The sequence below is a fragment of the Triticum dicoccoides genome, chromosome 3B (genome assembly GCF_002162155.2).
Source record: "Triticum dicoccoides isolate Atlit2015 ecotype Zavitan chromosome 3B, WEW_v2.0, whole genome shotgun sequence".
Lineage (NCBI taxonomy): Eukaryota > Viridiplantae > Streptophyta > Magnoliopsida > Poales > Poaceae > Triticum > Triticum dicoccoides.
In genome coordinates, this window is record NC_041385.1 from 592,895,617 (window position 1) to 592,967,705 (window position 72,089).

The window sequence follows — 72,089 nt, forward strand, 5'->3', positions numbered from 1 at the left end:
TCCATCAAGAGGGCCCAAACCTGGGTAAAACATCGTGTCCCTTGTCTCCTGTTACCATCCGCCTAGACGCACAGTTCGGGACCCCCTACCCGAGATCCGCCGGTTTTGACACCGACAATCATCTTATAATGCTACCGCCAAACTAAGCAAAATAAGATGCATAAAAGATAAACATCACATGTAATCAAAATATGTGACATGATATGACCATCGTCATTTTGTGCATTTGACTCCATCTCCAAAGTATCATCTGTTGGGGAACGCGGTAATTTCAAAAAAATTCCTACGATCACGCAAGATCTATCTATGTGATGCATAGCAGCGAGAGGGGAGTGTATCTTCATACCCTTGAAGATCGCTAAGCGGAAGCGTTTATCAACGCGGTTGATGTAGTCGTACACCTTCACAATCTTCCCTGATCAAGTCCTCCGTGTTCAGCACACGTTCAGCTCGATGACGTCCTCGCCTTCTTGATTGAGCAAGACGGGCGAAGTAGTAGATGAGTTCCGGCAGCACGACGGCGTGGTGATGGTGTTGGTGAAGAAAAAATCTCCACAGGGCTTCACCTAAGCACTACGGAAACTATGACGGAGGATAAACTAGAGGGGACGGGGTTACCGACACATGGCTTGGTGTTTCTTGATGTGTCTTTGGTGCTTGCCCTGCCCCTCTATTTATATGTTGAGCCTTGGGGTCGAAACTTCAAGTAAAAGCATCCACAAAGTCGGTTTCACCCGAAAGGCAAGAGTCCTTCTCGGACTCTAGGGCCAGACGCCAGGGTTCCCGGCGTCTGGACTCAGACGCCAGGGACCCTGGCGTCTGGCCCCTGGACTGCGCAAAACTTCCTTTTGCACTTTCCAAAAACCTTGTGGGCTTTCCCCTTTGGCCCAAATAAAGTGTTCTCGTACCCAAACATTTCGGGAAACAACCGGAACCCCTTCCGATGAATTCCGGAACCCTTCCGGAGACCAAACACTATTATCCCATATATCAATCTTTATCTCTAGACCATTCCGGAGTTCCTCGTCATGTCCGTGATCACATCCGGGACTCTAAACAACATTCGGTCACCAACATACATAATTCATATAATACTATATCATCAACGAACGTTAAGCGTGCGGACCCTACGGGTTTGAGAACTATGTAGACATGACCGAGACACCTCGCTAGTCGATAACCAATAGCGGAACATGGATGCCCATACTGGCTCCTACATATTCTACGAAAATCTTTATCGTTCAAACCGCATAACAACATAAGTTGTTCCCTTTGTCATCGGTATGTTACTTGCCCGAGATTCGATCGTCAGTATCATCATACCTAGTTCAATCTCGTTACCGGCAAGTTTCTTTACTCGTTCTGTAATACTTCATCCCACAACTAACTCATTAGTCACAATGCTTGCAAGGCTTATAGTGATGAGTATTACCGAGAGGGCTCAGAGATACCTCTCCGAAACACGGAGTGACAAATCCTAATATCGATCTATGCCAACCCAACAAACACCTTAGGAGACACCTGTAGAGCACCTTTATAATCACCCTTACACTGTGACTTTGGTAGCACACAAAGTGTTCCTCCGTTATTCGGGAGTTGCATAATCTCATAGTCTGAGGAACTTGTATAAGTCATGAAGAAAGCAGTAGCAATGAAACTAACACGGTCACAATGCTAACCTAACAGATGGGTCATGTCCATGACATCATTCTCCTAATGATGTGATCCCGTTTATCAAATGACAACACATGTGAATGGTTAGGAAACATAACCATCTTTGATTAACGAGCTAGTCAAGTAGAGGCATACTAGGGACTATATGTTTTGTCTATGTATTCACACATGTATTAAGTTTCCAGGTAATACAATTCTAGCATGAATAATAAACATTTATCATGAATTAAGGAAATAAATAATAACTTTATTATTGCCTCTAGAGCATATTTCCTTCAATCTCCCACTTGCACTAGAGTCAATAATCTAGTTCATATCACCATGTGATTTAACACCAATATTCACATCTGTATGTGATTAACACCCACAGTTCGCATCGTCATTTGACCAACACCCAAAGGGTTTACTAGAGTTGATAATCTAGTTCACATCGCTATGTGATTAACACCCAAAGAGTACTAAGGTGTGATCATGTTTTGCTCATGAGAGAAGTTCAGTCAACGGGTCTGTCACATTCAGAACTGTATGTATTTTGCAAATATTCTATGTCTACAATGCTCTGCACTGAGCTACTCTAGCTAATTGCTCCCACTTTCAATATGTATCCAGATTGAGACTTAGAGTCATCTGGATCGGTGTAAAAGCTTGCGTCGATGCAACTCTTTATAGTGAGCTCTTTTATCACCTCCATAATCGAGAAATATTTCCTTAGTCCTCACTAAGGATAATCTTGACCGTTGTCCAGTGATCTACTCCTAGATAAAAATTGTAGTCCCTTTCCAAACTCAGGGCAGGGTACACAATAGGTCTGGTACACAGCACAACATACTTTATAGAACCTAAGACTGTGGCATAGGGAATGACTTTCATTCTCTTTCTATTTTCTTCCGTGGTTGAGCTTTGAGTCTTACTCAACTTTACACCTTGTAATACAGGCAAGAACCCTTTCTTTGACTGGTCCATTTTGAACTTCTTCAAAACTTTACCAAGGTATGTGCTTTGTGAAAGTCCAATTAAGCGTCTTGATCTATCTCTATAGATCTTGATGCCCAATATGTAAGCAGCTTCACCGAGGTCTTTCACTGAAAACTCTTATTCAAGTATCCCTTTATGCTATCCAGAAATTCTATATTATTTCCAATCAACAATAAGTCATCCACATATAATATTAGAAATGCTACAGAGCTCCCACTCACTTTCTTGTAAATACAGGCTTCACTACAAGTCTGTATAAAACTATATGCTTTGATCAACTCATCAAGGCGTATATTCCAACTCCGAGATGCTTGCACCAGTCCATAGATGGATCGCTGGAGCTTGCACACCTTGTTAGTACATTTAGGATTGACAAAACTTTCTGGTTGCATCATATACAACTCTTCTTTAAGAAATATCCATTTAAGGAATGCAGTTTTGACATCCATTTGCCAAATTTCATACAATATGGCAACTGCTAACATGATTCGGACGGATTTAAGCATCGCTATAGTTGAGAAAATCTCATTGTAGTCAACATCTTGAACTTGTTGAAAACCTTTTGCGACAAGTCGAGCTTTGTAGATAGTAACACTACTATCAGTGTCCGTCTGCCTCTTGAAGATCCATTTATTTAATATGGCTTGCCGACCATCGGGCAAGTCCACCAAAGTCCACACTTTGTTCTCATACATGGATCCCATCTCAGATTTCATGGCCTCAAGCCATTATGCGGAATCTGGGCTCATTATTGCTTCCTCATAGTTCGTAGGTTCATCATGGTCTAGTAACATGACTTCTAGAAAAGGATTACCGTACCACTCTGGTGCGGATCTTACTCTGGAAGACCTACGAGGTTCGGTAGTAACTTAATCTGAAGTTTCATGATCATCATCATTAGCTTCCTTACTCTTTGGTGTAGGAATCACTGGAACTGATTTCTGTGATGAACTACTTTCCAATAAATGAGAAGGTACAATTACCTCATCAAGTTCTAGTTTCCTCCCACTCACTTCTTTCGAGAGAAACTCCTTCTCTAGAAAGGATCCATTCTTAGCAACAAAATATTTTGCCTTCGGATCTATGATAGAAGGTGTACCCAACAGTTTCCTTTGGGTATCCTATGAAGGCGCACTTCTCCGATTTGGGTTCGAGCTTATCAGGTTGAAGCTTTTTCACATAAGCATCGCAGCCCCAAATTTTAAGAAACGACCGAGGGAGTCCTGGATTAGGGGGTATCCGGACAGCCGGACTGTGTACAACGTCCGGACTATTAAAGCGTGAAGATACAAGACTGAAGACTTCAGATCGTGTCCGGATGGGACTCTCCTTGGTGTGGAAGGCAAGCTTGGCGATCCAGATATTGTGTTTCCTTTCTTGTAACTGACTCCATGTAAACCCTAGCCCTCTCCGGTGTCTATATAAACCGGAGAGGTTGGTCCTTAGAAGGTCGATCACAATTACAATCATACCATCATAGGCTAGCTCCTAGGGTTTAGCCTCTACGATCTCGTGGTAGATCTACTCTTGTACTTGAAGGAAATATTCCCTAGAGGCAATAATAAAGTTATTATTTATTACCTTATTTCATGATAAATGTTTATTATTCATGCTAGAATTGTATTAACCGGAAACATGATACATGTGTGAATACATAGACAAACATATAGTCACTAGTATGCCTCTACTTGACTAGCTCATTAATCAAAGATGGTTATGTTTCCTAACCATAGACATGTGTTGTCATTTGATTAATGGGATCACAACATTAGGAGAATGATGTGATTGACATGACCCATTCCGTTAGCCTAGCACTTGATCGTTTAGTATGTTGCTATTGCTTTCTTCATGACTAATACATGTTCCTGTAACTATGAGATTATGCAACTCCCGTTTGCCGGAGGAACACTTTGGGTGCTACCAAACGTCACAACGTAACTGGGTGATTATAAAGGAGTACTACAGGTGTCTCCAAAGGTACATGTTGGGTTGGCATATTTCGAGATTAGGTTTTGTTACTCCGATTGTCAGAGAGGTATCTCTGGACCCTCTCGGTAATGCACATTACTATAAGCCTTGCAAGAAATGTAGCTAATGAGTTAGTTATGGAATGATGCATTACGTAACGAGTAAAGAGACTTGCCGGTAACGAGATTGAACTAGGTATTGGATACCGACGATCGAATCTCGGGCAAGTAACATACCTATGACAAAGGGAACAAAGTATGTTGTTATGTGGTTTGACCGATAAAGATCTTCGTAGAATATGTAGGAGCCAATATGGGCATCCAGGTTCCGCTATTGGTTATTGACCAAGAATATTTCTAGGTCATGTCTACATAGTTCTCGAACCCGTAGGGTCCGCACGCTTAAGGTTTCGATGACAGTTATATTATGAGTTTATGAGTTTTGATGTACCGAAGGAGTTCGGAGTCCCGGATGAGATCGGGGACATGACGAGGAGTCTCGAAATGGTCGAGACGTAAAGATCGATATATTGGATGACTATATTCGGACTTCGGAAAGGTTCCGAGTGATTCGGGTATTTTTCGGAGTACCGGAGAGTTACGGGAATTCGCCGGGAGAAGTATTGGGCCTTATTGGGCCATACGGGAAAGAGAGAGGGGCTGCCTAGGGCAGGCCGCACGCCCCCCAAGGCCTAGTCCGAATTGGACTAGGGGGAGGGGCCGCACCCCCTCCTTCCTTCCCTTCTCTCTTCCCTTTCCTTCTCTCCTACTCCTACTACATGGAAGGTCTCCTAGTTGGACTAGGAAAGAAGGAAATCCTACTCCCGGTGGGAGTAGGACTCCTCCCTGGCGCGCCCTCCCTTGGCTGGCCGCCCCCTCCCCCTTGCTCCTTTATATACGGGGGCAGGGGGGCACCCCATGACACACAAGTTGATCTACGGATCGTTCCTTAGCCGTGTGCGGTGCCCCCCTCCACCATATTCCACCTCGGTCATATCGTCGCGGAGTTTAGGCAAAGCCCTGCACCGGTAGAACATTATCATCGTCACCATGCCGTCGTGCTGACGGAACTCATCCCCGAAGCTTTGCTGGATCGGAGCCCGGGGATCGTCATCGAGCTGAACGTGTGCTGAACTCGGAGGTGCCGTACGTTCAGTGCTTGGATCGGTCGGATCATGAAGACGTACGACTACATCAACCGCGTTGTGCTAACGCTTCCGCTTACGGTCTACGAGGGTACGTGGACAACACTCTCCCGTCTCGTTGCTATGCCATCACCATGATCTTGCGTGTGCGTAGGAAATTTTTTGAAATTACTACGTTCCCCAACAGTGGCATCCGAGCCTAGGTTTTATGCGTTGATGTTATATGCACGAGTAGAACACAAGTGAGTTGTGGGCGATACAAGTCATACTGCTTACCAGCATGTCATACTTTGGTTTGGCAGTATTGTTGGATGAAGCGGCCCGGACCGACATTACGCGTACGCTTACGCGAGACTGGTTTTACCGCCGTGCTTTGCACATAGGTGACTAGCGGGTGTCAGTTTCTCCAACTTTAGTTGAACCGAGTGTGGCTACGCCCGGTCCTTGAGAAGGTTAAAACAGCACCAACTTGACGAACTATCATTGTGGTTTTGATGCGTAGGTAAGAACGGTTCTTGCTAAGCCCGTAGTAGCCACGTAAAATTTGCAACAACAAAGTAGAGGATGTCTAACTTGTTTTTGCAGGGCATGTTGTGATGTGATATGGTCAAGACGTGATGCTATATTTTATTGTATGAGATGATCATGTTTTTGTTGAAGTTATCGGCAACTGGCAGAAGCCCTACGGTTGTCTCTTTGTTGCATAAGATGCAAGTGCCAAATAATTGCTTTACTTTATCGCTATGCGATAGCAATAGTTGCAAGAGCAATAGTTGGCGAGACGACCATGTGACGACACATTGATATAGATCAAGATGATGAAGATCATGGTGTCGTGCCGGTGACGATAGAGATCATGACAGTACTTTGGAGATGGAGATCAAAGGCGCAAGATGATCATGGCCATATCATGTCACATATTTTGATTGCATATGATGTTTATCTGTTATACATCTTATTCTGTTTTGTTTGACGGTAGCATTTTAAGATGATCTCTCACTAATTATCAAGAAGTGTTCTCCCTGAGTATGCACCATTGCGAAAGTTCTTCATGCTGAGACACCACGTGATGATCGGGTGTGATAGGCTCTAAGTTCAAATATAACGGGTGCAAAACAGTTGCACACGCGGAATACTGAGGTTAAACTTGACGAGCCTAGCATATACATATATGGCCTCGGAACACGGAGACCGAAAGGTCGAACATGAATCATATAGTAGATATGATCAACATAGTGATGTTCACCATTGAAACTACTCCATCTCACGTGATGATCGGACATGGTTTAGTTGATTTGGATCACGTGATCACTTAGATGACTAGAGAGATGTCTGTCTAAGTGGGAGTTCTTAAGTAATATGATTAATTGAACTTTAATTTATCATGAACTTAGTCTTGGTAGTATTTTGCAAATTATGTTGTAGATCAATAGCTTGCGTTGTTGCTTCCCTATGTTTTTTGCTTCCCTATGTTTTTATATGTGTTCTTAGAGAAAAACTAAGTTGAAAAGAAGTTAGTAGCAATGATGCGGATTGGATCCGTGATCTGAGGTTTATCCTCATTGCTGCACAGAAGAATTATGTCCTTAATGCACCGCTAGGTGACAGACCTATTGCAGGAGCAGATGCAGACGTTATGAACGTTTGGCTAGCTCAATATGATGACTACTTGATAGTTTAGTGCACCATGCTTAACGGCTTAGAATCGGGATTTCAAAGACGTTTTGAACGTCATGGACCATATGAGATGTTCCAAGAGTTGAAGTTAATATTTCAAGCAAATACCCGAGTTGAGAGATATGAAGTCTCCAACAAGTTCTATGGCTAAAAGATGAAGGAGAATCGCTCAACTAGTGAGCACGTGCTCAGATTGTCTGGATACTACAATCGCTTGAATCAAGTGGAAGTTAATCTTCCAGATAAGATAGTGATTGACAGAATTCTCTAGTCACCATCACCAAGTTAGTAGAACTTTGTGATGAACTATAGTATGCAAGGGATGACGAAAATGATTCCCGAGCTCTTCATGATGTTGAAATCGACGAAGGTAGAAATCAAGAAAGAGCATCAAGTGTTGATGGTTGACAAGATCACTAGTTTCAAGTAAAGGGAAAAGGGAAAGAAAGGGAACTTCAACTAGAATGACAAGCAAGTTGTCACTCCCACAAAGAAGCCCAAAGCTGAACCAAAGCCTGAAACTGAGTGCTTACACTGCAAAGGAAATGGTCACTGGAAGCGGAAATGCCCTGAATATTTGGTGGATAAGAAGGATGGCAAAGTGAACAAGGGTATATTTGATATACAGGTTATTGATGTGTGCCTTACTAGTGTTTATAGTAGCTCCTGAGTATTTGATACTTGTTCGGTTGCTAAGATTAGTAACTCGGAACAGGAGTTACAGAATAAGCAGAAACTAGTTGAGGGTGAAGTGACGATGTGTGTTGGAAGTAGTTCCAAGACTGATATGATCATCATCGCACACTCCCTATACTTTCGGGATTAGTGTTAAACCTAAATAAATGTTATTTGGCATTTGCGTTGAACATGAATATGATTTGATCATGTTTATTGCGATACGATTATCCATTTAAAGTCAAAGAATAATTGTTGTTCTGTTTACATGAATAAAACCTTCGATGGTCATACACCCAATGAAAATAGTTTGTTGGATCTCGATTGTAGTGATACACATATTCATAATATTGATGCCAAAAGATGCAAAGTTAATAATGATAGTGCAACTTATTTGTGGCACTGCCGTTTGGGTCATATCGGTGTAAAGCGCATGAAGAAACTCCATAAAGATGGATTTTCGGAATCACTTGGTTATGAATCATTTGATACTTGCGAACCGTGCCTTTTGGGCAAGATGACTAAAACTCCGTTCTCTGGAACAATGGAACGAGCTACTGACTTGATTGAAATAATACATACCGATGTATACCGTCCAATGAGTGTTGACGCTTGTGGCGGGTATCGTTATTTTCTGACCTTCACAAGATGAATTGAGCAGATATGAGTATATCTACTTAATGAAGCACAGGTCTGAAACATTTGAAAAGTTCAAAGAATTTCAGAGTGAAGTGGAGAATCATCGTAACAAGAAAATAAAGTTTCTGCAATTTGATCATGGAGACAAATATTTGAGTTACGAGTTTGGTCTTCAATTAAAACAATGTGGAATAGTTTCACAAACTCATGCCACCTGGAACACCATAGCTTAATGGTGTGTCCGAACGTCATAACAGTACTTTATTGGATATAGTGCAATCTATGATGTCTCTTACCGATTTACCACTATCGTTTTGGGGTTATGCATTAGAGACAGCTGCATTCACTTTAAAAAGGGCACCATCAAAATCCGTTGAGACGACGCCTTATGAACTGTGGTTTGGCAAGAAACCAAAGTTGTCGTTTCTTAAAGTTAGGGGCTGCGATGCTTATGTGAAAAAGTTTCAACCTGATAAGCTCGAACCTAAATCGGAGAAGTACGTCTTCATAGAATACCTAAAGGAAACTGTTGGGTACACCTTCTATCACAGATCCGAAGGCAAAACATTCATTGCCAAGACTGGATCCTTTCTAGAGAAGAAGTTTCTCTCGAAAGAAGTGAGTGGGAGGAAAGTAGAACTTGATTAGGTAACTGTACCTGCTCCCTTATTGGAAATTAGTTCATCACAGAAATCTGTTCCTGTGACTACTACACCAATTTGTGAGGAAGTTAATGATGATGATCATGAAACTTCAGATTAAGTTACTACAGAACCTCGTAGGTCTTCCAGAGTAAGATCCGCACCAGAGTGGTACGGTAATCCTGTTCTGGAAGTTATGCTACTAGACCATGACGAACCTACGAACTATGAAGAAGCGATGGTGAGCCCAGATTCCGCAAAATGGCTTGAGGCCATGAGATCTGAGATGAGATCCATGTATGAAAACAAAGTATGGACTTTGATTGACTTTCCCAATGATCGGCGAGACATTGAGATTAAATGGATCTTCAAGAGGAAGACGGACGCTGATAGTGTTACTATCTACAAAGCTAGAATTGTCGCAAAAGGTTTTCGACAAGTTCAAGGTGTTGACTATGATGAGAGTTTTTCACTCGTATCTATGCTTAAGTCTGTCTGAATCATGTTAGCAATTGCCGCATTTTATGAAATCTGGCAAATGGATAAACAAAACTGCATTCCTTAATGGTTTTCTTAAAGAAGAGTTGTATATGATGCAACCAGAAGGTTTTGTCAATCCTAAAGGTGCTAACAAATTGTGCAAGCTCCAGCGATCCATCTATGGACTGGTGCAAGCATCTCGGAGTTGGATTATATGCTTTGATGAGTTGATCAAAGCATATGGTTTTATACAGACTTTTGAAGAAGCCTGTATTTACAAGAAAGTGAGTGGGAGCTCTGTAGCATTTCTAATATTATATGTGGATGACATATTGTTAATTGGAAATGATATGGAAATTCTGGATAGCATGAAAGGATACTTGAATAAGAGTTTTTCAAAGCAAGACCTCGGTGAAGCTGCTTACACATTGAGCATCAAGATCTATATAGATAGATCAAGACGCTTGATAAGATTTTTCAATGAGTACATATCTTGATAAATTTTTGAAATAGTTCAAAATGGAACAGTCAAAGAAGGAGTTCTTGCCTGCGTTACAAGGTGTGAAGTTGAGTAAGACTCAAGACCCGACCATTGCAGAAAATAGAAAGAGAATGAAAAGTCATTCCCTATGCCTCAGTCATAGGTTCTATAAAGTATGCTATGCTATGAACCAGACCTATTGTATACCTTGCTCTGTGTTTGGCAAAGGAATACAATTTTGATCTAATAGTAGATCACTGGACATGGGTCAAGAATATCCTTAGTGAAGACTAAGGAGATGTTTCTCGATTATGGAGGTGATAAAAAAGCCCGTCGTAAAAGTTACAACAATGCAAGCTTTTACACCAATCCAGATGACTCTAAGTCTCAATCTGGATACATATTGAAAGTGGGAGCAATTATCTAGAGTAGCTCCGTGCAGAGCATTGTGGACATAGAATATATGCAAAATACATACGGCTCTGAATATGACAGACCCGTTGACTAAGCTTCTCTCACGAGCAAAACATGATCATACCTTAGTACTCTTTTGGGTGTTTATCACATAGCGATGTGAACTAGATTATTGACTCTAGTAAACCCTTTGGGTGTTGATCACATGATAATGTGAACTATGGGTATTAATCACATGTAGATGTGAATATTGGTGTTAAATCACATAGCGATGTGAACTAGATTATTGACTCTAGTGCAAGTGGGAGACTGAAGGAAATATGCCCTAGAGGCAATAATAAAGTTATTACTTATTTCCTTATTTCATGATAAATGTTTATTATTCATGCTAGAATTGTATTAACCGGAAACATGATACATGTGTGAATACATAGACAAACATATAGTCACTAGTATGCCTCTACTTGACTAGCTCATTAATCAAAGATGGTTATGTTTCCTAACCATAGACATGTGTTGTCATTTGATTAATGGGATCACAACATTAGGAGAATGATGTGATTGACATGACCCATTCCGTTAGCCTAGCACTTGATCGTTTAGTATGTTGCTATTGCTTTCTTCATGACTTATACATGTTCCTGTAACTATGAGATTATGCAACTCCCGTTTGCCGGAGGAACACTTTGGGTGCTACCAAACGTCACAACGTAACTGGGTGATTATAAAGGAGTACTACAGGTGTCTCCAAAGGTACATGTTGGGTTGGCGTATTTCGAGATTAGGTTTTGTCACTCCGATTGTCGGTGAGGTATCTCTGGGCCCTCTCGGTAATGCACATTACTATAAGCCTTGCAAGCAATGTAGCTAATGAGTTAGTTACGGAATGATGCATTACGTAATGAGTAAAGAGACTTGTCGGTAATGAGATTGAACTAGGTATTGGATACCGACGATCGAATCTCGGGCAAGTAACATACCTATGACAAAGGGAACAAAGTATGTTGTTATGCGTTTGACCGATAAAGATCTTTGTAGAATATGTAGGAGCCAATATGGGCATCCAGGTTCCGCTATTGGTTATTGACCAAGAATAGTTCTAGGTCATGTCTACATAGTTCTCGAACCCGTAGGGTCCGCACGCTTAAGGTTTCGATGTCAGTTATATTATGAGTTTATGAGTTTTGATGTACCGAAGGAGTTTGGAGTCCCGGATGAGATCGGGGACATGACGAGGAGTCTCTAAATGGTCGAGACGTAAAGATCGATATATTGGACGACTATATTCGGACTTCGGAAAGGTTCCGAGTGATTCGGGTATTTTTCGGAGTACCGGAGAGTTACGGGAATTCGCCGGGAGAAGTATTGGGCCTTATTGGGCCATACGGGAAAGAGAGAGGGGCTGCCTAGGGCAGGCCGCGCCCCCCCCCCCCCAAGGCCTAGTCCGAATTGGACTAGGGGGAGGGGCCGCACCCCCTCCTTCCTTCGCTTCTCTCTTCCCTTTCCTTCTCTCCTACTCCTACTACATGGAAGGTCTCCTAGTTGGACTAGGAAAGGAGGGAATTCTACTCCCGGTGGGAGTAGGACTCCTCCCTGGCGGGCCCTCCCTTGGCCGGCCGCCCCCTCCCCCTTGCTCCTTTATATACGGGGGCAGGGGGGCACCCCATGACACACAAGTTGATCTACGGATCGTTCCTTAGCCGTGTGCGGTGCCCCCCTCCACCATATTCCACCTCGGTCATATCGTCGCGGAGTTTAGGCGAAGCCCTGCACCGGTAGAACATCATCATCGTCACCACGCCGTCATGCTAACGGAACTCATCCCCGAAGCTTTGCTGGATCGGAGCCCGGGGATCGTCATCGAGCTGAACGTGTGCTGAACTCGGAGGTGCCGTACGTTCGGTGCTTGGATCGGTCGGATCGTGAAGACGTACGACTACATCAACCGCGTTGTGCTAACGCTTCCGCTTACGGTCTACGAGGGTACGTGGACAACACTCTCACCTCTCGTTGCTATGCCATCACCATGATCTTGCGTGTGCGTAGGAAATTTTTTGAAATTACTACGTTCCCCAACAATACTACCCATATCATCAATATTAATCAAGCAGGAAGTATGGTTTTACCTCCATCAAGAGGGCCCGAACCTGGGTAAACATCTGTGTCCCTTGCTTCCTGTTACCATCAGCCTTGACGCACAGATCGGGACCCCCTACCTGAGATCCGCCGGTTTTGACACCGACATTGGTGCTTTCATTGAGAGTTCCTCTGTGTCGTCGCTACAGAGCTTGATGACGCCTCCAATTGTCAACAGCATGGTCCAGGGGGAGACTTTTCTCCCCGGACGGATCTTCGTGTTCGGTGGCTTCGCACTGCGGGCCAATTCGCTTGGCCATCTGGAGCAGATCGACAACTATGCCCCCAGCCACCAGGTCAGGTTTGGAAACTTGAACTGCACGGCGGATATTCGCGGAGACTTGGCCTTCGGCGGATTCTGGCCTGCACCAGAAGCGCCGAACAGTCATGATGAGCACGGGTTAGACCTGTTGTCAGACGATGCTTGGGATATCACCCCGGCAGAAGCCTCAGATCTAAATCTGGGGCAGGTTACATTGCCCAAGGACGGAGGGCTGGACCCCGCCCCATAGGCCGTACCCTCATCGGCTATGGAGCCGAACACAAGCCTCACTTTTAAGGAAGCCTGTGACTCCGGACCCCCGGACTTCCATCCGGTTGTTGGTTCCGATCCGCAGACCCTTGAGCCAGCAGAGCCAGGCTGGGCTCCGTTAATGGAGTTCACCGTTGTGGACATCTTTCAGCACTCGCCCTTTGGCGACATGCTGAACTCGTTAAAGTCTTTCTCTTTGTCAAGAGACTCTTGGTCGAACTATGTCCGGCTCGAGTGGGAAGCAGGCGACGACGGAATTCGTTGCCCACCCACCACCCACTTCATTGCCACAGCCGGACAACTAAGTCCTTCATGGCTAGCTCGGCCGCTTGGTGCAGTTCGACCAGTTGTTTCAGCTGATCAATAAATGGCACCGGATAGTTCAGTGCCAAATACTGCGACCAGAAATCCCTCTCCGCAGACTTCTTCTCCTCGGTACGGTAGAACTGGGCGGCATCTGATATGTTGCGAGGGAGATCCGCAAAAGCCCTTGGGAAAATAAGAATTCAGCTTGCCGCTTATGATTCTTCCCATTATCACGTACAAAGGGCTAAGAATACAGAAGGACTTACCAGCCGCAATTTTCTGGGCCTCTTGAATGTCCCGCACTGCACCTCGGGCTTCTTCCCGAGCACCTTCCGCAGCTTCGAGAGCCTGAGCGAGTTCGGATTCTTTCCCTATTAGACTCTGCTCCAAGCCCTCGCTTTTCTTCACAGCTTCCTGGAGCTCTCGCTCAGCTGTGATGACCCTGGCCTCGTGTTTTTCACGAAGCGCCTGTTCGGCCTCGGCCTTCTTATTGGCATCAGCCACAACCTTCTTTAGTGCCTCGTATTCAGCACTCGCTCCTAGGGCATACAATAAAAATACTTCTCACTATGCACAACTATCCATTCGTGCAAACTTCAAGACAAATGTTTTCAACATACCTTGCTTGTCTTCCAGCTGCTTCTTCACACGGCCGAGTTCTTCCTCGCTTGTGCAAGGCTCTGCTTTAGTTCGGATACTTCCGCATTATAAGCGGCCATCCGCTCGGCAAAAGCCTGTTTTTAATAAAGGGGTATACATCATTCACGTAGCTCCTGTGAAAGCAGAAGATTTGATCCCCTACCCAGCGCCGACTTCTCCGCCGGACAGTGTATCAGGGGCTACTACACATATCATGACAATTCCTCAAAGGTTTCTTAAAGAAACATACCTCAAAGGCCTTTATAAGGCCAAAGCAGGACTCGTTCAGCCCGCTCTCGGCGGACTGAATCTTCTCAACCACCACGCCCATGAGAGTGTGGTGTTCGTCCATGATAGATGAGTTCTTCAACGCTATCGATAGACCGCCGGGCAGCTTCGCTCGAACAGAGGATGCCGGTGGGGTACGCAGGCCCCCCACCATCGAAGATGGCGGTTTGCTCGACTCAGGAGCCTTAGAGCTCCCGGGGGCCTGATCCGCCCCAGTGTGTCTGGCAACAGGGATATGACCCTCCTGGTCCGGGTCCTGTCGGGATGACACCTCAGTGTCACGCCTGGACTGTGGGGAAGGGGCCTGCGGAGGTGTCTTGCTCGCCAAGGCGTCGGAACCCAGCGAATCGTCCGATGAGGACTGTCCGGCGCGAGACCTCGCCGGGCTGTGCAAAATACATCAACGGTTAAAGCCAATAAATCCAAAAACAATCCCGGACGCATACGCGTGTTCTAATTCCATATACTTATGACTTCCCCAGGGGCTGGGCCCTGGGATCCCACTCCGGGCTGCTGTCGGCAACCGTAGTGGATGTCTCTGGGAGGGAACCTTTCCCCCTCTTGGGCGATTCGGCCTCCAGGGACGGGAAAGCTGCATGCTTCCTCCCACCTTCGGAGTGGGGCTCGTCCTCCTCTACTTCTTCCTCTTTGCCTTCTGAAGAGGGAGCGTCGCTTGAGTCTCCGGACTTTGCATCCGAAGCCTCGCGGCGACGGAGGCCACTCCGGGTCTTCTTGACCTTCTTGGAGGCCTCCTTCTTTGGCGCCTCATAGGGTGCAGGGACCAGCATCTTCGACAGAAGAGGTCCGGCCGGTTCCTCCGATAGCGGGGCCGGACAATGTATCCGCTCCACTTTCTTTATCCATCCCCAAGGTCGCAATGAAACATGATTAGGATATCTCCCTCATAACATGCCAACTAAAGCATGGATGGACAGAGCGTGGCTATAACTTACCGGGCTTGCAGAATGGGATAATTGATACCCACGGTCCTCGGCGGAGCCCGGCCACGATTGGCCGGGCTTGAAGAGTACCTTCCAGATGTCCTTGTGGGAAGAATCATAGAGCTCCTGGAGGGTTTGGTGCTCGGTTGGGTCGAACTCCCACAGATTGCAGGCTCGGTGCTGACAGGGGAGAACCAGGCGAACTAGCATCACCTGAACTACATCGACGAGTTTGACATCCCTGTCAACCACACTCTGAACGCGCGTCTGAAGCAGTGACAGCTCATCGGACGAGGACCAGTTCGGGCCCTTCTTGGGCCAGGACGTGAGCCGCAGTGGGGCTCCTGATCTGAACTCTGGAGCTGCGGCCCACTTTTTGCCGCGAGGTTCGGTGATATAGAACCATTGCTGCTGCCACTCCTTGACGGAGTCTTTGAAGGCACCCTTCGGCCAAACGGCCTTGGGCATCTTGCTTACCATGGCACCTTCGCACTCGGCGTGTTCGCCACTCACCACCTTGGGTTTCACATTGAAAATCTTCAGCCACAGGCCAAAGTGAGGTGGGATCCGGAGAAAAGCCTCGCACATGACGATGAATGTCGAGATATTGAGGAAGGAGTTGGGGGAAAGATCATGAAAATCAATCTCGTAGTAATACATGACTCCGTGAACAAATGGGTGAAGGGGAAACCTGAGCCCACGGACAAAATGGGGAAGGAACACGACTCTCTCGTGAGGTTCTGGAGTGGGGACGACCTGTCCCGCCGGTGGGATATGGTGGCCGATCTTCTGGGCCAGATACCCGGCTCCCCGAAGCTTCTTGATGTCCTTCTCCTGGACGGTTGAGGCCATCCACCTGCCTCCTGCTCCGGATCCAGACATCTTTGGAAAATCTCTCTTCGATGGAGAATAAGAATGCTTGGGCGTTAGGGCTCGAACAGAGGGGAATGAGCTAGCGGAAAGAGAAGGCGTGGGTAAAAGAGAAAGAAACCTAACCTCTTTATAGGGGCGGTAAATGCTTTTTGCGCCTCCCCACTAGCCTGGTGGAACCTGCCTGCCTCCCACTCTCCGCGATTAGCGGCACGGTTAGATTACCCACACCCGTATTGATGAGAATCCCGTGATAAGGGGACACGATCTTTGCCTTGACAGGACGTGTCAAAGAAACCGCCTCGCAATATGCGCTATGGCAGGTTGTGGGAAAACGGTTCGAATAATGATCTGACCGTAATAACATGTCACGTCGCCTAAAAGGTTGTCAGCAGATTGCATTCGTGAAATATCATTCTCTCTACGGTGGCATGTGAAGATCATTTTGTGGATCCGGACACGATTCAAGTGTTCAATAATCACTTTGCAGTATTCGGAGGAGGAACCCGCCTTGCAATGCCAAAGACGATACTGCACGCCGGACTCATCGTCATTGAAGCCTGGTTCAGGGGCTACTAAGGGAGTCCTGGATTAGGGGGTATCTGGATAGCCGGACTGTGTACAACGTCCGGACTATTGAAGCGTGAAGATACAAGACTCAAGACTTCGGCCCATGTCCGGATGGGACTCTCCTTGGCGTGGAAGGAAAGCTTGGCGATCCGGATATTGTGTTTCCTTCCTTGTAACCGACTCCATGTAAACCCTAGCCCTCTTCGGTGTCTATATAAACCGGAGAGGTTGGTCCTTAGAAGGCCGATTACAATTACAATCATACCATCATACGCTAGCTCCTAGGGTTTAGCCTCTACGATCTCGTGGTAGATCTACTCTTGTACTACCCATATCATCAATATTAATCAAGCAGGAAGTAGGGTTTTACCTCCATTGAGAGGGCCCGAACCTGGGTAAACATCTGTGTCCCTTGCTTCCTGTTACCATCAGCCTTGACGCATAGATCGGGACCCCCTACCCAAGATCCGCCGGTTTTGACACCGACAACGACAACTTTGGTTTCTTGCCAAACCATAGTTCATAAGGCGTCGTATCAACGGATTTTGATGGTGCCCTGTTTAACATGAATGTAGCTGTCTCTAATGCTCAATCCCAAAACAATAGTGGTAAATCGGTAAGAGACATTATAGATCACACCATATCCAATAAAGTGCGGTTACGACGTTCGGACACACCATTACGCTGTGGTGTTCCAGGTGGCGTGAAATGTGAAACTATTCCACATTGTTTTAAATGAAGGCCAAACTCATAACTCAAATATTCTCCTCCACGATCAGATCATAGAAACTTTATTTTCTTGTTACGATGATTCTCCACTTCACTCTGAAATTCTTTGAACTTTTCAAATGTTTCAGATTTGTGTTTCATTAAGTAGATATACCCATATCTGCTCAAATCATCTGTGAAGGTCAGAAAATAACGATACATGCCACGAGCATCAATACTCATTGAACCGCATACATCGGTATGTATTATTTCCAATAAGTTACTAGCTTGTTCCATTGTTCCAGAGAATGCAGTTTTAGTCATCTTTCCCATAAGGCACGGTTGGCAAGCATCAAATGATTCATAATCAAGTGATTCCAAAAACCCATCAGCAGGGAGTTCCTTCATGCGCTTTACACCAATATGACCCAAATGGCAGTGCCACAAATATGTTGCACTATCATTATCTACTTTGTATCTTTTGGCATCAATATTATGAATATGTGTATCACTACGATCAAGATTCAATAAACCATCAACATTGGGTGTATGACCATAGAAGGTTTTATTCATGTAAACAGAATAACAATTTATTCTTTGTCTTAGATGAATAATGTATTGCAATAAACATGATCTAATCATATTCATGCTCAACGCAAACACCAAATAACATTTATTTAGGTTCAACACTAATCCAGAAAGTATAGGGAGTGTGCGATGATGATCATATCAATCTTGGAACCACTTCCAACACACATCGTCACTTAACCCTCAACTAGTCTCTGTTTATTCTGGAACTCCTGTTTCGAGTTACTAATCTTAGCAACCGAACAAGTATCAAATACCCAAGGGATACTATAAATACTAGTAAGGTATACATCAATAACCTGTATATCAAATATACCCTTGTTCATTTTGCCATCCTTCTTATCCACCAAATATTCACGGCATTTCTGCTTCCAGTGACCATTTCCTTTGCAGTAGAAGCACTCAGTTTCAGGCTTTGGTCCAGCTTTGGGTTTCTTCATGGGAGTGACAACTTGCTTTCCATTCTACTTGAAGTTCCCTTTCTTTCCCTTTGCCCTTTTCTTAAAACTAGTGGTCTTGTCAATTATCAACACTTAATGCTCTTTCTTGATTTCTACCTTCATCGAGTTCAGCATCATGAAGAGCTTGGGAATCGTTTTCGTCATCCCTTGCATACTATAATTCATCACGAAGTTCCAGTAACTTGGTGATGGTGACTAGAGACCTCTGTCAATCACTATCTTATTTGGAAGATTAACTCCCACTTGATTCAAGCGATTGTTGTACCCAGACATTCTGAGCACATGCTCACTGCTTGAGCTATTCTCCTTCATCTTTTAGCTATAGAACTTGTAGGAGACTTCATATCTCTCAACTCAGGTATTTGCTTGAAATATTAACTTCAACTCCTGGAACATCTCATATGGTCCATGACGTTCAAAAACGTCTTTGAAGTCCCTATTCTAAGCCGTTAAGCATGGTGCACCAAACTATCAAGAAGTCATCATATTGAGCTAGCCAAACGTTCATAATGTCTGCATCTGCTCCTGCAATAGGTCGGACACCTAGCGGTGCATCAAGGACATAATTCTTCTGTGCAGCAATGAGGATAAACCTCAGATCATGGACCCAGTCTGCATCATTGCTACTATCATCTTTCAACTTAGTTTTGTCTAGGAACACATATAAAAATGCTACCTCTTGAGCACTACGTTGGATTTCCCCGAAGAGGATAGGATGATGCAGGAAAGTAGTGTAAATATTTCCCTCAGTTTTTGAGAACCAAGGTATCAATCCAGTAGGAGGCCACACACAAGTCCCTCGTACCTGCACAAAACAATAGCTCCTCGCAGCCAACGCGATTAGGGGTTGTCAATCCCTTCACGGATACGAGAGTGAGATCTGATAGAGATGATAAATAATATTTTTGTTATTTTTGATATAGAGATGCAAAGTGTAAAGTAAAAGGCAAAGTAAAAAAAGCAAATATTAAAGTGATGGAGATTGATATGATGAAAATAGACCCGGGGGCCATAGGTTTCACTAGTGGCTTCTTTCAAGAGCATAAGTATTCTACGGTGGGTGAACAAATTACTGTTGAGCAATTGACAGAATTGAGCATAGTTATGAGAATATCTAGGTATGATCATGTATATAGGCATCACGTCCGAGACAAGTAGACCGACTCCTGCCTGCATCTACTACTATTACTCCACTCATCGACCGCTATCCAGCATGCATCTAGAGTATTAAGTTAAAAATAGAGTAACGCCTTAAGCAAGATGACATGATGTAGAGGGATAAATTCATGCAATATGATAAAAAAAAACATCTTGTTATCCTCGATGGCAACAATACAATACGTGCCTTGCAACCCTTTCTGAAACTGGGTAAGGACACCACAAGATCGAACCCAAAGCTAAGCACTTCTCCCATTGCAAGAACTACCAATCTAGTTGGCCAAACCAAACGGATAATTCGAAGAGACTTGCAAAGAGAACCAATCATACATAAAAGAATTCAGAAAAGATTCAAATATTATTCATAGATAAACTTGATCATAAACCCACAATTCATCGATCTCAACAAACACACCGCAAGAAGAAGATTACATCGAATAGATCTCCACGAGAGAGGGGGAGAACATTGTATTGAGATCCAAAAAGAGAGAAGAAGCCATCTAGCTACTAGCTATGGATCCGAAGGTCTGAAGTAAACTACTCACACTTCATCGGAGGGGCTATGATGATGATGTAGAAGCCCTCCATGGTGGATGCCCCCTCCGGCGGAGCTCCGGAACAGGCCCCAAGATGGGATCTCGTGGATACAGGAAGTTGCGGCCGTGGAATTAGGTTTTTGGCTCCTGTTCTGATCGTTTGGGGGTACATAGGTATATATAGGAGGAAGGAGTACGTCGGTGGAGCAACAGGGGGCCCACAAGGCAGGGGGCGCGCCCTAGGGGGGGCGCCCCCCACCCTCGTGACTGCCTCTTTTGTTCCTTGGAGTAGGATCCAAGTCTCGTGGATCACGTTCGGTGAGAAAATCACGTTCCCGAAGGTTTCATTCCGTTTGGACTCCATTTGATATTCCGTTTCTTCGAAACACTGAAATAGGCAAAAAAAACAGCAATTCTGGGCTGGGCCTCCAGTTAATAGGTTAGTCCCAAAAATAATATAAAAGTGGAAAATAAAGCCCAATATAGTCCAAAACAGTAAATAAAGTAGCATGGAGCAATCAAAAATTATAGATACGTTGGAGACGTATCAGGCATCCCCAAGCTTAATTCCTGCTCGTCCTCGAGTAGGTAAATGATAAAAAGGTAATTTTTGATGCGGAGTGATACTTTGGCATAATTTCAATGTAAATCTTCTTAATTGTGGTATGAATATTCAGATCCAAAAGATTCAAGACAAAAGTTCATATTGACATAAAAATAATAATACTTCAAGCATACTAACTAAGCAATTATGTCTTCTCAAAATAGCATGGCAAAAGAAAGTTCATCCCTACAAAATCATATAGTTAGGCTATGCTTCATTTTCGTCACAGAAAGATGTTCCCAACTTATATACCCCCGATGACAAGCCAAGCAATTGTTTCATACTTAAATAATCTCAAACTTTTTCAACCTTCACGCAATACATGAGCGTGAGCCATGGATATAGCACTATGGGTGGAATAGAATATGATGATGGGGATTGTGTGGAGAAGACAAAAAGAAAGTATCACATTGACGAGGATAATCAACGGGCTATGGAAATGCCCATCAATTGATGTCAGCATGAAGAGTAGGGATTGCCATGCAACGGATGCACTAGAGCTATGAATGCTCAACAAAAGAAAACTAGTGGGTGTGCATCCAACTTGCTTTCTGACGAAGACCTAGGGCATTTGAGGAAGCCCATCGTAGGAATATACAAGCCAAGTTCTATAATAAAAAATTCCCACTAGTATGAAAAAGACAACTTACGAGACTCACTATATGAAAAACATGGTGCTACTTTGAAGCACAATATATGAGACTCACTACATGAAGAACAAGGTGCTACTTTGAAGCACAAGTGTGGAAAAAGAGATAGTAACATTTCACTTTTTTTGGGCCTTTTTTTTGCCCTTTCTCTCTCTTTTTTTTGATTGGGCAATGCTCTAATAATGATGATCATCACACTTCTATTGATTACAACATAAGGATTACATCTCGAAACTAGAACAAGATATGACTCTATATGAATGCCTCCGGCGGTGTACCGGGATGGTGCAATGAATCAAGAGTGACATGTATGAAAAATAATGCATGGTGGCTTTGCCACAAATACGATGTAATTACATGATCATGCAATGGCAATATGACAAAAGTAAAGTATGTCGTGATGATGATCGGAACGGTGGAAAGTTGCATGGCAATATATCTCAGAATGGCTATGGAAATGCCATAATAGGTAGGTATGGTGGCTGTTTTGAGGAAGATATAAGGAGGTTTATGTGTGAAAGAGCGTATCGTATCATGGGGTTTGTATGCACAGGCGAAGTTTGCACCAACTCTCAAGGTGAGAAAGGGCAATGCATGGTACCGAAGAGGCTAGCAAAGGCGGAAAGGTAAAAGTGCGTATAATCCATGGACTCAACATTAGTCAAAAGAACTCATATACTTATTGCAAAAAATTAGAAGTCATCAAAAATCAAGTAATACGCACATGCTCCTAGGGGGATAGATTGGTAGGAAAAGACCATCGCTCGTCCCCGACCGCCACTCATAAGGATGCACATGCCAGGTACACTTCATGTTTCAAATTTGTTACACAACTTTAACCATACGTGCATGCTACGAGATTTGCTAACTTCAACACAAGCATTCGTTAAATTCATAATCACCCAACTAGCATGACTTTAATATCACTACCTCCATATCTCAAAACAATTATCAAGTATCAAACTTTTCTTAGTATTCAACGCACTCAAAAGAAAGTTTCACGTATCTTGAATACCAAGTATATTAATTTTAAGCAAATTACCATGCTATTAACGACTCTCAAAATAATCTAAGTGAATCTTGAGAGATCAATAGTTTCTTTAAAACAAATCCGCCACCATGCTCTAAAAGATCTAAGTGAAGTACTAGAGCAAAAATTATCACGCTCAAAAGACATAAGTGAAGCACTATGAGCAAAACTATCAAGCTTAAAAGATATAAGTGAAGCACTATGAGCATTCTATCAAATTCCAATTTATGTATGGCTCTATCAAAAGGTGTGTACAGCAAGGATGATTGTGGTAAACTAACAAGAAAAGACGCAAATAATACAAGACGCTCCAAGCAAAACACATATCATGTGGTGAATAAAAATATAGCTCCAAGTAAATTACCGATGGAAGTAGACGAAAGAGGGGATGCCCTCCGGGGCATCCCCAAGCTTTGACTTTTTGGTGTCCTTGGATTATCTTGGGGGTTCAATGGGCATCCCCAAGCTTAGGCTCTTGCCATTCCTTGTTCCATAATCCATCAAAATAATTTACCCAAAACTTGAAAACTTCACAACACAAAACTCAACAGAAATCTCGTGAGCTCCGTTAGAGAAAGAAAACAAAAGACTACTTTAAGGTACTGTAATGAACTCATTCTTTATTTATATTGGTGTTAAACCTACTGTATTCCAACTTCTCTATGGATTATAAACTATTTTATTAGCCATAGATTCATCAAAATAAGCAAACAACACACAAAAAACAGAATCTGTCAAAAACAGAACAGTCTGTAGCAATCTGTAACTAACGCAAACTTCTGGAACTCTAAAAATCCTACCAAAATAGTAACTCCTGGAAAATTTGTCTATTGAACAGCATAAAAAGGAATCAACACAAAATCACGTTCCTGTGATTTAACAAATTTATATTCGTGCGCGCAAAGTTTCTGTTTTCAGCAGTCAAATCAACTATCATCGTAGGTTATCCTATAGGTTCTACTTGGCACAAACACTAATTAAAAGATAAAAACACATCTAAACAGAGGCTAGATGAATTATTTATTCCTAAATAGAAGCAAAAGCAAAAAAAACTAAAAATAAAATTGGGTTGCCTCCCAACAAGCGCTATCGTTTAACGCCCCTAGCTAGGCATAAAAGCAAGGATAGATTTAAGTGTTGCCGTCTTTGGTAGGCAATCCATAAGTGGCTCTCATGATAGATTCATATGGTAATTTTATTTTCTTTCTAGGAAAGTGTTCCATGCCTTTCTTTAATGGAAATTGGAATCTAATATTCCCTTCCTTCATATCAATAATTGCACCAATCGTTCCAAGGAAAGGTCTACCAAGAATAATAGGACAAGAAGGATTGAAATCTATATCAAGAATGATAAAATCTACAGGCACATAATTCCTATTTGCAACAATAAGAACATCATTAATTCTTCAAATAGGCTTTTTAATAGTGGAATCCGCAAGATGCAAGTTTAGAGAGCAATCATCAAAGTCACGGAAATCTAGCAAATCACACAAAGTTTTGGGGATAGTGGAGACACTAGCACCCAAATCACACAAAGCATAAAACTCATGATCTTTAATTTTAATTTTAATAGTTGGTTCCCACTCATCATAAAGTTTTCTAGGGATAGAGACCTTCAACTCAAGTTTTTCTTCATAAGATTGCATCAAGGCATCAACAATGTGTTCGGTAAAGGCCTTATTTTGACTATAAGCATGAGGAGAATTTAGCACGGATTGCAACAAGGAAATGCAATCAATTAAAGAGCAACTTTCATAATTAAATTCCTTGAAATCCAATATAGTGGGTTTATCAACATCTAGGTTTTTATTTCTTTCAATCCCACATTTATCAATGTCATCATCAAGATCTAAATACTCCGAATTTTTGGAACGCCTTCTAGGTAAAGGAACATCATATTCAGTTTCATCAAGATTCATATTGCAAAACAAATATTTAATGGGGGCCACATCAATAACTTTTAGATCCTCATCTTGACTTTCATAGGAATTGGAAGAACACGCTTTAATAAAGGCATCTTTAGAAGCACGCAATCTAGCGGTTCTTTCCTTGCACTCGTCCATGGAAATTCTCATTACTTTGAGAGACTCATTGATATCATGCTTAGGAGAAGAAGATCCAAGTTTAAGAGAATTAACATCAAGCGAAAGTCTATCAACGTTCCTAGCCAAATCATCAACTTTGAGCAATTTTCCTTCAAGCAAAGCATTAAAATTATTTTGAGAAATCATAAATTCTTTCACACTATTCTCAAAATCAGAGGGCATCTTGTTAAAATTACCATAAGAATTATTGTAGGAATTTCCATAATTATTAGAGGGATTACTAGGGAACGGTCTAGCATTAAAATTTCCTCTATAAGCATTGTTTCCAAAACTATTCCTACCAACAAAATTCATATCCATAGATTCATTATTATTCTCAATCAAGGAAGACAAAGGCATATCATTGGGATCAAGAGGAGTATTTTTAGTAGCAAACATCTTCATAAGTTCATCCATCTTTCCACTCAAAACATTGATTTCTTCTATAGCATGCACTTTTTTACTAGAAGATCTTTCGGTGTGCCATTGAGAATAATTAGCCATAATATTATCAAGAAGTTTAGTAGCATCTCCTAAAGTGATTTCCATAAAAGTGCCTCCCGCGGCCGAATCTAAAAGATTTCTAGAAGCAAAATTCAATCCGGCATAAAAGTTTTGTATAATCATCCATAAATTCAAACCATGAGTAGGGCAATTGTGAAGCATCAATTTCATTCTTTCACAAGATTGGGCAACATGCTCATGATCAAGTTGTTTAAAATTCATAATATCGTTCCTAAGAGTGATGATCTTAGCGGGAGGAAAATACTTAGAGATAAAAGCATCTTTGCACTTGTTCCAAGAATCAATACCATATTTAGGCAAAGATGAAAACCAAACTTTAGCACGATCTCTAAGTGAAAACGGAAATAACTTCAATTTGACAATATTGTTATCCGTATCTTTATTATTTTGCATATCACACAAAACAACAAAATTGTTTAGATGAGTAGCGGCATCTTCACTAGGAAGGCCGGTGAATTGATCTTTCATGACAAGATTCAGCAAAGCGGTATTGATTTCACAAGAGTCAACATCATTAAGAGGAGCAATCGGAGTACTAAGGAAATCATTATTATTGGTGTTTGAGAAGTCACACAATTTGGTATTATCTTGCGCCATGGCAACAAGTAATCCAACATACAAGCAAACGGAAAAACGGCAAGCGAAAAAGAGAGGAGGAGGTTGGGAAAGAGAGGGCGAATAAAACGGCAAGGGTGAAGTGGGGGAGAGGAAAACGAGAGGCAAATGGCAAATAATGTAATGCGAGAGATAGGGATTGTGACGGGTACTTGGTATGGTGCTTGACTTGCTCTTGCGTGAGCCTCCCCGGCAACGGCGCCAGAAATTCTTCTTGCTACCTCTTGAGCACTGCGTTGGATTTCCCCGAAGAGGAGAGGATGATGCAGCAAAGTAGCGTAAGTATTTCCCTCAGTTTTTGAGAAACAAGGTATCAATCCAGTAGGAGGCCCCGCACAAGTCCCTCGTACCTGCACAAAACAATAGCTCCTCGCAACCAACGCGGTTAGGGGTTGTCAATCCCTTCACGGTCACTTACGAGAGTGAGATCTGATAGAGATGATAAATAATATTTTTGGTATTTTTGATATAGTAAAAGGCAAAGTAAAAACAAAGCAAGTATTAAAGTGATGGAGATTGATATGATGAAAATAGACCCGGGGGCCATAGGTTTCACTAGTGGCTTCTCTCGAGAGCATAAGTATTCTACGGTGGGAGAACAAATTATTGTTAAGCAATTGATAGAATTGAGCATAGTTATGAGAATATCTAGGTATGATCATGTATATAGGAATCACGTCCGAGACAAGTAGACCGACTCCTGCCTGCATCTACTACTATTACTCCACTCATCGACCGATATCCAGCATGCATCTAGAGTATTAAGTTAAAAACAGAGTAACGCCTTAAGCAAGATGACATGATGTAGAGGGATAAATTCATGCAATATGATAAAAACCACATCTTGTTATCCTCGATGGCAACAATACAATACGTGCCTTGCAACCCTTTATGTCACTGGGTAAGGACATCGCAAGATCGAACCCAAAGCTAAGCACTTCTCCCATTGCAAGAACTACCAATCTAGTTGGCCAAACCAAACAGATAATTCGAAGAGACTTGCAAAGATAACCAATCATACATTAAAGAATTCAGAAAAGATTCAAATATTATTCATAGATAAACTTGATCATAAACCCACAATTCATCGGTCTCAACAAACACACCGCAAAAATAAGATTACATCGAATAGATCTCCACGAGAGAGGGGGAGAACATTGTATTGAGATCCAAAAAGAGAGAAGAAGCCATCTAGCTACTAGCTATGGACCCGAAGGTCTGAAGTAAACTACTCACACTTCATCGGAGGGGCTATGGTGATGATGTAGAAGCCCTCCATGGTGGATGCCCCCTCCGGCGGAGCTCCGAAATATGCCCCAAGATGGGATCTCGTGGATACAGGAAGTTGCGGCGGTGGAATTAGGTTTTTGGCTCCTATTCTGATCGTTTGGGGGTACGTAGGTATATATAGGAGGAAGGAGTACGTCGGTGGAGCAACAGGGGGGCCACGAGGTAGGGGGGCATGCCCTAGGGGGGGGCACCCTCGTGACCGCCTCTTTTGTTCCTTGGAGTAGGGTCCAAGTCTCCTGGATCACGTTCGGTGAGGAAATCACGTTCCCGAAGGTTTCATTCCGTTTGGACTCCGTTTGATATTCCGTTTCTTCAAAACACTGAAATAGGCAAAAGACAGCAATTCTGGGCTGTGCCTCCGGTTAATAGGTTAGTCGCAAAAATAATAAAAAAGTGGAAAACAAAGCCCAATATAGTCCAAAACAGTAAATAAAGTAGCATGGAGCAATCAAAAATTATAGATACGTTGGAGATGTATCAAAAAACATAGGGAAGCAACAACGCGAGTTATTGGTCTACAACATAATTTGCAAAATACTATCAGGACTAAGTTCATGATAAATTAAAGTTCAATTAATCATATTACTTAAAAACTCCCACTTAGATAGACACCCCTCTAGTCATCTAAGTGATCACGTGATCCAAATCAACTAAACCATGTCCGATCATCACGTGGTGTCTCGGCACGAAGAACTGTAGCAACGGTGCATACTCTAGGAAAACACTTATACCTTGAAATTTAGTAAGGGATCATCTTATAATGCTACCGCCATACTAAGCAAAATAAGATGCATAAAAGATAAACATCACATGCAATCAAAATATGTGACATGATATGGCCATCATCATCTTGTGCTCATGATCTCCATCACCGAAGCATCGTCATGATCTCCAACTTCACCGGTGCGACACATTTATCTCCATCATAGCATCGTTGTCGTCTCGCCCCCTATTGTTACTACGACTATCTCTACCGCTTAGTGATAAAGTAAAACAATTACATGGCGATTGCATTGCATACAATAAAGCGACAACCATATGGCTCCTGCCAGTTGCCGATAACTTTGTTACAAAACATGATCATCTCATACAACAAATTATATCACATCATGCTTGACCATATCACATCACAGCAAGCCCTGCAAAAACAAGTTAGACATCCTCTACTTTGTTGTTGCAAGTTTTACGTGGATGCTACGGGCTTCTAGCAAGAACCATTCTTACCTACGCATCAAAACCACAACGATTTTTCGTCAAGTGTGATGTTTTAACCTTCAACAAGGACCGGGCGTAGCCACACTCGATTCAACTAAAGTTGGAGAAACAGACACTCACCAGCCACCTATGTGCAAAGCACGTCGGTAGAACCAGTCTCGCGTAAGCGTACGCGTAATGTCGGTCTGAGCCGCTTCATCCAACAATACCGTCAAATCAAAGTATGACATGCTGGTAAGCAGTATGACTATTATCGCCCACAACTCTTTGTGTTCTACTCGTGCATATAACATCTACGCTTAGACCTGTCTCTGATACCACTGTTGGGGAAAACGGTAATTTCAAAAAAAAATCCTATGATCACGCAAGATCTATCTATGTGATGCATAGCAACGAGAGGGGGAGTGTATCTTCATACCCTTGAAGATCGCTAAGCGGAAGCGTTTATCAACGCGGTTGATGTAGTCGTACACCTTCACGATCCGCCCCTATCAAGTACCGAACATACGGCACCTCCACGTTCAGCACACGTTCAGCTCGATGACGTCCTTGCCTTCTTGATCCAGCAAGACGGGCGAAGTAGTAGATGAGTTCCGGCAGCACGACGATGTGGTGACGGTGTTGGTGAACAACAATCTCTGCATGGCTTCGCCTAAGCACTACGGAAACTATGATGGAGGATAAACTAGAGGGGACGGGGTTGCCAGCACATGGCTTGGTGTTTCTTGATGTGTCTTTGGAGCTAGCCCTGCCCCTCTATTTATATGTTGAGCCTTGGGGTCGAAACTTGGAGTAAAATCCTCCACAAAGTCGGTTTCACCCGAAAGGCAAGAGTCCTCGGACTCCAGGGCCAGACGCCAGGGTTCCCGCTGTCTGTACCTAGACGTCAAGGACCCTGGCGTCTGGCCCCTGGACTCTGCAAAACTTCCTTTTGCGCGTTCCAAAAACCTTGTGGGCTTTCCCCTTTGGCCCAAATAAAGTGTTCTTGTACCCAAACATTTCGGGAAACATCCGGAACCCCTTCCGATGAATTCTGGAACCCTTCCGGAGACCAAACACTATTATCCAATATATCAATCTTTATCTCTGGACCATTCTGGAGTTCCTCGTCATGTCCGTGATCACATCCGGGACTCCGAACAACATCCGGTCACCAACATACATAACTCATATAATACTATATCGTTAACAAATGTTAAGCATGCGGACCCTACGGGTTCGAGAACTATGTAGACATGACCGAGACACCTCTCTGGTCAATAACCAATAGCGGAACCTGGATGCCCATATTGGCTCCTACATATTCTACGAAGATCTTTATTGGTCGAACTGCATAACAACATACGTTGTTCCTTTGTCATCGGTATGTTACTTGCCCGAGATTCGATCGTCGGTATCATCATACCTTGTTCAATCTCTTTACCGGCAAGTCTCTTTACTCGTTCCATAATACTTCATCCCGCAACTAACTCATTAGTCATAATGCTTGCAAGGCTTTGATACGTCTCCGTCGTATCTATAATTTTTGATTGTTCCATGCCAATATTCTTCAACTTTCATATACTTTTGGCAACTTTTTATACTATTTTTGGGACTAACATATTGATCCAGTGCCAGTTCCTGTCTGTTGCATGTTTTTTGTTTCGCAGAAACCTAATATCAAACGGAGTCCAAATGAGATAAAAACGGACAAAGAATTATTTTGGAATATTTGTGATTTTTTGGAGGAAGAATCAACGCGAAACGGTGTCCGGGGTGGCCACGAGACAGGGGGGCGCGCCCTCCCCCTGGGAGCGCCCTGGGCTCTTGTGGGCCACCCGTAAGGCAGTTGACCCTCTTCTTTTGGCACAAGAAAGCTAATTTTATGAGAAAAATCTAGGCTAAAGATTCACCCCAATCGGAATTACGGATCTCCGGATATTTAAAAACGATGAAGGGGTAGAATCTAGAAACGCAGAAACAGAGAGATAGATCCAATCTCGGAGGGGCTCTCGCCCCTCCCAAGCCATGGGAGCCAAGTACCAAAGGGGAAACCCTTCTCCCATCTGGGGAGAAGGTCAAGGAAGAATAAGAAGAAGAAGGGGGGATCTCTCCCCCTTGCTTCTGGTGGCGTCGGAACGCCGCCGGGGGCCATCATCATCACCGTGATCTTCACCAATACCGCTGTCATCTTCACCAACATCTCCATCACCTTCCCCCCTCTATCTACAGCGGTCCACTCTCCCGCAACCCTCTGTACCCTCTACTTGAACATGGTGCTTTATGCTTCATATTATTTTCCAATGATGTGTTCCATCCTATGATGTCTGAGTAGATTTTCGTTATCCTATTTGGTGGTTGATGAATTGCTATGATTGATTTAATTTTCTTGTGGTTATGTTGCTGTCCTTTGGTGCCCATCATATGAGCGCGCGCGTGGATCACACCATAGGGTTAGTTGTATGCTGATAGGACTATGTATTGGAGGGCTAGAGTGGCGGAAGCTTCAACCTAGCATAGAAATTGATGCATACGGGATTGAAGGGGGACCAATATATCTTAATGCTATGGTTGGGTTTTAACTTAATGAACGTTAGTACGTGCGGATGCTTGCTAATAGTTCCAATCATAAGTGCATAGAATTCCAAGTCAGGGATGACATGCTAGCAGTGGCCTCTCCCACATAAAAACTTGCTATCGGTCTAGTAACGTAGTCAATTGCTTAGGGACACTTTCACAATTCCTACCACCACTTTTCCACACTCGCTTTATTTACTTTATTGCATCTTTATCTAAACAGCCCCTACTTTTTATTTACGTGTTCTTTATTTTCTTGCAAACCTATCCTATCACACCTACAAAGTACTTCTAGTTTCATACTTGTTCTAGGTAAAGCGAACGTTAAGCATGCGTAGAGTCGTATCAGTGGCCGATAGGACTCGAGAGACTATTTGTTCTACCTTTAGCTCCTCGTTGGGTTCAACACTCTTACTTATCAAAAGAGGCTACAACTATCCCGTATACTTGCGGGTCATCAAGACCTTTTTCTGGCACCGTTGCCGGGGAGTCATAGCGTGGGGTGAATATTCTCGTGTGTGCTTGTTTGCTTTATCACTAAGTAATTTTTATTTGCTGTTCTTAGTTGTTCTCTATCTTTAATTATGTATATGGAACGCAAAATACCAAAAAAATTAGGTGTACTTGCTACTCATAGAGATGGGGTAACTCCTAAAACCCTCGATTCTCATTATGTGAAAGATATTATGTACTACTTTGATAATCCTGAGCCCCATTCAACTTTATAATGGGAGACACGTTGGATCAATGTGAATACTTTAGGGATTATCGCTCGACACAAAAAGGGAAACTTTTATGGGATCAATTTATTATGTTGTGTTGGTATGCCTGGAATCTATGCTTGAGATATGATATTACTTGTTGCTCTAGGATGGAGGCTCCACATCTTCCCTTTTCATGCAAATTTAATGATAATGAAACCTTAGCTTCTTATGCTAATGGTATATATGATTACTATGATGTGGAACAAATAGAAGGATTTGTTGCTTTTAAGGCTGCTTATGAAATTGAATCTTTGTTTGAAAAGTATGAAGCTTGTAGATGATGATGCTTATAGGCCTGAAAATCTTGCTATACTTAGATATTGCTATGAAAATTATGAATACAATTACTATATTAATGCATTTATTGAGAAAGTCTCCGTTGTCCAAGAAGAGACTAATATTTTCCAGGAAGCTATGGAAGAAGAAATTGATGAAATAGTGAGCTCATTGGATGAAAAAGATGATGAGGAGAGCGAAGAACAAAAGGAGGAAGAGCGGATTAGCTACCCGTGCCCACCTTCTAATGAGAGTAACCCTCCAACTCATACATTATTTAATTCCCCTTCGTGCTTACCGAAGGATGATTGCTATGATGATTGCTATGATCCCTTGAATTTGTTTGAAATATCCCTTTTTGATGATGCTTGCTATGCTTGTGGCCAAGATGCCAATATGAATTATGCTTATGGAGATGAACTTGCTATAGTTCCTTATGTTAAACATGAAATTGTTGCTATTGCACCCACGCATGATAGTCCTATTATCTTTTTGAATTCTCCCTACTACACTATATCGGAGGAGTTTGTGCTTATTAAGGATTATATTGATGGGTTGCCTTTTACCATTGCACATGATGATTTTGATGAATGTAATATGCATGTGCTTGCTGCTCCTACTTGCAATTATTATGAGAGAGGAACTATATCTCCACCTCTCTATGTTTCCAATATGATAGAATTGCAAGAAACTGTTTATACTATGCATTGGCCTTTACTATGTGTGCATGAATTGTTCTTTTATGACATGCCGATGCATAGGAAGAGAGTTAGACTTCGTTTTTGCTTGATATATGTTACTTTCTGCTCACTACTAAACTACAATTCATTGTTAATTAAAATTGGCTTTGATATACCTTGGGATCCGGGTGGATCCATTACTTGAGCACTATATGCCTAGCTTAATGGCTTTAAAGAAAGCGATGCCAGGGAGACAACCTGGAAGTTTTAGAGAGTCATTTATTTTTGTTGAGTGTTTTTATATAGTTTAAAAATAAAAAAATAAAGAGGGGAACCTAAAAACTTTTCAAAAAGGAAAGTGAAAGTGAGAGAGACAAGCATTGTTGAAGTGGGAGCTAGCCTTGAACTTTGTTCATGCTCACGGAAAAATTTGTGAATCTTGATTACAGAAAATTTTCAACGAAAATAATTATCCCCTTGTATAATTCCATTGTATTATAAAAATAATGTGCTAAGTTTGCCTTTAGGATGTTCACAACGCTTGTTGGTTTTTACGGTGAAGGACAGAAACTTTGGCTGTAGTGCATGATTTTACATTTTTAACTGGAACGTCAATTGGTTCTGATTCCTTTTGCACTGTATTGATATACAACTTGTTTATTTTTCCTAATTTTGGTAGAATTGTTGGGGTACCATAAGTATGGTGGATGTTCAGATTGCTACAGACTGTTCTGTTTTTGACAGATTCTGTTTTTGATGCATAGTTTGCTTGTTTTGATGAATCTATCAATTTATATCAGTGGATTAAGCCATGGAAAAGCTATATTACAGTAGACACAATGCAAAAACAAAATATGAATTGGTTTGCTATAATACTTAGAGTAGTGATTTGCTTTATTATACTAACGGATCTTACCGAGTTTTCTGTTGAAGTTTTGTGTGGATGTAGTGTCTAATCGAGGATGTCTCGATATAAGGAAAAGGAAGAGAGGCAAGAGCTCAAGCTTGGGGATGCCTGAGGCACGCCAAGTAAATATTTAAGGAGACTCAAGCGTCTAAGCTTGGGGATGCCCCGGAAGGCATCCCCTCTTTCTTCAACAAGTATCGATATGTTTTCGAATTCGTTTCGTTCATGCATTATGTGCAAGTCTTGGAGCGTCTTTTGCATTTAGTTTTCACTTTTCTTTTATGCACCATGCTGGTATGAGATAGTCCTTGGTTGATTTATAGAATGCTCACTGCACTTCACTTAAATCTTTTGAGTATGGCTTTATAGAATGCTTCATGTGCTTCACTTATATCATTTGAATTCACTTATATCATTTGAAGTTTGGATTGCCTGTTTCTCTTCACATAGAAAACCGCCATTTGTAGAATGCTCTTTTGCTTCACTTATATTTGTTAGAGCATGGACATATCATTTGTAGAAAGAATTAAACTCTCTTGCTTCACTTATAACTATTTAGAGAGATGACAGGAATTGGTCATTCACATGGTTAGTCATAAAATCCTACATAAACTTGTAGATCACTGAATATGATATGTTTGATTCCTTGCAATAGTTTTGCGATATAAAGGTGGTGATATTAGAGTCTTGCTAGTTGAGTAGTTGTGAAATTGAGAAATACTTGTGTTGAGGTTTGCAAGTCCCGTAGCATGCATGTATGGTGAACCGTTATGTAACGAAGTTGGAGCATGAGGTGCTCTTTTGTTGCTTTCCTTATGAGTGGCAGTCGGGGACGAGCGATGGTCTTTTCCTACCAATCTATCCCTCTAGGGGCATGCATAATAGTACTTTGCTTCGAGGGCTAAGTAGACTTTTGCAATAATTATATGAGTTCTTTATGACTAATGTGAGTCCATGGATATACGCACACTCACCCTTCCACTTTGCTAGCCTCTATTGTGCCGCGCAACTTTCGCCGGTATCATGAACCCATTATTTACCTTCCTCAAAACAGCCACCATACCTACTTATTATGGCATTTCCATAGCCATTCCGAGATATATTGCCATGCAACTTCCATCATCATCATATACATGACTTGAGCATTCATTGTCATATTGCTTTGCATGATCGTAAGATAGCTAGCATGATGTTTTCATAGCTTGTCCTTTTTTTGATGTTATTGATATGCTAGATCATTTCACATCCTGGTACACTGCCGGAAGCATTCATATAGAGTCATATCTTTGTTCGAGAATTGTAATATTGAGTTGTAAGTAAATAAAAGTGTGATGATCATCATTATTAGAGCATTGCCCCAGTGAGGAAAGGATGAAGGAGACTATGATTCCCCCACAAGTCGGGATGAGACTCCGGACTTTATGAAAAATAAAAGAGGCCAAAGAAGCCCAAATAAAAAAAGAGGCCAAAGAAGCCCAAATAAAAAAAGAGGCCAAAGAAGCCCACCAAAAAGAAAGAAAAAATGAAAAAAAATGAAAAATAAAAAGAAAAAATGAGAGAAAAAGAGAGAAGGGGCAATGTTACTATCCTTTTACCACACTTGTGCTTCAGAGTAGAACCATGTTCTTCATAGAGAGAGCCTCCTATGCTTTCACTTTCATATACTAGTGGGGATTTTCATTATAGAACTTGGCTTGTATATTCCAATGATGGGCTTCCTCAAACGCCCAAGGTCTTCATGAGCAAGCAAGTTGGATGCACACCCACTTAGTTTCCAGTTTGAGCTTCCATACACTTATAGCTCTTAGTGCATCCGTTGCATGGCAATCCCTACTCACTCACATTGATATCTATTGATGGGCATCTCCACAGCCCGTTGATACGCCTAGTTGATGTGAGACTATCTTCTCCCTTTTTGTCCTCACAACCACCACCATATACCACCATAGTACTATGTCCATGGCTTGCGCTCATGTATTGTGTAAGAGTTGAAATAGCTGAAGCGCATTAAAAAGTATGAACCAATTGCTCGGCTCGTCATCGGGGTTGTGCATGATGGGAGTATTTTGTGTGACGAAGATGGAGCATAGCCAGACTATATGATTTTGTAGGGATGAGCTTTCTTTGGCTATGTTATTTCGATAAGACATAATTGCTTGGTTGGTATGCTTAAAGTATTATTGTTTTTATGTCAAATGATAGACTATTGCTTTGAATCGCTCGTGTCTAAAATATTCATGCCATGATTAGACATATGATCAAGATTATGCTAGGTAGCTTTCCACATCAAAAATTATCTTTTTATCATTTACCTACTCGAGGACGAGCAGGAATTAAGCTTGGGGATGCTGATACGTCTCCATGTTGGGTTTCGTAGTAATTTCAAAAAATTTCCTACGCGCACACAGGATCATGTGATGCATAGCAACGAGAGGAGAGTGTTGTCTACGTACCCAACGCAGACCGACTGCGGAAGCAATGACACGACGTAGAGGAAGTAGTCGTACGTCTTCACGATCCAACCGATCAAGCACCGAAACTACGGCACCTCCGAGTTCGAGCACACGTTCAGCTCGATGACGATCCCCGGACTCCGATCCAGCAAAGTGTCGGGGAAGAGTTTCGTCAGCACGACGGCGTGGTGACGATCTTGATGAACTACAGCAGCAGGGCTTCGCCTAAACTCCGCTACAGTATTATCGAGGAATATGGTGGCAGGGGGCACCGCACACGGCTAAGGAATCGATCACGTGGATCAACTTGTGTCAACTTGTGTGTCCATGGGGTGCCCCTTGCCTCAGTATATAAAGGATGGAGGAGGAGGAGGCCGGCCAAGGCAGAGGTGCGGCCAGGGTGGGGAGTCCTACTAGGACTCCAAGTCCTAGTAGGAGTCCACCAAGAGGGGAGGAAGGGAGAAGGAATAGGAGGAGAAGGAGAGGTGGCCGGCCCCCTTTTCCCTAGTCCAATTCGGACTAGAGGGGAGGGGGGGCGCAGCCTTTTTTCTCCTCTTCCCACTAAAGCCCATCAAGGCCCAATACTCTTCCCCGTATTCCCGTAACTCCCCGGTACTCCCGAAAATACCCGAATCACTCGGAGCCTTTCCGAACTCCGAATATAGTCGTCCAATATATCGATCTTTACGTCTCGACCATTTCGAGACTCCTCGTCATGTCCCCGATCTCATCCGGGACTTCGAACTCCTTCGGTACATCAAAACTCATAAAATCATAATATAACTGTCATCGAAACCTTAAGCGTGCGGACCCTACGGGTTCGAGAACAATGTAGACATGACCAAGACACGTTTCCGGTCAATAACCAATAGCGGGACCTGGATGCCCATATTGGCTCCTACATATTCTACGAAGATCTTTATCGGTCAGACCGCATAATGACATACGTTGTTCCCTTTGTCATCGGTATGTTACTTGCCCGAGATTTGATCGTCGGTATCCAATACCTAGTTCAATCTCGTTACCGGCAAGTCTCTTTACTCATTCCGTAATACATCATCTCACAACTAACATATTAGTTGCAGTGCTTGCAAGGCTTATGTGATGTGCATTACCGAGAGGGCCCAGAGATACCTCTCCGACAATCAGAGTGACAAATCCTAATCTCGAAATATGCCAACCCAACATCTACCTTTGGAGACACCTGTAATGCTCCTTTATAATCACCCAGTTACGTTGTGACGTTTGGTAGCACCCAAAGTGTTCCTCCGGCAAACGGGAGTTGCATAATCTCATAGTCATAGGAACATGTATAAGTCATGAAGAAAGCAATAGCAACATACTAAACGATCAGGTGCTAAGCTAATGGAATGGGTCATGTCAATCAGATCATTCAACTAATGATGTGACCTCGTTAATCAAATAACAACTCATTGTTCATGGTCAGGAAACATAACCATCTTTGATTAACGAGCTAGTCAAGTAGAGGCATACTAGTGACACTCTGTTTGTCTATGTATTCACACATGTATTATGTTTCCGGTTAATACAATTCTAGCATGAATAATAAACATTTATCATGATATAAGGAAATAAATAATAACTTTATTATTGCCTCTAGGGCATATTTCCTTCAGTCTCCCACTTGCACTAGAGTCAATAATCTAGTTCACATCGCCATGTGATTTAACAGCAATAGTTCACATCACCATGTGATTAACACCCAAAGGGTTTACTAGATTCAGTAATCTAGTTCACATCGCTATGTGATTAACACCCAAGGAGTACTAAGGTGTGATCATGTTTTGCTTGTGAGAGAATCTTAGTCAACGGGTCTGCCACATTCAGATCCTCATGTATTTTGCAAATTTCTATGTCAACAATGCTCTGCATGGAGCTACTCTAGCTAATTGCTCCCACTTTCAATATGTATCTAGATCGAGACTTAGAGTCATCTAGATTAGTGTCAAACTTGCATCGGCGTAACCCTTTACGACGAACCTTTTTCCATAATCGAGAAACATATCCTTATTCCACTAAGGACAATTTTGACCGCTCTCCAGTGATCTACTCCTAGATCACTATTGTACTCCCTTGCCAAACTCAGTGGTATGGCATACAATAGATCTGGTATACAGCATGGCATACTTTATAGAACCTATGACTGAGGCATAGGGAATGACTTTCATTCTCTTTCTATTTTCTGCCGTGGTCGGGCTTTGAGTCTTACTCAACTTCACACCTTGCAACACAGGCAAGAACTCCTTCTTTGACTGTTCCATTTTGAACTATTTCAAAAATTTATCAAGGTATGTATTCATTGAAAAATCTTATCAAGCGTCTTCATCTATCTATATAGATCTTGATGCTCAATGTGTAAGCAACTTCACCAAGGTCTTTCTTTGAAAAACTTTTATTCAAGTATCCTTTCATGCTTTGCAGAATAATTCTACATTATTTCCGATCAACAATATGTCATTCACATATACTTATCAGAAATGTTGTAGTGCTCCCACTCACTTTCTTGTAAATACAGGCTTCACCGTAAGTCTGTACAAAAACTATATGCTTTGATCAACTTATCAAAGCGTATATTCCAACTCCGAGATTCTTGCACCAGTCCATAAATGGATCGCTGGAGCTTGCACACTTTGTTAGCTCCCTTTGGATCGACAAAACCTTCCGGTTGCATCATATACAACTCTTCTTCCAGAAATCCATTCAGGAATGCAGTTTTGACATCCATCTGCCAAATTTCATAATCATAAAATGCGGCAATTGCTAACATGATTCGGACAGACTTTTAAGCATCGATACGAGTAAGAAAATCTCATCGTATTCAACACCTTGAACTTTGTCAAAAACCTTTTTCGACAAGTCTAGCTTTGTAGATAGTAACACTACTATCAACGTCCGTCTTCCTCTTGAAGATCCATTTATTCTTAATGACTCACCGATCATTGGGCAAGTCAATCAAAGTTTACACTTTGTTCTCATACATGGATCATATCTCAGATTTCATGGCCTCAAGCCATTTCATGGAATCTGGGCTCATCATTGCTTCCTCATAGTTCGTAGGTTCATCATGGTCTAGTAACATGACTTCCAGAACATGATTACCGTACCACTCTGGTGCGGATCTTACTCTGGAAGACCTACGAGGTTTGGTAGTAACTTGATCTGAAGTTTGATGATCATCATCATTAACTTCCTCACTTATTGGTGTAGTAATCACTGGAACTGATTTCTGTGATGAACTACTTTCCAATAAGGGAGAAGGTATAATTACCTCATCAAGTTCTACTCTCCTCCCACTCACTTCTTTCGAGAGAAACTCCTTCTCTGGAAAGGACCCATTTTAGCAACGAATGTCTTGCCTTCGGATCTGTGATAGAAGGTGTACCCAACAATTTCCTTTGGGTATGAAGACGCACTTCTCCGATTTGGGTTCGAGCTTATCAGGATGAAACATTTTTCACATAAGCATCGCAGCCCCAAACTTTAAGAAACAACAGGTTAGGTTTACTGCTAAACCATAGTTCATACAGTGTCGTCTCAACGGATTTAGATGGTGCCCTATTTTAAAACGTGAATGCAGCTGTCTCTAATGCATAACCCCAAAACGATAGTGGTAAAGAGATATCATAGATCGCACCATATCAAATAAAGTGCGGTTACGACGTTCGGACATACCATAACGATGTGGTGTTCCAGGTGGCGTGAGCTGTGAAACTATTCCACATTGTTTTAATTGAAGACCAAACTCGTAACTCAAATATTTGTCTCCGCGATCAGATCGCAGAAACTTTATTTTCTTGTTACGATGATTTTTCCACTTCACTCTGAAATTCTTTGAACCTTTCAACTATTTCAGACTTATGTTTCATCAAGTAGATATACCCATATCTGCTCAAATCATCTTGTGAAGGTCAGAAAACAACGATGCTTGCCACGAGCAACAGCACTCATTGGATCGCATACATCGGTATGTATTATTTCCAACAAGTCAGTAACTCGTTCCATTGTTCCGAAGAACGGAGTTTTAGTCATCTTGCACAAAAAGCACGGTTCGCAAGCATCAAATGATTCATAACCAAGTGATTCCGAAAATCCATCTTTATGGAGTTTCTTCATGCGCTTTACACCGATATGACCCAAACGGCAGTGCCACAAAATAAGTTGCACTATTATTATTAACTTTGCATCTTTTGGCATCAATATTATGAATATGTGTATCACTACGATCGAGATCCAATGAACCATTTTCATTGGGTGTGTAACCATATAAGGTTTTATTCATGTAAATAGAACAACAGTTTATTCTCTTACTTAAATGAGTAACCGTATTGCAATAAACATGATCAAATCATATTCATGCTCAACGCAAACACCAAATAACATTTATTTTGGTTCAACACTAATCCCGAAAGAATAGGGAGTGTGCGATGATGATCATATCAATCTTGAAACTACTTTCAACACACATCATCACTTCACCCTTAACTAGTTTCTGTTTATTTTGCAACTCCCGTTTCGAGTTACTACTCTTAGCAACTGAACCAGTACCAAATACCGAGGGGTTGCTATAAACACTAGTAAAGCACACATCAAATACCTGTATATCAAATATACCCTTTTTCACTTTGCCATCCTTCTTATCCACCAAATATTTAGGGTAGTTCCGCTTCCAGTGACCATTTCCTTTGCAGTGTAAGCACTCAGTTTCAGGCTTTGGTTCAGCTTTGGGCTTCTTCGTGGGAGTGACAACTTGCTTGTCAATCTACTTGAAGTTCCCCTTTCTTTCCCTTTGCCCTTTTCTTGAAACTAGTGATCTTGTCAACCATCAACACTTGATGCTCTTTCTTGATTTCTACCTTCGTTGATTTCAACATCACGAAGAGCTCGGGAATCATTTTCATCATCCCTTGCATACTATAGTTCATCACAAAGTTCTACTAACTTGGTGATGGTGACTAGAGAATTCTGTCAATCACTATCTTATCTGGAAGATTAACTCCCACTTGATTCAAGCGATTGAAGTACCCAGACAATCTGAGCACATGCTCACTAGTTGAGCGATTCTCCTCCATCTTTTAGCTATAGAACTTGTTGGAGACTTCATATCTCTCAACTCGGGTATTTGCTTGAAATATTAACTTCAATTCCTGGAACATCTCATATGGTCCATGACGTTCAAAACGTCTTTGAAGTCCCGATTCTAAGCCGTTAAGCATGGTGCACTAAACTATCAAGTAGTCATCATATTGAGCTAGCCAGACGTTCATAACTTCTGCATCTGCTCCTGCAATAGGTCTGTCACCTAGCGGTGCATTAAGGACATAATTCTTCTGTGCAGCAATGAGGATTTAACCTCAGATCACGGATCAAATCCGCAACATTGCTACTAACATTTTTTTCAACACAATTTTCTCTAGGAACATATCAAAATAAACACAGGGAAGCAACAACGCGAGCTATTGATCTACAACATGATTTGCAAAATACTACCAGGACTAAGTTCATGATAAATTTAAGTTCAATTTAATCATATTACTTAAGAACTCCCACTTAGATAGACATCCCTCTAATCCTCTAAGTGATCACGTGATCCAAATCAACTAAACCATGTCCGATCATCACGTGAGATGGAGTAGTTTCATCAGTGAACATCATTATGTTGATCATATCTACTATATGATTCACGCTCGACCTTTCGGTCTCCGTGTTCCGAGGCCATATCTGCATATGCTAGGCTCGTCAAGTTTAACCTGAGTATTCTGCGTGCGCAACTGTTTTGCACCCGTTGTATTTGAACGTAGAGCCTATCACACCCGATCATCACGTGGTGTCTCAGCACGAAGAACTTTTGCAACGGTGCATACTCAGGGAGAACACTTCTTGATAATTTAGTGAGAGATCATCTTATAATGCTACCGTCAATCAAAGCAAGATAAGATGCATAAAAAGATAAACATCACATGCAATCAATATAAGTGATATGATATGGCCATCATTATCTTGTGCTTGTGATCTCCATCTCAGAAGCACCGTCATGATCACCATCGTCACCGGCGCGACACCTTGATCTCCATCGTAGCATCGTTGTCGTCTCGCCAATCTTATGCTTCCACGACTATCACTACCGTTTAGTAATAAAGTAAAGCATTACATCGCGATTGCATTGCATACAATAAAGCGACAACCATATGGCTCCTGCCAGTTGCCGATAACTTGGTTACAAAACATGATCATCTCATACAATAAAATTCAGCATCATGCCTTGACCATATCACATCACAACATGCCCTGCAAAAACAAGTTAGACGTCCTCTACTTTGTTGTTGCATGTTTTACGTGGCTGCTACGGGCTTAAGTAAGAACCAATCTCACCTACGCATCAAAACCACAACGATAGTTTGTCAAATAGACTCCGTTTTAACCTTCGCAAGGACCGGGCGTAGCCATACTTGGTTCAACTAAAGTTGGAGAGGCAGTCGCCCGCAAGCCATCTCTGTGCAAAGCACGTCGAGGGAACCGGTCTCGCGTAAGCGTACGCGTAAGGTTGGTCCAGGTCGTCTCGTCCAACAATACCGCTGAACAAAAATATGACATGCTGGTAGGCAGTATGACTTGTATCGTCCACAACTCACTTGTGTTCTACTCGTGCATATAACATCAACATCATTAACCTGGCTCGGATGCCACTGTTGGGTTTCGTAGTAATTTCAAAAATTTTCCTACGCGCACACAGGATCATGTGATGCATAGCAACGAGAGGAGAGTGTTGTCTACGTACCCAACGCAGACCGACTGCGGAAGCAGTGACACGACGTAGAGGAAGTAGTCGTACGTCTTCACGATCCAACCGATCAAGCACCGAAACTACGGCACCTCCGAGTTCGAGCACACGTTCAGCTCGATGACGATCCCCGGACTCCGATCCAGCAAAGTGTCGGGGAAGAGTTTCGTCAGCACGACGGCGTGGTGACGATCTTGATGAACTACAGCAGCAGGGCTTCGCCTAAACTCCGCTACAGTATTATCGAGGAATATGGTGGCAGGGGGCACCGCACACGGCTAAGGAATCGATCACGTGGATCAACTTGTGTCAACTTGTGTGTCCATGGGGTGCCCCTTGCCTCAGTATATAAAGGATGGAGGAGGAGGAGGCCGGCCAAGGCAGAGGTGCGGCCAGGGTGGGGAGTCCTACTAGGACTCCAAGTCCTAGTAGGAGTCCACCAAGAGGGGAGGAAGGGAGAAGGAATAGGAGGAGAAGGAGAGGTGGCCGGCCCCCTTTTCCCTAGTCCAATTCGGACTAGAGGGGAGGGGGGGCGCAGCCTTTTTTCTCCTCTTCCCACTAAAGCCCATCAAGGCCCAATACTCTTCCCCGTATTCCCGTAACTCCCCGGTACTCCCGAAAATACCCGAATCACTCGGAGCCTTTCCGAACTCCGAATATAGTCGTCCAATATATCGATCTTTACGTCTCGACCATTTCGAGACTCCTCGTCATGTCCCCGATCTCATCCGGGACTCCGAACTCCTTCGGTACATCAAAACTCATAAAATCATAATATAACTGTCATCGAAACCTTAAGCGTGCGGACCCTACGGGTTCGAGAACAATGTAGACATGACCAAGACACGTTTCCGGTCAATAACCAATAGCGGGACCTGGATGCCCATATTGGCTCCTACATATTCTACGAAGATCTTTATCGGTCAGACCGCATAACGACATACGTTGTTCCCTTTGTCATCGGTATGTTACTTGCCCGAGATTTGATCGTCGGTATCCAATACCTAGTTCAATCTCGTTACCGGCAAGTCTCTTTACTCGTTCCGTAATACATCATCTCACAACTAACATATTAGTTGCAGTGCTTGCAAGGCTTATGTGATGTGCATTACCGAGAGGGCCCAGAGATACCTCTCCGACAATCGGAGTGACAAATCCTAATCTCGAAATACGCCAACCCAACATCTACCTTTGGAAACACCTGTAATGCTCCTTTATAATCACCCAGTTACGTTGTGACGTTTGGTAGCACCCAAAGTGTTCCTCCGGCAAACGGGAGTTGCATAATCTCATAGTCATAGGAACATGTATAAGTCATGAAGAAAGCAATAGCAACATACTAAACGATCAGGTGCTAAGCTAATGGAATGGGTCATGTCAATCAGATCATTCAACTAATGATGTGACCTCGTTAATCAAATAACAACTCATTGTTCATGGTCAGGAAACATAACCATCTTTGATTAACGAGCTAGTCAAGTAGAGGCATACTAGTGACACTCTGTTTGTCTATGTATTCACACATGTATTATGTTTCCGGTTAATACAATTCTAGCATGAATAATAAACATTTATCATGATATAAGGAAATAAATAATAACTTTATTATTGCCTCTAGGGCATATTTCCTTCACTCCATCGTATCTATAATTTTTTTATTGTTCCATGCCAATATTCTTCAACTTTCATATACTTTTGACAACTTTTTATACTATTTTTGGGACTAACATATTTATCCAGTGCCCAGTGCCAGTTCCTGTCTGTTGCATGTTTTTTGTTTCGCAGAAACCCAATATCAAATGGAGTCCAAACGGGATAAAAATGGATGGAGAATTATTTTGGAATATTTGTGATTTTTGGGAGGAAGAATCAACGCAAAACGGTGTCCGGGGTGGCCACGACACAGGGGGGCGCGCCCTCCCCCCTGGGCGCGCCCTGAGCTCTCGTGGGCCACCCGTAAGGCGTTGACGCTCTTCTTTTGGCACAAGAAAGCTAATTTTACGAGAAAAATCTGGGCGAAAGATTCACCCCAATCGGAGTTACGGATCTCCGGATATTTAAGAAACGGTGAAGGGTTATAATCTAGGAACGCAGAAACAGAGAGATAGATCCAATCTCGGAGGGGCTCTCGCCCCTCCCAAGCCATGGGAGCCAAGGACCAAAGGGTAAACCCTTCTCCCATCTAGGGAGAAGGTCAAGGAAGAAGAAGAAGAAGAAGGGGGGCTCTCTCCCCCTTGCTTCCGGTGGCGCCGGAACGCCGCCGGGGGCCATCATCATCACCGCGATCTTCACCAACACCGCCGTCATCTTCACCAACACCTCCATCACCTTCCCCCCTCTATCTACAGCGGTCCACTCTCTTGCAACCCACTGTACCCTCTACTTGAACATGGTGATTTATGCTTCATATTATTTTCCAGTGATGTGTTGCCATCCTATGATGTCTGAGTAGATTTTCGTTGTCCTATTTGGTGGTTGATGAATTGCTATGATTGATTTAATTTGCTTGTGGTTATGTTGCTGTCCTTTGGTGCCCATCATATGAGCGCGCGCGTGGATCACACCATAGGGTTAGTTGTATGCTGATAGTACTATGTATTGGAGGGCTAGAGTGACAGAAGCTTCAACCTAGCATAGAAATTGATGCATACCGGATTGAAGGGGGACCAATATATCTTAATGCTATGGTTGGGTTTTACCTTAACGAATGTTAGTGGTTGCGGATGCTTGCTAATAGTTCCAATCATAAGTGCATAGAATTCCAAGTCAGGGATGACATGCTAGCAGTGGCCTCTCCCACATAAAAACTTGCTATCGGTCTAGTAACATAGTCAATTGCTTAGGGACACTTTCACAATTCCTACAACCACTTTTCCACACTCGCTTTATTTACTTTATTGCATCTTTATCTAAACAGCCCCTACTTTTTATTTACGTGTTCTTTATTATCTTGCAAACCTATCCTATCACACCTACAAAGTACTTCTAGTTTCATACTTGTTCTAGGTAAAGCGAACGTTAAGTATGCGTAGAGTCGTATCAGTGGCTGATAGGACTCGAGAGAGTATTTGTTCTACCTTTATCTCCTCATTGGGTTCGACACTCTTACTTATCGAAAGAGGCTACAACTATCACGTATACTTGCGGGTCATCAGGCTTATAGTGATGAGTATTACCGAGAGGGCCCAAAGATACCTCTCCGAAACACGGAGTGACAAATCCTAATCTCGATCTATGCCAACCCAACAAACACCTTAGGAGACACCTGTAGAGCACCTTTATAATCACCCATTTACGTTATGGCGTTTGGTAGCACACAAAGTGTTCCTTCGGTATTCGGGAGTTGCATAATCTCATAGTCTGAGGAACTTGTATAAGTCATGAAGAAAGCAGTAGCAATGAAACTAACACGATAATGCTAAGCTAATGGATGGGTCATGTCCATCACATCATTCTCCTAATGATGTGATCCCATTTATCAAATGACAACACATGTCAATGGTTAGGAAACATAACCATCTTTGATTAATGAGCTAGTCAAGTAGAGGCATACTAGGGACTATATGTTTTGTCTATGTATTCACACATCTACTAAGTTTTCGGTTAATACAATTCTAGCATGAATAATAAACATTTATCATGAATTAAGGAAATAAATAATAACTTTAGTATTGCCTCTAGGGCATATTTCTTTCATCATCATGATCTCCATCGTCACCGGCATGACACCATGATCTCCATCATCATCATCTTGTGCCTTTGATCTCCATCTCCAAAGTATCATCATGATCTCCATCGTCACCGGCATGACACCATGATCTCCATCATATTGATCTTTATTAACATGTCATCACATGGTTGTCTCGCCAACTATTGCTTTTGCAACTATTGCTATCGCATAGCGATAAAGTAAAGCAATTATATGGCACTTGCATCTTATGCAATAAAGAGACAACCATACAGCTCCTGCCAGTTGCTGATAACTTTAACAAAACATGATCATCTCAGACAACAAATTATATCACATCATGTCTTGACCATATCACATCACAGCAAGCCCTGCAAAAACAAGTTAGACGTCCTCTACTTTGTTGTTGCAAGTTTTACGTGGCTGCTACGGGCTTCTAGCAAGAACCGTTCTTACCTACGCACCAAAACCACAACGATTGTCCGTCAAGTGTGCCGTTTAAACCTTCAACAAGGAGCGGGCATAGCCACACTCGATTCAACTAAAGTTGGAGAAACAGACACTCATCAGCCACCTATGTGCAAAGCATGTCGGTAGAACCAGTCTCGTGTAAGCGTACGCGTAATATCGATCTGAGCCGCTTCATATAACAATACCGCCGAATCAAAGTATGACATGCTGGTAAGCAGTATGACTATTGTCGCCCATAACTCTTTGTGTTCTACTCGTGCATATAACATCTACGCATAGACCTGGCTCGGATACCACTATTGGGGAACGCGGCAATTTCAAAAAAATTCCTATGATCACGCAAGATCAATCTATGTGATACATAGCAACGAGAGGGGAGAGTGTGTGCACGTACCCTCGTAGACCGAAAGCGAAAACATTAAGTTAACGCGGTTGATGTAGTCGAATGTCTTCGCGATCCAACCGATCCAAGCACCGAACGTACGGCACCTCCGTGTTCAGCACACGTTCAGCTCGGAGATGTCCCTTATACTGTTGATCCAGTTGAGGTCGAGGGAGAGTTTCATCAGCACGACGGCGTGGTGACGGTGATGATGAAGTTACAGCGCATGACTTCACCTAAGCACAACGACGATATGACCGAGGTGTCTAACTGTGGAGGGGGGGCACCACACATGGCTAAAACAATTATCAGCTTGTGTGTCTTTGGGGTGCTCCCCTCCCCCATATATAAAGGAGGGAGGGAGGAGGCGGCCGGCCTAGGGGGCGCGCCAAGCATTGGGAGTCCTACTAGGACTCCCAAGTCCTAGTAGGATTCCCTTTCCTATTCGGAGTAGGAGAGAAGGAAAGAGAGGGAGAGGGAGAAGGAAAGGGGGGCCGCGCCCCCACCCCTTGTCCAATTCGGTTTGGGCAGGGGGGAGGCGCGCGCCACCTCTTGTCCCTTCTCCCCTCTCTCCACTAAAGCCCAATAAGGCCCATTACTTCTCCCGGCGAATTTCCATAACTCTCGGGTACTTCGAAAAAACCCGAATCACTCGGAACCTTTTCGATGTTCGAATATAGCCTTCCAATATATCGATCTTTACATCTCGACCATTTCAAGACTCCTCGTCATGTCTGTCATCTCATCCGGGACTCCGAACAAACTTCAGTCATCAAAACACATAACTCCTAATACAAATCGTCATCGAACGTTAAGCGTGCGGACCCTACGGGTTCGAGAACTATGTAGACATGATCGAGACACATCTCCGATCAATAACCAATAGCGGAACCTGGATTCTCATATTGGCTCCTACATATTCTACGAAGATCTTTATCGGTCAAACCGCATAATAACACACGTTGTTCCCTTTGTCATCCGTATGTTACTTGCCTGAGATTCGATCGTCGGTATCATCATACCTAGTTCAATCTCGTTACCGACAGGTCTCTTACTCGTTCCATAATGCTTCATCTTGCAACTAACTCATTAATCACATTGCTTGCAAGGCTTATAGTGATGAGCATTACCGAGAGGGCCCAGAGATACCTCTCCGAAACACGGAGTCACAAATCCTAACCTCGACCTATGCCAACCCAACAAATACCTTCAGAGACACCTATAGAGCATCTTTATAATCACCCAGTTACGTTGTGACGTTTGATAACACACAAGGTGTTCCTCCCGTATTCAGGAGTTGCATAATATCATAGTCTGAGGAACATGTATAAGTCATGAAGAAAGCAGTAGCAATGAAACTGTAATGATCATAATGCTAAGCTAACAGATGGGTCATGTCCATCACATCGTTCTCCTAATGATGAGATCATGTTCATCAAATGACAACACATGTCTATGATGAGGAAACATAACCATCTTTGATTAACGAGCTAGTCAAGTAGAGGCATACTAGGGACACTATGTTTTGTCTATGTATTCACACATGTACTAAGTTTCTGGTTAATACAATTCTAGCATGAATAATAAACATTTATCATGAAATAAGGAAATAAATAATAACTTTATTATTGCCTCTAGGGCATATTTCCTTCACTAAATTTTATGAGGGGATGGCTGGGGTGTGGCTACATGCGGTGGTCATGTGTAGTGGCGCCACCAGAATTCGAGTGCAGGGAGGGCCAACAGCTCAAACCCAAGGCTTGGGACGGTCTAGGGGAATGGCCTCGAGGGCCTCTATTTATAGGCAGACGAGGTTTTTGCCACAACGGCAGTGATGGCTCTACGCAGCCAGGGCCCATGCGGATGTTTGGCAGGCTCTGCAAGCGCAGCCGGCGTTCCGATGCGTTTGGGGGGGGTTGATTGTCTATGCCGGTAGGCGAGGGATGGGCCGGCTCGTTCATCCAAATGGGGTCACAAGGGCTGCTAGGGCATCCGAGCGGCGGCTCTACCAACAATGAAGGGTGATTCCCTACGGCCAAGTATTCTAGAAGGTCGAGGGGTCTTGTGGGTGCTGAACAACAAGCATGTGGCCAAAGCCGTGGGGTGGCAACAGAGGTGCACTGGATCAAAGCCAGAGCACGAGTCTAGCATGCTCTGGAGGTGGTCACCACTAGCACTAGGTGAACCAGGGAGCCAAATGGTGTCAAACCATGTCCAGTAGGTGTGTGGGCGTTTAGTGAGTGAGTGAGTGTGTGTGTGTGCACATTTTTGCATAGTTGTCCTAGGATGAATCATTGCTGGATTTCTTCATCCTTTCCATTTGGACAACAAGGTGTTTGTGTTGGTTTCTAAGTGATCTACTATGAGGCAAGTTGTGAAACTTTGTAGAGAGTGTTTGCATGCTAAGGTGACTACCTTCTCCAAGACACAACTTCAGAACATATTTCTAGCTTGCACTTCCTTCACAAACTTGCAGTTAGGACGGGAACTCTCTCCCTTGCCCTGTGCTTTTGTGTGGTTGTGAATGACCAAGTGTGTGGTGTAATTTTATCATGTTTGATCACTAGGTGCTGCTCAAATTATTTGGAGATTTTTAGAGCTACCAAAATGGTAGTTGCTTCATAACAACAACCCTGGGCATACTGGCTCTGCCATTTAAAGCAAGTCTTTCCCTTTCCCTAATTGAACCAATCTTTCTGCCATAAACCTCTATAGGCACAATGATCACCTCCAAATAATTTAAACAATTGTTGAGTTGCCTAAGTGTTCCTTGGATTTATTTCCCCAAAGTGGCATAAACTTAAATTGTTTCTAGAAGAGAAATATTGCTTTTGGTGTGGCAATATTTGTCACTCCTTTGATCCATATGGATTGGATAGTTTCTCCCAATATTAGAGTAGGCTGGCTCAACAAAGAAAGTGGAGTTTCATTTCTAGCAATTTGAGCTAGGGTTCAAATTTCAAATAACTGGAATTTGGGTTGGGTTAGTCTTGGTTGTGTTGTGATCCAGGTGTAAGCTAGGGTGAGGTGAACTCTTATTACGAAGTTCAAAAGAAAAAATATTGGAAGAGAGTCAAAAGTTAATAACAACAGAATAATCAAAAAGTTCTGATTTTTGGGGTGTTACATCTAGCCACTCAATCCATCCCATATCTTAGAGAGAGTAAGAGGAACACCTGATCTACATATCCACCAAAGCAAAACTCGAGTTCATTGATTCCCCACAAGATCCTAACTGATCTTGTTACTCTTGGGTTTGAGGGGAACCTTAGATGGTTGGTGTTTCTCAGGAGCTTCTGATTCATGTGGTTGCGCCCCAGGCTTGTTTGTGAGGATTTGGAGCTCGCCCCAAGAGCTACCCCCGGTGATAGGTAAATTTGAGCATTCATTGTTCATGGTTCTCAAAGACTAAGGTGAGAGATTTGTTGTTGTGGGAGCATTCATTGTTCCTCCTCTCCAAGGGAGATTAGCACACCCCCAAGTGCGTGAAATTTGGTTTACATCTTTTCTCCATCACTTTTGATTAGCTCTTTACCATTGGTTTACTTGTTCTTATTACTTTCTTGTGTGCTTCCTTGTGTATATACAAGCTTGTTGTAACACGTCATATAGGGTGCACTCCCTCTAGTCCTTCTTAGTTTGCATATAAGTTTTGTCCAAAGTCAAATTATCTCTACTTTGACTAAACTTATAGAGAAAAGTATCAACATTCACCATACCAAATCAACATTGTTAGATTTATTATGAAATGTAGTTTCATAGTATATGTATTTGGTATAGTAGATATTGATATCTTTTAGTATAAATTTGTTCAAACTTTGCAAAGTTTGACTTGCCACAAATCTAACACGCGGAGTAAAAAGGACCGGAAGTAGTATTGCCTATTTGCATATATAGAGAACCTTCAATTCTGCACTAGCCTATAAAAGAAACTAAGAAAATATGATTAAATTTGGTAGTCTCCTATTCACACACATCCCCCTCTAATGGACATCTCGCATATTTGATCCTTGAATGACTTTACAATGATCTTTTGTGGAATTCCTTCTTTTACTCTACTAATTAGACCAATTGTGCCAGTTCATACTAGGGCCTCCAAAATTTTAGCACCGACCCTGCATACAGCGAGCTGAAAATAGTACTCCCTCCGTCCCATAATATATGATCGTTTTGCAAGCTAAAACATGTTGCAAAACGATCTTATATTGTGGGATAGAGGGAGTAATTTTTTAGTGGAAAATTTTAGCTATCAATCTCTAACCCGAAATATCCATCTTTTAACTCTTAAAAGTTTAACAACTTGCCACAATACTTGCAGGTATTTATAGAGGGCCGTGCTAGGTGTCAGGTTGTGGAGTGTAGACTTCATCAAATTAATTGTCTTCTGAGCCATGCAATGGTATTGCTCACACCGGTTACTAAATCGCCTGCCATTTGATCTTTCATCATGTGGCTTTTGGACTCTCTCTTTTTTTTGTGATGGTGGGTGTTGGACTCTGCTTTCACACAACAAATGAATCTTGATGGCTAGTGGGAAAATGCATTGCAGCTCTCAGGTGCCACACACCCCTATATGAGTATAGCATTAAGAAAGTATCAAGAAAATTAAAAAAAACTGAAATTCTGGGTATCAAACCTAGGTGCCCGTTGTACACCAATATTCAATTTCGTGTGGAATGGGTGTCTGTTGTATCCATGGCGAAGGACATACGGTCCACCCAATTTATCTCCCTATACATAGGATTTTTTTAACTTTTTTACGGAGATTACCACGGGCACCCATTCCCCACAAAACTGAACACATGTGTACAATGGACACCTAGGCTTGATATTCCAAAATTTTAGATCTTTTTAAAATTCTTGATATATTTTTAATGTTATATTCATATAGGGGTGCGTGACACCCGAGAGCCACAAATCCTCCTCTGGGCTACTTTAGTCCGTCATTGCAGCCACCAATTTACACTCATGTTGTTGGATTCCATGCCTGCATGAGCTTAGCCCGTGTCGACCAACAAAAAGAGTGAAAAACAATGTAATTAAATTCATAGACAAAACTAGAAAGGTCAATTTTCTCTACCGTGAACTATGGACACGGGCCACCAAATAAAAGTCATAGCTTTTGATGTCAAAAAAAGGTCACGACTTTGCAGCAGTCATACCAGGCATGCAATGGTGTCAGCCTTGGTTTTGCGACTGTGTCAAATAGTCTTTGCACCTATGTGGGTTCCCGCTTCCAGCAGTGTCAGTGCTCGGCCTTGCATCACATCATCCCGGAATGCAAAGGTGTCACATGTCCCCACTTGTAGTAGTGTCGTTGCCGACATTATGTGACAACCCGGATTACAGCAGTACCGTTCCGCAGCTTCAACGGCCGACCTTGCAGTGGCGTGCTCTTAGGCTCGTAGAATCATGAAAATGCTTGTAATATGATGCAACATCACAGTAGGCGGTACCACTATCATCGCATCCATGTTTTTTTGGAAATGAAAGGGGTTTCCCCCGCCCCAACTTTATTAAAGCCAAGGTAAACCAAAAGCAAAGACTGTTAAACAGCGCTTGACGGCAACCGGAGAGTAGCTACCACAGACAACGATCACTAGGATTCTCAAAGACTACTGTCGGTGTCAAAACCGGCGGATCTCGGGTAGGGGGTCCCGAACTATGCGTCTAGGCGGATGGTAACAGGAGACAAGGGACACGATGTTTTTACCCAGGTTCGGGCCCTCTTGATGGAGGTAAAACCCTACTCCTGCTTGATTAATATTGATGACATGGGTAGTACAAGAGTTGATCTACCACGAGATCAGAGAGGCTAAACCCTAGAAGCTAGCCTATGGTATGATTGTTATTTGTCCTACTAAAACTCTCCGGTTTATATAGACACCGGAGAGGGCTAGGGTTACACAGAGTCGGTTACAATGGGAGGAGATCTTCATATCGAATCGCCAAGCTTGCCTTCCATGCCAAGGAAAGTCCTATCCAGACACGGGACGAAGTCTTCAATCTTGTATCTTCATAGTCCGTGAGTCCGGCCAAAGGTCATAGTCCGGCCATCCGGACACCCCCTAATCCAGGACTCCCTCAGTAGCCCCTGAACCAGGCTTCAATGACGACGAGTCCGGCGCGCAAATTGTCTTTGGCATTGCAACGCGGGTTCCTCCTCCGAATACTTCATAGAAGATGTTGAACACAATGATAGTGTCCGGCTCACTTCATAGAAGATGTTGAACACAAGGATAGTGTCCGTCTCTGCAAAATAAGTTCCACATACCACCGCAGAGAGAATAATATCTGCACTAATCTAATTTGCTGACGTATTCCGCAGCATGACATCACGCCACGGCCAAGCCTTTATTCAAATCGTTTTACTATTCCACCTCGGCGCGTTTAGCGAGGCGGTTTCCTCGGCACGTCTTGTCAAAGCAGAGATCATGTCCCCTTATTCCGGGATTCTCATCAATACGAGCGTGGGTAACCCAACCGTGCCTTTGGTACGACTCCCTAATTGAAAGCGAGTCCCAAACGGTTACGGGGAGGGCTCTTGGTATTCAACCTCTTTATAAAGACCCCAAGGCTCGACTCCTTTCTTTTCAATTCAATCGAATCCGCCCCTCGCCTCGAGTTCCAACACCCAAAGCTCCAGTTTTAGGCGCTTCGGACCTTCGATGATGTCCGGCTCCGACCTTCAAGGATGGTGGATGCCTTCCTCCCTTATGGAAGAAGGCGTGCGAAAACTGAGAGATGCCAGGTATCTAACCGGCGAAATCTCGCATAGGCTGCCTGCTTAAGGGCAGGCCATTCCCACTCCTCAGCCCGGTGAGAGCGTGATGTTCACATCTCACTTCCTTCGGGGGCTAGGCTTCCCGATTGATCCCTTCGTGAGGGGGCTTATGTTTTATTACGGGCTGGAATTTCACGACTTAGCTCCGGAGTTCATCCTCCAAATCTCATCGTTCATTGTCGTGTGTGAGGCCTTCCTCCATATTACCCCTCACTTCGGATTGTGGCTTAGAACCTTCAAGGTAGAACCGAAGATGATCGAGGGGTAGCATGCTGAGTGTGGAGGAGCTATCATAAGCAAGATGGCTGACGCTCCATGGCCCGAGGGCTCTTTCCAAGAGGAGTTTGGCTTATGGCAATGGGACTGGTTTTACATCACAGCCCCCAGGGGCACCACATGGGTGGCGCCACCTGCTTTTTGCTCGGGTCCCCCACCACGGCTAGCGTCATGGGTCAATGAAGGGCTTATCTGGGGGCCGTCCAAAGACGTGCCCTTGCTGCAGGGCCGCATTCGAGATCTCCTAGAAAGAGATATCAACTTGACCGTAGTGGCGCAAGTTATGCTGATTCGCCGCATGCTGCCCTGCAAACGTCGCCCTCTCCACCTGTGGGAATTTAATCCGGAGGGACCACGAGTCCTCCAACACTTTATGGGCACGACGCCCGTGGAGATGTACAAATTGTTCTTCGGATCACAAGCAAGGTGCCCGGACTTGTCCGAGGACGCAGGTCTGAGCTGCAATCGCCCAGATGCCCAAGTAAGTAGCCCCGTATTTGGACACGCCATCTGTATTTTTATCATAAAATTGCCCTTAACAGAGCTATCCTTTGAACAGGAGTGGATAGCGAAAGCAAAGCTTATCAGGTGTCCAGCCCCCCTGCCTGAGACCACGCCGGATCCCGTGTTAACCAGGATGCTGGAGATTGCGCCTTTGGCAGAAGGCGAAGGGGGGAACCAAGGAGCTACCGCCTCCGCGAAGGAGGCTGTCAGAAAGGGAGGAATCGAGAATTCCCCCAACCAGGGGAAGAAAAGGACTGCCTCTGAAGACCCGGAGGGGATGGCCTCAAAACGGGGGAAGAAATCTTCGCCAGAGGATCCGGCACCGGAGAATGCCCCGGCCGCATTATGCCCCCAAGGGGATCAGCTCTCCACCGAGCCGTAAGTAAAGAGAGTGGTTCTAACAGGAGCGACATCCCTGTTTTATTTCTGAGGAAGATAACCGAAATATTACCTTGCAGTTCGGATCTCAACCCTTCTCAACAGAGCTCATCCTCAGGGGATCTTCATCCGGAGATGATGGAGAGCGAAACGCCTCCCCTAGCTGCACCATCTTACGAGGCAGACGACCCTGAGGTGTCGTCTCAGAGGGTTTCTCCAAGTCCGGACCCTGAAAAAGGTCGCCAGGCTAGTCCGGCACCCTCTGGTGCACGGTCGGAGGGGCTGAAGGATCTGCTCGGGCGAGCGTCCATCTTAGAAGAACACCGTATGTTGATGAACACGGTGATTGGAGGGATTTCATCCGCATAAAGCGGATTGTACAAGGCCGCCAGGAGTTTACTGACAGGCTTTGAGGTACGTGAAAAGGTGTACCTTTTGGTAGAGCCGCATATATAAAATGCGCCTTGTATAAATAGTAGCCCCTTAGACTCTGTGTGTTGTCAAAAATGACGGCGCACAGAGGATCATAACCCCAGGTATAATATGTCACCTTTTCTATGAAGGTGGCGAGGCGTTCGCTGGCTAGCCGGACTGACGAATCTGCCGAGCTAAAGCGGCAACTTGACGTAGCAGATGCTGACATCGCGCTTGTAAATAAGCGGCTAGACGAGGCACAAGGTATGTTCCAAAGACATCTGATAAGAGGAGCTCGATGCTCGTGCCTTATAAGATATGTGCTAATGTAGATGGTGCTGTTGCCGTGGAGAACCTTCGGGCGGAACTTGCCCGAGCCAAGGAGCAAGCAAGAAAAAGTGATGTGGCTGCCGTTAAAGCGGCTGAAGAGCTAAAAGCCGAACAGACTGCTCACTGTCAGAGCAAGAAAGTAATAGCCGAGATGGTTATAAAATTGAAGGATGCTGCCGACCGCTGTAAATTTCTTGAACAAGAAGATAGGGCGGCTCAGAAGGACCTTGAAAAGATCACTACCAAGGCCAAGGATACTCGCTTTGCAATGAGAGCTATGAAGGAGGAGCTACGTCAGGCCGGAGATATCACGGCTGGAAAGCCCTATATGCTGCGGATGAAGTTCGGGGATCCTAAGTATGCTCCATTAGATCGGCAGTGGAGTGCGGAGAACACTTATCTGGATTTGGCAACGAGTGCGGCAGACGCGACCGAACACTTCCGGGGTCGAGGTGACCATGAATTGGAAGAACTTTTTTGGTCGCGGTTCCACAATCCAGAACGCCCACTTTCGGTATCTGACCGTTTGGCCGCCTGGGCGGAGCTGAACAGGTTATCCGGACTCGCCATGAGGTATGTTGCGAGTCGTCTGTGGCCGGAAGAGCCAGAGCCAAAGAGTTATTTTAGCTTGGTGCAGTAGTTCCTTGGTTCGGTGCCGCATGTTGATGCAATGAAGAGGTCGGCGTGCATAGAGGGTGCTCAGATGGCTCTTGCCCGTGTCAAAACATACTGGGCGGATATGAAGGCCAGTGTTGTTGCATCCCGGGATTCGAACGAAAGCCGAGTACCTGCCAAGCACTACTTTGAGGAAGTTCTTGAGGGCGCTCGTTTAATAGAAGTGTAGTGCTCGAAGGATGTTGTGTTCGAATAGCATATGCTATTGTAAAAAAATATTTTGATAGAAAAAAGCTTTTTATAATTGTGCTTGCAAGAATTATAATGCCTCCTGTGCGGCCGTTAATGTATATGTGTATATAACCTGAAATATGGCAGTCGTTGGCTTCAGCCCCCACGCATATAATGCGGGGGTGTTCGCAAAAGGGCGCCTTTTCACACTTAATCCAACGTCTTGGTCCTACAAAGGAGGTGATAGCGCAACGAACTAGGCAACCGGACTATAATGCTTTATCACTTTCACTTAGCCATAGGAGTTTGACAGTGGGGCTACTGAATAGCCGCTAGGGGCACCGCGCTCGCCCGAATTCGGGGCGCGTGTGTGCCTGACCGGGAAGCGGCCCTTCGTTAATGTGGAGGAATCTGAAAGATTCCGAAAGTCATTGAGTGGTTGACCAGTCTCTCGCTATATCACGACAGTCAGTTTTCGGCTTTCTCTACTGAGGTGCTCGCCTGGCCGAACCGGGGCACAGTCATAGTAGTTCTCCTGGTGCCGCCTTAGCCGATAGAGCGGAACATAAGGCAGCAATACACAGGAGCCGCGCAAACCCAACATTTGACCAAAGACATGATTCGGAGTTGATGCATATAAGGCCAAACTCGCGACGCCGAACACTCCCTAAGGTATTCGGTCTTTATGAAAATGGGCCGAACAAAAGCCCTTGGTAAGAAGCCCCTGGTGCCCAGGAACGCGAAAAATTATGGCGTGGCCACATGCCTAGACGCCAGCCTCCTCCTTGGTTATAGCGAAAACCGGGGGATGTTATCAACAAGAGGGAGTAAGAAAGGTTTACGCAAGGTCTTAATCTTAAAAGAATCCTTAAAACAGGTCCCTACTGCACGTCTGCGCCTGTGTCTCCGTTGTGCCGTATCCTGGACGGGTGTAGCACGGTGTTCGTCTGCTAAAGAGAGGAACTTAGTGAAAAATAATCGTGCGAGAAATCTATATTAAAATAAACAAAATATAATACAGAGACGTGAGTGGAATTGAGCCCTATTGTCTCCTGGTGTAAACACGTGGAGCCCGTTGTACATGGTTATGCGGCTATTAAGCCTTTGTATGTTTACGCCGGACTCGTCGAGCCGTGTCTGGGGTAGTAAAGCTGGTTTAGTGTGCGGCTGTCAAGGCAGCTGCACCATTATCCGCACTTTGGGGATCACTTGATATTTCCCTTTAATGAGATGATGCCTCGTGGACCGGGCATTTTGAGTGTGAGGGATGCATAATGCAGTATTGCGTTAAAGCGGGCGAAAGCTTCGCGTCCCAGTAGCGCTTGATAGCGACTTATGAATGGGGCGATGTGGAAGGTTAGCTTTTCCATTCGAAAGTTGTCGGATGAGCCGAACATGACTTCTAACAAAAGGGAACCCATACTCTGGGTATCTGGGCCCAGCGTGACTCCTTGAAAGGAAGTGTTGTCATGGTGAATTATTGCTGGGTTTACCCCCAGTTTGCGGATTGTGTCCTGATATAACAGGTTTAGGTCACTGCCGCCGTCCATTAGGACTTGTGTAAATTGGAGTCCGTCAATAATCGGATCCAAGACCAAGGCAGTGCAGCCTGCGTTCCGGATACCTCTGGAGTAATCCTGATGATCGAAGGTGATTGTCTATAACAATCAGTGGCGGGGCTCCTCTGGGGTAGGCCGTATGGCGCGTATCTTCGTAGGCGCCATTCTGTTTTTCCCTTTTGTCACCTGAAGTGAATTTACTGTTTTGACTTCTTGTGGGAACTTCTTTTGTTTGCCGGTGTTTTGCTTGTGGGGTGCGTCGTCATCCTCGCTTGGTGTGTCGAGCCCCTTGTGTTCGGCGTTGAGTTTGCCGGACTGCTTGAAGACCCAACAATCTCTGTGGGTGTGGTTTGCAGGTCTCCCAGGAGTATTGTGGATTTGACATATTTTGTCCAAGATTTTGTTGAGGTTAGATAGCTCGTCCCTGTCATCTTTGGGGGGCGGCTTTTTCTGATTTTGCCGAGAGCTTTTGAATCCGGCATTGACTGTCGTGCTCATCGGGCTGTTATCCTTGATCCGGCGCTGTTCTTTATTAGGGCGCGATTTCCCATTTCCATCTCTGAGTTCGGATGTACTTGGGTCGCTGGTGCTGCTTCTTGCCAACCAACTATCCTCTCCTGCACAAAAGCGGGTCATGAGGCTTGTTAATGCGGCCATTGTTCTTGGCTTTTCTTGGCCGAGGTGTCTGGCGAGCCATTCGTCTCGGACACTATGTTTGAAAGCTGCTAGGGCTTCATCGTCTGGACAGTCGACTATATGATTATTTTTAGTAAGGAATTTGTTCCAGATTTTCCGGGCTGACTCTCCAGGTTGTTGGGTTATATGACTCAGATCGTCTGCATCCGGAGGTCGGACATAGGTCCCTTGAAAATTTGCCCGAAAAGCATCCTCGAGCTCTTCCCAACTTCCTATGGTGTTTTCGGGAAGGCTTTTAAGCCAATGTCGGGCTGGCCCTTTGAGCTTAAGGGGTAAGTATTTTATGGCGTGAAGGTCATCTCCTCTGTCCATGTGTATGTGGAGGACATAATCCTCGATCCAGACTCCAGGGTCTGTTGTTCCGTCGTATGCTTCTATATTTACGGGCTTGAATCCCGCTGGAAATTCATGATCCAGTACCTCATCGGTGAAACATAGGGGATGTGCGGCGCCCCTGTACGTAGGTGTGCTGCGATGTTCGGATATTTTTTGCATTGCATTGCTCCCTGGAGCTTGCTTTCTTGGCCCGTAGATGGATCTGGTTGGACCGGTTTTTTTATGTGAATCCTTGGGCGGATCGCGTGCCGTATTGAGTGTGGTGCCCTTTGTCGCTTGAGGTCGATCGTGGGGTCGTCTATCCGACCTGGTAGCTTCTTTGTTTTTTGACTGTGGGGCTCTAAGGCCTCTTCATCAAATTCCGGTAGTAATTTCCGCTTCGGATAGCTCTTTGTGTGATGACTGTGGGGTATTGAGTAATTTGCCCCATCTGATTCTGAGTGCATCTTCCGCTGTTTTGAGCTTCCGCTTCTGCTTTTTCAGGCTACGCGCAGTGGCAACGAGCCTTTGGTGGAGGTTCTGGTGCTCCAGCGACTTGTCTGGCGTGAGGTCGTCCGGATTATTATCTTTGCCGGGGACGGATTTTTTGGTTTGTCCGCCCTGTTTGGGTGGTTGCTCGATGGCATGTTCGTCTTCCATTGATTCGCCCTGCTCTATGGCTGGGTCTTTGTCGAGGTGGGGCTTGGCGCGGCGCTTACGCCGTCGCTTTGATTGTTTTTCGAGGGAACAATCCCTGGTTGCGCCCTTTTGATCCCCGTCGTTGCTTCTTTTAGGTGTGTCCACCATGTATACATCGTGTGATGAGGTGATTGTCCGGTGCTCTATAGGCGCTGGTTCTTGGTTGTCTCCTTCATCGGCGTCCATACCGTCGATGTCTTCGGAGTCGTAGTCAAGCATGTCGGTTAGATCGTCGACAGTGGCTATGAAGTGGGTGGTGGGCGGGGTTCGAATTTCTTTGTCGTCCGCATCCCAATCTCGTTGACCATAGTCCGGCCAGGGCTCTCCTGACAAAGAAAGAGACTTTAGTGAGTTCAGTATGCCGCCAAAGGGCGAGTGCTGAAAGACGTCCGCGGCGGTGAACTCCATGATCGGAGCCCAATCGGGTTCAATCGGAAGGGGTGCGGGAGATTCGGAGTCTGGAAAGGAGTCCGGCACCTTGGAGTCACAGGCCTCACAAAGGACTAGGCCGGTATCCGGCTCGATCGCCGTACAAATTGCGGCTCCTGGGGCGGCGTCCAACCGTCCGTCCTCGACTGGCGTGGTCGGCTCCGAGCTAAGGGTCGAAGCGGACACCTGAGCGACGCTCTGGGCGCTGTCCGGCGATAGAGCTAGATCATGCCCATCGTGACAGTGCGGCGCGCTCGGCCGTGGCTCGAATCCGTCGAAGATCAAGTCCCCGCGGATATCGGCCGTGTAGTTTAAACTTCCAAATCTGACCTGATGGCCAGGGGCGTAGCTTTTGATCTGCTCAAGATGGCCAAGCGAATTGTCCCGCAGTGCGAAGCCGCCGAATACGAAGATTTGTCTGGGGAGAAAAGTCTCACCCTGGACCGCGTCGTGGTTGATGATCGAAGAAGCCATCGGTCCTAAAGGTGACGACACAGAGGAACTCTCAATGAAAGCACCAATGTCGGTGTCAAAACCGGCGGATCTCGGGTAGGGGGTCCCGAACTGTGCGTCTAGGCGGATGGTTACAGGAGACAAGGGACACGATGTTTTTACCCAGGTTCAGGCCCTCTCGATGGAGGTAAAACCCTACTCCTGCTTGATTAATATTGATGATATGGGTAGTCCAAGAGTTGATCTACCACGAGATCAGAGAGGCTAAACCCTAGAAGCTAGCCTATGGTATGATTGTTATTCGTCCTACGGACTAAAACTCTCCGGTTTATATAGACACCGAAGAGGGCTAGGGTTACACAGAGTCGGTTACAATGGGAGGAGATCTTCATATCGAATCGCCAAGCTTGCCTTCCACGCCAAGGAAAGTCCTATCCAGACATGGGACGAAGTCTTCAATCTTGTATCTTCATAGTCCGGGAGTCCGGCCAAAGGTCATAGTCCGGCCATCCGGACAGCCCCTAATCCAGGACTCCCTCAACTACTCTATTAAATCATAATTTGGAGAAGTTTTAGGGGGGATACAAAGCTAGGAGAGCAAACACACTAGCTCACACAGATCAAAGATGGTAACCCACTATTTGCAGAAACCCAGCGATGCTCCAGAGCTCAGCGCCAGGCGATCCTAAGCATTTCCCCTCTTCGATGATCCAACAGTCTTAAGCACCAGAGAAGAAGCACACCCTGATCCTCTAAACATAGGATTTTCCACTGCCTGATCATTGCACCCAACAATCCAAAGCACAACGTATACTTCGCCATCTTCACCCTTGGAAAACAAAGTCATTTTGCAAACGCCATAAGCTCCACAAGGTAGCAGTAGTAGTTATATTTAAAGCTTCATATTGTTTCCTTTTCTTCCAAAAGGAAGCTAACACAACAAAAGAATCAGGTATATTAATGCTAAACTTTCAGCCACCATTTCCCACACCTGTCTAGCCACAATACAATCAAAAAAAAGATGCTGAATTGTTTCTGGTTCATTACAAAAGACACATCGCATCCATGTCTCTTATGTCTTGGCAGCAAAATACACATGAGATTGCAGCATGTCAAAAAACATTTTCAACATAAAAAAAAGCTAACCTTATTATTTAGCATTGATCTTGTCGTATCGGTCTCACAGAAGCGTTATCAGCCCCAAATTTGGTGACCCGCTAACCCATTTTGAGTTGGTGCACCATCTCCCCTCATACTTTTGATCGAGCTCCACTTTTGTTCATGTCCATGGTGCATCAGTGGTGTAACGAGTTTTAGGTGACGGCATTTGCAATGATGGAAAGGAGAAGGGAAGACGAGGAAAGGTGTGGCATGCAATGCAACATTAGCAATGCTACTAGGAAAAGAACACGTGCACTGATGGCATGCCGGCGGAACAAAAGCACATGCGGGAAGGAAACATGAAGCAAGTGACCTTCGCTTTATCCCCTAGTGTCTGCTGCGAAAAGGGTACAAGCGGAGGAGCAATATACGCAGTGCTTCGCGTGTTGGCTTTCAGGTAGAGAGCGACGGATTTTCCCTGGGTGAAAGTGCATCTCCATTTTATACCCTAGTGAGCTTTGATGGTTTGTGACAAAAGTACTGATAACCCACAAGTATACGGGATAGTTGTAGCCTCTTTCGATAAGTAAGAGTGTCGAACCCAACGAGGAGCTAAAGGTAGAACAAATACTCTCCCAAGTCCTATCGGCCACTGATACGACTCTACGCACGCTTGACGTTCGCTTTACCTAGAACAAGTATGAAACTAGAAGTACTTTGTAGGTGTGAAAGGTTAGGTTTGCAAGATAATAAAGAGCACGTAAATATAAACTAGGGGCTGTTTAGATAAAGAAGCAATAAAGCAAGTATTAGTAGAGAGCTTTTTGTTACGAGAAAGTTATTTGTCCAAGGCAATCGATAACTAGACCGGTAATCACTATTGCAATTCTATTTGAGGGAGAGGAATAAGCTAACATACTTTCTCTACTTGGATCATATGCACTTATGATTGGAACTCTAGCAAGCATCTGCAACTACTAAAGATTCATTAAGGTAAAACCCAACCATAGCATTAAAGTATCAAGTCCCCTTTTATCCCATACGCAAACAACCTACTTACTCGGGTCTGTGCTTCTATCACTCACGCCACCCACCATAAGCAAATCATAAACATATTGCAAACCCTACAGCGGGAATCCCTCACGCTTGCGCGACACGGAGAGCACCATAAGACAGCACCAATAATAAAACATGCAACTCAAACCAATCACGATCATCAATTAACCCATAGGACAAAACGGATCTACTCAAACATCATAAGATAGCCATACATCATTGGGAAATAATATATAGAGTTGAGCACCATGTTTAAGTAGAGATTATAGCGAGTAAGAGAGAGGTTACACCACTGCATAAAGGGAGGAAGAGTTGGTGATGAAGGCAGTGGAGTTGTTGGTGAAGATCGTGGTGATGATGTTGGCCCCCGGCAGCGTTTCGGCGCCACCGGAAGCAAGGGGGAGAGGGCCCCCTTCTTCTTCTTCTTCTTCCTTGACCTCCTTCCTAGATGGGAGAAGGGTTTCCCCTCTGGTCCTTGGCTCCCATGGCTTGGGAGGGGCGAGAGCCCCTCCGAGATTGGATCTATCTCTCTGTTTCTGCGTTCTATTCTGGCTCTGTTTCACCGTTTCGTGTATATATGGAGATCTGTCACTCCGATTGGCCTGAAACCTTCGCCGTGATTTTTTTTCCGAATATTAGCTTTCTTGCGGCAAAAGAAGAGCATCAACCGCCTTACGGTGGGCTCACGAGGGTAGGGGGCGCGCCCTCCTGGTACGGGCGTGGGCCCCTACCTCGTGACCACCTCGGGCACCGTCTCGCGTGGATTTTTCTTCTGGAATTTTCCATATTTTCCAAAAATAAGCTCCGTCCGTTTTTATCCCGTTTGGACTACGTTTGATATGGATATTCTGCGAAACATAAAACATGCAACAGACAGGAACTGGCAGTGGGCACTGGATCAATAAGCTAGTCCCAAAAATAATATAAAAAGTTGCCAAAAAGTATATGAAAGTGAATAATATTGGCATGGAACAATCAAAAATTATAGATACGACGGAGATGTATCAAGTACCTAAGAGGACTAATGATTTCAATGAGCTTATTTCAGGGATTAGGACTAATTTTCATATGCGGGTCCTTGGATAATACTGGAAGATCATTAGTGACCCCACAAAGCAACATTTATCATTGTTGTCATCCTCAAACTTTTAGTATGTATTTTCTAGGCTTTTAGTGAGTTCAAGATTCACATTTAGTATAGGACAACCATACTATGAAGAGGGGCACAAGAAAATGCTTTGGATTGAACTCCAAGAATAGATTGTAAGCCGAAGTTATTCATATTTCACTCCCCGTATGAGTTTATGTAAGATCTTCTACCTCCAAAGTTTTTCTTACAGTACAACCAAGAAACATATGGTTATTCATACTTAGATATCAAACCCAGTGGTAACTATTTGGAACCGTTACTAATCTTTTGTGGAACTACCAAGCTAATTCCATTTTGACATCTGTCTTTTTGCTCTGGCACTACCAAGCACAACATATTTCATCAACACTTTTGAATCATCTCAGTTTGCTTCTATGTTGGTCACAACATAAGTTCAGTACATTCACTCATTTCCATTCGGTACTCCCGAGGTGCGACGTAGCACTTCCTGCAAATTCTCACTACAACACCTGCTCTGTTTGGAATGCTACTACCGAGCAATTGGTTTTTACTAGTACTTCTTAGATGTTCTTTCCTCGCATAAAAGGTGCTACCCCTTTGTCTTCGGAACCACCCCTCTCCTTACCATCGGCACTTCTGAGTACTGTATTTCCCTAGTTCCTGAACAATGCCCTAGCTGTTCAACTTTATTTGAACCAGTTTGATAGTTTTGGCTAGTTTACTACTGGTGCCTCCAACCCATTGTTACTTTTCAGGAACGGCCAGATTTTGCACTCCCTCAAGATATCTCGACCATACCCTTTTGTGGTTGCAACCATATCTCATACCATTCCTTGCAAGCCAATCCACTCCACCCACATCCCATTCCACTCCACTCCGTCAGACCATAGAGAAGGAGACGTCCAAGGCAAGAAAAGAAGAGAGAAGTGTTGTGTAATTCCATGTTCACTTCTTGATACTTGGACAACCAAGAACTCCTCTTTCATGAGTCCATACTCTGAGTTCATTTCTTTCATCTCAATCTTATCTTGTGAGAGACACAGAGGGTGTTTTTGGATTCTTGAGAGAAGTTGTGATTGAAGATATTTCTGTTAGATGTGTATAGTCCCCTTTCGGTATATCCCTAGTGTATAGGGGGTTTCCTGCACTTTACCACACATGTATATGTAATGGCCTTTGGCGCTCAGTGAATACTAGTTGCTCATTATCCAACATGGTATCGGATGCTAGGTTCCCATCTCTCCCTCGCACGATGCAACTCCGTGACCGTACCTAGTCTACCCCGTCCTCACCTGCCACCGGCCATCTCTAGCTGCTCTCTGGCCGTTGTCTTTTCCTCTGGTCAGGTCGCTATAGCTCCTGGCCTCACTGGTTGTTGCGCCGTTGCTCCCGGCCTGCCTCCTCACTGTACGGTCACCGACGCCCCTGGTCTGTCCTATCGTTGTTGTTCCAGGCCCGTCCGGCTGCCGCCACTCCCTCGACCTCTTTGTCCGGCCACTGATGCTCGCCATTCCCGGCCAGTCCGGCTACTGCCACCCCCCCCCCCCGGCCTGGCTGCCCCGCCCATCCAGCTAACGTTGCTAGTTTCGGTCGGGCTAGCCTGGTCCTGGTCGGGCCCCTCGTGCTCCTCCTTGAGCGAGCCAACCACGAGCGCGAGGGCCTCTGCTCGATCCCGATTCGGGTCCCCTGCCTCGAGTGAACGAGTGTCGCCTCTGCTTGATCCCGATTCAGATTGGTTGACCTCAAAAAAAAGAAAAAAAACAGAGAGCTCCTCATGTCTTCTTCGGGCTTTGTTGCTATTCCTCGATGCTCGGTGATATTTGATGGCACCAACTATGCTGAGTTGGCAGGCTTCATGCGTATCCATATGCGTGGACTTCTACTGTGGGGCGTTCTTTCTGGCGAGGTCCCCTGTCCGCCATGCCCCAGTGCTCCAGTGGCTCCTACCCCGCCGGCACCGCTGGTTCTTGCTGTTGATGCTTCTCAGGCAAATCGAGATGCAGCCAAGGCTCTCGACGATGTTGTGGTTGATGCTTATGATCAACAAGTATCAGCCTATTCTGATGCTTTATCTGTCTACCGAGATGATCTGTCTGCTTGCACTCAGTGGTGCAATGATGATGCTCGAGCTGCTGCTATTCTCACTACGAGTGTTCTCCCTTAGTTAGCTTCCGAGTTCATGGACCTTGGCACTGTTGCGGCGATGTGGTCTTATCTCTGTCAGCGCTATCAGCCCTCTGGTGATGCTCTCTACTTATTTGTGGTGCGTCAGGAGCATGCTCTTCAGCAGGGTGACTCTTCTATTGATGAGTTCTACACACAGAGTTCTGCCATCTGGCACCAACTTGACTCTCTTCGAACAGTTGTTTGTGGATCTTACCGATGCTGCCAGACTATGCAGTCCAACTTGGAGTTTTAGCGTGTCCATGAGTTATTATCGCGCCTCCGTTCCGAGTTTGAGCCTCGCCGCGCGCACCTGCTTGCTCGTGGTCGTGTTCCTATCTCGGGGGTGCTTGCTGAGCTTCGTCCTGAGGAGACCCGCCTTCGTTCTGCTGGGTTGCTTGCGGTTCCATCTGTGTTGGCTGCCCAAGCTCCTGTGTCATCTGCTCGTCTCACTGCTCCACCTCTCCTGCCCACACCTTCAGGGGGGTGGGTCGCCCTCCTTATGTTGAGAAGGGCCGGTCACGCCATCACACTTTCTGTGACTACTACTCCAGGCTAGGTCACCCAGAGTCTGATTGTCGTCAGAAGCAGTGCAACCAGAGGCGCTCCTCTTCCAGTGGGACTCCTGTGTCGTCATCGACTCCGTCACTCACTGACCAGGACATTGTACGCCTCAAGCGTCTACTTGCTTCCTCCAGCTCCTCGTCGACTGGTTGCGCTGCTGTTGTGACTACATCCACTTCTCCACCATCGCAGGCATCTACACAGTCAGGTGCATCTTCGTGGGTTCTGGATTCTGGAGCCTCCTTTCATATGTCTTCTGATTATTTTGTGTTGTCTTCTCTCCGACCTCTTGATTCTCCTTTTAGTGTTCTTACCGTCGATGGCACACCTCTTCCTGTTGCTAGTCGTGGTCTTCTTTCCACTCCATCTTTTTCTGTTCCTAGTGTTTCACATGTTCCTCGCCTTACCATGAATCTTTTTTCCGCTGCCCAACTTACTGATTCTGGTTGTCGTGTCATTCTTGATATTGACTCTTGCTCCATTCAGGATCGTAGCAAAAAGGCTTTGGTTGGTGTTGGCCCCCGGCGTCGTGAGTCATATGGCCTTTGGGAGGTTGACTGGCTTTGTGTTCCTTCCGCTGCAACCACTTCAGCCAGCTCCCATGCACTTGCTGCCTCTTCGTCTGCGTCCTTCCAGCAGTGGCATCATCGCCTTAGTCACATCTGTGGCTCTCGCTTGTCTTCTTTAGTTCGCCAGGGCCTCTTAGGGTCTGTATCTAGAGATGTTTCTTTACATTGTAATGGTTGCAGACTTGGCAAACAGACTCGGTTACCTTGTCCTACCAGTGAGTCGGTATCTCAGCGTCCTTTTGACTTAGTTCATTCTAATGTCTGGTGTCCTACTCCCTTTGATTCGAAAGGTGGTCATCGCTACTATATCTTGTTTATTGATGATTTCTCTCACTACAATTGGCTCTACTTCATGAAATCTCGTAGCGAGGTTCTCTCTATATACAAATGTTTTGCTGCCATGGTTCACACCCAGTTTTCCACGCCCATTCGTATTTTTCGTGCTGACTCCGCTGGTGAATTTATCTCCCAGCCGTTGCATGGTTTTCTTGCGGAACAGGGTACTCTTGCCCAGTTCTCATGTCCTGGTGCTCATGCTCAGAATGGCGTTGCCGAACGTAAGCATCGTCATCTACTTGGGACGGTTCGTGCGCTTATGATTGCAGCTTCCCTTCCACCCCACTTTTGGGCTGAGGCTGTTTCTGCATCCAGCTATCTCATCAACATTCAGCCATCGACTGCTCTGCAGGGTGGTATTCGTATGGAGTGTCTCACTGGTCGTTCTCCTGACTACTCAGCTCTTCGTATGTCTGGATGTGTGTGCTATGTCCTTCTTGCCCCGCGAGAATGCACCAAACTGACTGCTCAGTCGGTTGAGTGTGTTTTCCTTGGCTATAGTGATGAGCACAAGGGCTATCGCTGTTGGGATCTTGTTGGTCGTCGTTTGCGCATCTCGCATGATGTGACCTTTGACGAGTCTTTCTCTTACTACCCACGTCCTTCTTCCTCGAGCTTCTCTGTGGACGATATTTCTTTTCTTCTTCTCCCCGATACACCCTGCTATGTGCCTCATGTTTCACCTACTCCTCCTCCCGCACCTCTCATTCCTTCTCCTTCACCACCGACACCATCTTCCCCATCCTCCTCCTCCACCTCTCCACCATCATCTCTAGTCTGTCGCCCTCTCTCACCGTTTCCTCTCCACTATACTCGCCGCCCTCGTTCTGAGGATGCTTCTCCTGACGCGCCTTTCACCTCTGGTGCACCTCTCTTCACGCCTCCCCCGGTTCATAACCTCCGTGCTTGGCCTCACCCCCCGCCTGATCGCTACTCTCCTGATCGGTACGGTCTCTCTGTTATTGCTGAGCCCACTTCCTATCGGACTGCCATGACTCAGCCTGAATGGCAGCTTGCGATGGCCGAAGAGCTTGCTGCCCTTGAGCGCTCTGGCACATGGGATCTGGTTTCCCTCCCTTCCGGTGTTCGTCCCATCACCTGCAAGTGGTTCTACAAGATTAAGACTCGCTCTGATGGTTCTCTTGAGCGCTACAAAGCGCGTCTTGTGCCCCGTGGTTTTCAGCAGGAGCAGGGACGCGATTATGATGAGACATTTGCTCTTGTGGCCCACATGACCACTGTCTGCACTCTTCTTGTTGTGGCTTCTGTTTGTCATTGGTCTATCTCTCAACTTGATGTTCAGAACGCTTTTGTCAATGGCGAGTTGCGTGAGGAGGTTTATATGCAGCCACCACAGGGTACTATGCTCCTGATGGTATGGTCTGTAGACTTCGCCGCTCCCTCTATGGTCTTAAACAGGCCCCTCGTGCCTGGTTTGAGCGCTTCGCCTCTGTGGTGACTGTCGCTGGTTTCTTACCCAGTGATCATGATCCCGCGTTGTTTGTCCACACGTCTCCTCGTGGTCGGACTCTTCTCCTTTTCTATGTTGATGACATGATCATCACTGGTGACGTCTCTGACTACATTGCCTTTGTTAAGGCTCGCCTTCGCGACCAGTTCCTCATGACTGATCTTGGTCCACTTTGTTATTTTCTTGGGATTCAGATCTCCTCGACCTCTGATGGCTTCTACATCTCCCAAGAAAAATATATTCAGGTTCTTCTTGCTCGCGCTGCTCTCGGTGATGAGCGCATTGTTGTGACTCCTAGGGAGCTCAACGTTCAGCTTCGTGTCTCTGCTGGTGACCCCCTTCCTAATCCCACTCGCTATCGTCACCTTGTTGGCAGTCTTGTCTATCTCGCTGTTACGCGTCCTGACATCTCCTATCATGTCCACATCCTGAGTGAGTTTGTTTTAGCCCCCACCTTTGTCCACTATAGTCATCTCCTCCGTGTTCTACGATATCTTCGTGGCACGATCTCTCAGCGCCTTTTCTTTCCCGCTCCAGCTCTCTTGAGCTCCAGGCCTACACTGATGCTACCTAGGCTAGTGATCCCTCTGATCGACACTCGATGTCTGCTTACTATGTCTTTCTTGGTGGCTCTCTTATTGCCTGGAAGACCAAGAAATAGACTGCAGTTTCTCGCTCGAGTACAGAGGCTGAGTTGCGAGCCATAGCTATGTTGACGGCCGAGGTGATCTGGTTACGGTGGTTACTTGAGGATTTTGGTGTGTCTGCTACTACCTCGACTCCCTTACTGTCAGATAGTACCGGTGCTATCAGTATTGCGCGTGACCCGATGAAGCATGAGCTCACCAAGCACATCGGTGTGGATGCCCACTTTGTGCGTGCTGCTGTGCAGGATCAGACTCTCACTCTTCACTATGTGCCTTCCGAGTTACAGTTGGCGGACTTTTTCACGAAGGCACAGACTCGAGCGCAGCATGGCTTTTTCCTCTCCAAACTCAGTGTTGTTGATCCACCATGAGTTTGAGGGGGGGGGGTGTTAGATGTGTATAGTCCCTTTTCAGTATATCCCCAGTGTATAAGGGGTTTTCTGCACTTTACCACACATGTATATGTAATGGCCTTTGGCCCTCAGTGAATACTAGTTGCTCATTATCCAACACTTTCAAGGAGTTATTATCAAGTTACATTGCTTGTGCTTGTTACTCTTTGATGGCGAGTGCATCCTAGATAGTTAGGAGTCACTTGTGGGAGGGTGTTTTGGGATTCTTGAGAGAAGCTCCGATTGAAGATCTTTCAAGGAGTTATTATCAAGTTATTTTGCTTATGCTTGTTACTCGTTGATGGCGAATGCATCCTAGACAGTTAGGAGTCACTTGTGATCCTATCAAGTTCTACGTGTGAAATATGCAAGAAGTTGGTACGGGTCAGAGATCACCCACTTTGATCTACCCTTAGTGGGGGTTCTAAGAGCAAACCATGATGAAATAGATTGATTGTGTTTTGTGGGCTTCTTGGTGGGAGACACAACCAAGATTCTTGAATCCTAGAACCTCTTGGTTCGAAGTCTCCATCAACGTGGATTTACGATAGCAGCAACTATCCGAACCATGGGGAGAAAAATCATGTGCCACGGTGTTTGCATTCTCTTACCCGACCTCCACTTACTTGCAAGATTACTACTTTTTCGATGTGCATTACTCTTGATGTCTTGCTTGCTAAGTTCTTTTAGTCATTGTTGCCTGGGGATGAAAACCACCAACCTTAAAAATTGTGCGGCTTGATTTTCACAAGACTATCCACTCCCCCTCTAGTCCTTAAACCATGATCTCGCAACAGCTGGGAATCAGCCGGTTGAATCTAATCCTTTTCCTTGATATAAAAGCAGTTCTTTTGTCTGTTTTGGACATCAAAACGTCTATTCTGCTTAGCTAACAAAAACTCTACTCTGCTATGTTTCATTGCACACGTTCTCTCTGTCCACTTACATATATTCGGCTGATGACATCATGTCGGATCCAGCTTTGTAGGATGTGACGCCCCCGATTTAATCGTACACTAATCATGCACGCAAATGTGTACGATCAAGATTAGGGACTCACGGGAAGATATCACAACACAACTCTAAAACATAAATAAGTCATACAAGCATCATAATACAAGCCAGGGGCCTCGAGGGCTCGAATACAAGTGCTCGATCATAGACGAGTCAGCGGAAGCAACAATATCTGAGTACAGACATAAGTTAAACAAGTTTGCCTTAAGAAGGCTAGCACAAACTGGGATACAGATCGAAAGAGGCGCAGGCCTCCTGCCTGGGATCCTCCTAAACTACTCCAGGTCATCGTCAGCGGGCAGCACGTAGTAGTAGGCACCTCCGGTGTAGTAGGGGTCGTCGTCGACGGTGGCGTCTGGCTCCTGGACTCCAGCATCTGGTTGCGACAACCAGAAAGAAAGGAAAGGGGGAAAAAAGGGGGAGAAAGCAACCGTGAGTACTCATCCAAAGTACTCGCAAGCAAGGAACTACACTACATATGCATGGGTATAT